Source organism: Oncorhynchus gorbuscha, linkage group LG09, assembly GCF_021184085.1.
Source record: "Oncorhynchus gorbuscha isolate QuinsamMale2020 ecotype Even-year linkage group LG09, OgorEven_v1.0, whole genome shotgun sequence".
Lineage (NCBI taxonomy): Eukaryota > Metazoa > Chordata > Actinopteri > Salmoniformes > Salmonidae > Oncorhynchus > Oncorhynchus gorbuscha.
In genome coordinates, this window is record NC_060181.1 from 46,941,001 (window position 1) to 47,013,089 (window position 72,089).

A 72,089-nucleotide genomic window follows, 5' to 3' on the forward strand; every position below is an offset into this window, starting at 1 on the left:
GGAGCTGTGAGGGGAACGGCACCTCAGTACCTCCAGGCTCTGATCAGGCCCTACACCCAAACAAGGGCACTGCATTCAGCCACCTCTGGCCTGCTCGCCTCCCTTACCACTGAGGAAGTACAGTTCCCGCTCAGCCCAGTCAAAACTGTTCGCTGCTCTGGCCCCCCCAATGGTGGAACAAACTCCCTCACGACGCCAGGACAGCGGAGTCAATCACCACCTTCCGGAGACACCTGAAACCCCACCTCTTTAAGGAATACCTAGGATAGGATAAAGTAATCATTCTCACCCCCCCCCCCCCCCCTTAAAAGATTTAGATGCACTATTGTAAAGTGGCTGTTCCACTGGATGTCATAAGGTGAATGCACCAATTTGTAAGTCGCTCTGGATAAGAGCGTCTGCTAAATGACTTAAATGTAAATGTAAATGTAAGAATAGTCTCAGTTTTCTAGAACAATGATTCCAAGGCCGGGATTCAATGAAATGTGCATTATCGACAAGCACATTGACTTGACTTTTAAAGGTAATATACGTTAACACTCTGTCCCCATAGCAGAACCCTTTTTGGTTCCAGGTAGAACCCATTTGGGTTCCATGTAGAACCCTTTCCACAGAGGGTTCTACCTGGAAAAAGAAAAGGGTTCTTCAAAGGGTTATTCTATGGGCACAGGTTCTACTATAGATAGCATTTGAGTGTACTGTGGATGCAATCTCTACGAACATCAGGGAAAACTCAAATTAAAGTGCCTTCCGAAAGTATTCATACCGTTTATATTTTATCCTTACCCAACTACACACAATACCCCATAATGACAAAGTGAAAACATGTTTTTAGACATTTATGCAAATGTATTGAAAATTAAATACAGATATCTCATTTACACCCCTGAGTCAACACTTTATAGAAGCATCTTTGGCAGTGATTACAGCTGTGAGTCTTTCTGGGTAAGTCTCTAAGCGCTTTCCACACCTGGATTGTGCAACATTTGCCTATTATTATTTTCAATTGTTCAAGCTCTGTCAAATTGGTTTGTCAGAGATTTTCAGGTAGATTTAAGTCAAAACTGTAACTCGGCCACTCAGGAAATTCACTGTCTTCTTGTGTTTTAGGTTATTGTCCTGCTGAAAGGTGAATTCATCTCGCAGTGTCTGGTGGAGAGCAGACTGAAACAGGGTTTCCTCTAGGATTTTGCCTGTGCTTAGCTCCATTCCATTTTTTTTATCCTGAAGAACTCCCCAGTCCTTAACTATAATATAATAATAATAATAATAATTAACTATTACAAGCATACCCATAACATGATGCAGCCACCACTATGCTTGAAAATATGCAGAGTGGTACTCAGTAATGTGTTGTATTGGATATGACCCAAACATAACACTTTGTATTCAGGACCAAAAGTTAATTGCTTTGCCACATTTTTTGCAGTATTACTTGTGTGCTTTGTTGCAAACAGGATGCATGTTTTGGATTTGTTTTAATTCTGTACAGGCTTCCTTCTTTTTGCTCTGTCAATTAGGTTAGTATTGTGGAGTGACTATCCATCCTCAGTTTTATCCTATCACAGCCATTTAACTCAGTAACTCTTTTAAAGTCACCATTGATTGACTGAGGGACCTTACAGATTATTGAATGTGTGGGGTACAGAGATGAGGTAGTCATTCAAAAATAATGTTAAACAATATTATTGCAGACAGAGGGAGTCCATATGACGTATTTAGTCTTACCATAACAAAGGATTGAATAGTTATTGGCTTCAGACTTTTCAGCTTTTCATTTTTAATTTATTTGTAAAAATAAATGTTAAAATATATTTCCACTTTGACATTATGGGCCAGTGACAAAAGAAATCAAATGTTAATCCATTTTAAATTCAGGCTGTAACACAACAAAATGTGGAGAAGGTCAAGGGTGTGAATTCTTTGTAAATGCACTGTATCCCTTCAAGCTGCGACTCATATGGCCCATATGAATGATCCATGGCCTCAGGCCTTGGTTCAGAACATAGAGATCTTACAGTAACCCAATAAATGATGAGGTGTTATACAACATCCCGGGTTCAGTAGCAGCCATCCTTCCAGCTGCCGTCTCTCAGGGCGCTTAGCGCAGCCAGGCTCTTTGGGGGGGTCAATAGACTGCAAGAAAGTGAGAGGGGTCGAGAGAGAGAGTGAGAGATAGGGAGGGAGGGAGATATATTTATATAGAGGGAGATTCAAAGATAAATCACTCAGGATGAAATGGGATAGTTGAGTTATACATTTAGACCCAATCGTATGAGGATATGTTGCACTGCTAATGAACGTGTTTTGTATTGATTATGAAGTTCTTATGTAGGTACCCTTCATATAAAGTGTAACAACAACAACATTTTATAGAAATACTGCTTTTCCTCTCATACTTTTCTATTTAACATGACCCTCGATAATGTACCCACATTCTTGAGGCTACAATAATCAGCTAAAGGTAATATTATATAATATCATGGATAACATTCTGTAGATAATCTATAATCATATTATTTTTTATAGCACGCTAATGTTAATTTGGAAAGTAAAATAGACAGGCATCTTTTCACCCTTAGTCCGAATGACCCTATTTACCTGTGTGTGGGCTGGGCAATCTTGCTGGGGCGGGGGGTGCCACCGGTCCCTGTGAAAGAGGCGGGTCGTGGTAAGGCACTACGGGGGATGGAGGAGGGCTGGGGGACACCACTGGGGATGGTGACTTTGAGGGCCTTGGGTGCACTGCTGGGGATGTTGTGAAGAATGGCAGAGGTAGAGAGGGTGTTGGAGGAGGAGAAGGGACCCTGTTGGACCGTGGGGCTGACATAGGCTGTGGCCTTGACAGGGTGTCTAGGGGTTGTGTGGAAGTTTCCCACACTCTGGAATCGCTGGCTGAGCTGGGCGGTGGAGGGAACTGAAGGCAGAGGAAAAGGAAAGAAGGGTTAGTCAGTCATCAAACTATTCTAACCCAAGAATGTGGGGTGCAATGAGCTTAAATTAAATAGGCTTACATAAACAGTTGATACTGGTTCCTTTTCTGTTAAGTCATTGTGTAAAGAATCAACATATTTTATACATAACACATATCAAAATAATAAAAAAAACTCTGTAAGAGGAGGAGGAAAACAATAAATCAAAATAAAGGGCAAGACAGTGTGCAGGATTCCTGTACTGACACAACTGATAGTAAACCAATATGGGAGAGATCTTACTGGAGGACTGAAGTCGTGCAAGCCCATTGGACGAGTCGAAGCTTTGGCTGTTCCGCATGGTTACTGGCAGGGAGGAGGGGCCAGATGAGTGATTGACAGGAGACACCAGGCTTGGAACAACACTGGGATCGTAATGCATGCTGGGAGCTCGGATCAGGTTGGGCATGCTTCTCCGCAACTTGTCTACGTAACCATGGAGACACAATCAAATGTCCACAGTCAAAAGAGGGAAGTTAAAAATCCATTGCAATCAAACCGGGAAGACATGCATGAAACGTATTACTCTGTGTTTTGGCCAGTGTTCTTCAGTCCTGGTCCTGGAGATCAACAGGGTATGCAGGCTTTAATTCCAGCTCAGTACCAACACAATTCAACTACTCAAGGCCTGATGATCAGCTGATAAGTTGAATTAGATGTGTTAGCATTGGGCCAGAACAAAAGCCTGCATACCCTGTGGGTCTACTAGGATGGAACACCCCAGCTCGAGACTGACCTGTGCTGGACCTGTATCCATGTGTGTCCACGATGAGTCTGGAGGGTCCAGAGAATTGCTGCTGGTACTGGGACAACCCACTGAGGGAGTACTGAGGGGTGGAGGTGCTGCGCCTGCTGCACTCCCTGATACTGGAGATACTGGAGAAGGTGTGTGAGTGAGACAGGCTGCCCCACTGCATGGACCCAGTCCTGAGCAGCCGAGGCTGGGGCGGAGGGAGCTGGTTGTAGCCCTCCTCATCCTCCTCTTCCTCGTCCAGGTCCATCTCGCTGCACCGGAGTGAGAAGCTGGAGCTGCCACGGCTGGCCGTGATCGAAGAAGACGTAGTGGCGTACTCCTGACGCAGGCCTGGTGAAGGGAGACATACGGTACCACCCAAAAGTTTGGACACACCTACTCATTCAAGGGTTTTCTTTATTTTCACTTTCATGGTCCTTGATAACAAACATGTATGCCATCTGTAAATATGAATACAATTGTTAAATGATGAGCCTAGATGATTTAGCCACGGAAAACGATAGGAACCTTTCCTCTAGCCACGATTTGCTGAGATAATGGATTAGCCGGACATGCCGAGAGATGAGTTCGGATTGGTCTGCCATGTAGCATGCTTCTGTCTATAACATGAGCTGGTCAGTATGTGTAGGTAATCCTTTCTAACGCAGCTCTTTTTGAACGATATCAAGAAGAACTGCAAAACTGTTGCTAATACTCTCTACTTTCTAGCAGAGTTTTGAAATTAGTTGAATGCCCGTTGGAAGCAGTGTATGCTAAGGCGTTTGATTGCAAATATGCGGAGGGAGTCAAAAAGAGAACGCCTGTCTCCGGATTACTCTGTGTGGTAATATTATTTGCAACGCCGATCCAGTTGCATTGCTAGTTATAGCCTAATGTTAGCTAGCTAGTTAACATTGAATCTTGTTGGTTAGCTTTCGCTACCTATAGATTCATGCAGGGTAGTAATTTTAAGATTTGGGATTATGGTTAATTGTTTATCTAGCTACATGTCTAAACAAAAGACTTCACTATGCAAGTAACCAGTGTACCGTTTGCACCTTCTGTATCCTGTGCATGTGACAAATAAACATTAATTTTAGTTGATATAATGTGTGTTTACCATAGACTGTAATGTGAAGAACAACATGACCTGCACCAAAGTCAAATTAGGATATAACGTTAGGCCAGGGCTCTCCAACCCTCTTCCTGAAGAGCTACCGTCCTGTAGGTTTTCACTCCAACCCTTACCTAGCACACCTGATTCTAATAACTACCAGGTTGATAAGCTGAACCAGGTTAGTTACAACTGGGGTTGGAGCAGAAACCTACTGGATGGTAGCTCTCCAGGAACATGGTTGGAGACCCCTACGTTAGGCCAATGAGACAGTGTCCAAGTTCTAAAATTCTCTGGTAGAATGCCTTGCTTTTATGTCATCACACTCACAACCTTAAGCTATTTTTTGTCATTAGCTCACCATTAACTTGTAAATAATAACCTTGTTGTGAGTTTATTTTCCTGTAATAATTAATACAAATTAGCTAAGTTAAGACGCTGTCAGCTACGGTGCATTTCGGAAAATATTCAGACTGCTTGACTTTTTCCACAATTGGTTTATTTTATTCCACAATTTATTTACATAAGTATTCAGACCGTTTGCTATGAGACTAGAAATTGAGCTCAGGTGCATCCTGTTTCCATTGATCATCCTTGAGATGTTTCTACAACTTGATTGGAGTCTACACTGTGGTAAATTCAATTGATTGGACATGATTTGGAAAGGCACACACCTGTCTATATAAGGTCATACGGTCAACAGTGCATGTCAGAGTAAAAACCAAGCCATGAGGTCGAAGGAATTGTCCGTAGAGCTCCAGGACATGATTGTGTCGAGGTACAAAATCTGGTGAAGGTTAAAAAAAAAAACATTCTGCAGCAACGAAGGTCCCCAAGAACCCAGTGGCCTCCATCATTCTTAAATTGAAGTTTGAAATCACCAAGACTCTTCCTAGAGCTGGCCGCCCACTTAAACTGAGCAATCGGGGGAGAAGGGCCTTGGTCAGGGAGGTGACCAAGAAACCGATGGTCACCCGGAAAGAGCTCCAGAGTTCCTCTGTGGAGATGAGAGAACCTTCCAGAAGGACAACCATCTCTACAGCACTCCGCCAATCAGGCCTTTATGGTAGAGTGGCCAGACGGAAGTCACTCCTCAGTAAAAGGCACATGACAGCCCGCTTGGAGTTTGCCAAAAGGCATATAAATGACTCTCAGACCATGTGAAACTGTCATGAGAATTTTCAATCCCAATGGTAATAACTAACAATCAATAGCTCTGACAAATCCCTGTGGTTTTGTAAGACCATGGGTATAATAATACTTAGTCAAAGACTCAGCTTATGCAAAAGGTTAGCACAGTTTATTCAGAGAACGTTCTAAAGTCAAGAATAAAAGGACATCAATTTTATAGCTGTGCACATACTTCCACAAAAACAGTAGATATCCTACGCACATACTATCCCACTACCCAGCCGACAAAGATTAGAGGTGGCCGTGGGAATCACTCCTTCCTCCCTCAAGATAGGGAGACCCTGGGAAGTACTCTCAGTGGCCCACAGCCAAGGTCGGCACCGAATCCTGCTCAGACAGTCTGGTTTTTAAGACACTACAAAGACAAACATTAGCTGTATTGTTTTACCCTAATTCTGACTAGAACTACACATTTATTGATTATAATTTTATACAATCGAATAAATTCCATACAATTATATGGTTTCAGGGTGGAATATTCTAATCATTCAATTAACAGAAACAAGATTCTCTGGTCTGATGAAACCAAGATTGAACTCTTTGGCCTGAATGCCAAGTGTCACGTCTGGAGGAAACCTGACACCATCCCTACGTTGAAGCATGGTGTTGGCAGCATCGTGCTGTGGGGATGTTTTACAGCGGCAGGAACTGGGAGACTAGTCAGGATCGAGGGAAAGATGAACAGAGCAAAGTACAGAGAGATCCTTGAAGAAGTCCTGAGCGCTCTAGAGCAGGTTCTCAAACTGGGGCAAAGGTTCACCTTCCAACAGGACAATGACCTTAAACACACAGCCAAGACAATGCAGGAGTTGCTTCGGGTCTCTGAATGTCCACTGGCCCAGCCAGAGCCCAATCAAACATCTCTAGAGAGACCTGAAAAAAGCTGTGCCTCGACGTTCCCCATCCATCCTGACAGAGCTTGAGAGGATCTGCAGAAAAAAATTGAAGAAACTCCCCAAATACAGGTGTGCCAAGCTTTTAGCGTCATACCCAAGAAGACTCAAGGCTGTAATCGCTGCCAAAGCTGCTTCAACAAAGTACTGAGTAAAGTCTGAATACTTGTGTAATTATGATATCAGTTTTTTATTTTTAATACACTAGAAAAAGTTTCTAAACAACAGCTTTTACTTTGTCATTATGGGGTATTGTGTGTAGATTGATAAGAAAAAAAGTAAAAGGGTCTGAATACTTTCCGAATGCACTATTTATTATATGGTCATTATTGGAACTGGCTAGCCAGCTAACTTAACGTTAGCTAGCTAAAAAGCTAGAGAGGAACAAAAACATTGTTTAGAAAGTTGATTTTAGTTGCATGGTATGCTAGATTGACATACACTAAATTCATTTTTAACCAGGCTGCTGATGTCATGCAGCCTGTCGTTTTTGTGTTTATACTTTTTCATAACGACAACGATAAGTTTGATGTCGGGCGACAATAGAATGCTCATGATGCAACAACTGTATACAAACATACACTACCATAATCTCTCTGTTTAGCACATGGCCTCACATGTGAATTCTTAAATAGATGGGTGGGGCTTAGGGTGTGAATGATGCTGAATGGGTGTAGCCAAAGAAGAGCTCTCCAGTAGGTGTACCAAAACATTCAAGGGGACATTTTTTCAAAAGTGGGGTTGCAAATGTATCAACTTTCAAAGCAGAATTACTTTCCCATTGTTCCTCAACTGTAGTGTATGATATACAATTTTCTAGCTCTGAGTTTCTACTTTTATCCCATGTAAAAAAAAACACATAAGACCAAATCAAGCCGGTCGGGCACATTTATGCTTCATGGTAGAACAATGAACAAAATATATTGTTAGCATATACAGCTACATATGTTCCTTCCACATAATCTAGCGTGTTTATAAGGTGTATCCAATACAAAATGTTATTGAGTTTATTGTTCATTTCTACTTGTACAATTCCCAACTGATGAAGATATTTATCATTATAAAAGCAGTAGAGTGTAATCTACTCACTCTCCTCCTGCAGTCGAGCCATGACCTGTACGTCTGTCATGTCCTGTAGTTTATAGCCCATAGATATAGTGTCATCCTCCAGCTCTGAAGTGCCTACCTCACTATCCATGGAAGACTGGGGGCTGACCGCAGCATGCTGCCGACTCACACCTGCAACTACAGAGGACACAGTAATGTATGCTAATGTACGGTAATGAATAATAATATATTTATTTTATATAGTGCTTTTCATTCAAATGAGTATCTCAAAGATGCTATAAAATAAAATAAAAGATATAGGGTTCTGGAGGTTGGATGATGGTCTTCCACAGCTTCAGATGGTAATGTATGGTAAAGTAATGTGTTGTTAAAGCTAATATATGAATTCACTGCAACTCCTTTTTCTGTAGTGTACTGAACACAATAGTTCAGTGCAAGAAGATGTGAATAAAAATATGAGGTGAATAATAATATTTTTGGAATAGTGTGATATATTTGATATTGCTGTGGAGTGAGGATGCTGCAGTACTGTTGGTGAATTAACATATTTCAGTGTGTTATTACTTTCAAGGACAACATGATCACTCATGGAATTATGGGTCTTCACCTCTTTTAACTTAGCAATGGTACATCATGCTTCATAACAGTGATGAGTCTTACTGTGGTAAACCGAGTTAAGGCTGCAGGAGCCCCTCCCTGGGAGAGTCTGCTGCTGGAGCAAGGGATGGCAGGATGCAGAGAAAGGAGCTGGAAAAAAGAGGAAATGGGTTCAAAATAGAGAGGGAGAGCCATAGAAAGCCTTGACACTATCCCAAATCAACCCCTAGCCCATAGTCCTTAGGCACATTATATAGATTTGAAAGTATTGAAAGAAAAAAAGTATACCTAGCCAGCATCAAAGGTCAAGGTGGAACTATTACTATTTTGCTGACAGCAATCTAACCCTCTCAAAAATACACTGCCTTCGGAAAGCATTCACACCCTTGACTTTTTCCACATTTTGTTGTGTTATAGCCTAAATAAAACATTTATTAAATTGGATGTTGTGTCGCTGATCTACACACAATATCCCATAATGACAAAGTGTTTACAAATTAATAAAAAATGAAAAGTTGAAATGATTTGAGTCAACCCCTTTGTTTTGGCAAGTCTAAATAAGTTCAGGAGTAAAAATATGCTTAACAAGTTACAAGTTGCATGGACTCACTCTGTGCAATAATAGTGTTTGACTTGATTATTTACTTCCCCATCTCTGTACCCAACACATACAATTATCTGTAAGGTCCCTCAGTTTTCCAATGATTCACAAAGGGCACCTACTGGTCGACGGGAAAAACAAAACAAAAGCGGACATTGAATATCCAATTGAGCATGGTGCAGTTATTAATTACACTTTGAATTGTGTATCAATACACACAGTCACTACAAAGACACAGGCAGCCTTCCTAACTCAGTTGCCAGAGAGGAAGGAAACTGCTCAGGGATTTCACCATGAGGCCAATGGTGATTTTAAAACAGTTAGAGTTTAATTACTGTGATAGGACATAAATGGTGATTTTAAAACAGTTACCGAGTTTAATTACTGTGATAGGACATAAATGAGGATGGATCAACAATATTGTAGTTACTCAACACTACTAACATAAATGAAATAGTGAAAAGAAGGACGCCAGTACAGAATAAAATAATGCTGCAAAAAAACTGCCAAGGAAATTAACTTTTTGTTATGTTATGTTTGGGGCAAATCAAACAGAACACATCACTGAGTTCCACTCTTCATATTTTGAAGCATGGTGGTGGCTACATCATGTTATGGGTATGCTAGTCATTGGCAAGGACTAGGGAGTTTTTAATTATAAAAGGAATTAGAGCTAAGCACAGGCAAAATCCTAGAAGTGTCACGACTTCCACCGAAGGTGGCTCCTCTCCCTGTTCGGGCGGTGCTCTGCGGTCGTCGTCGCCGACCTACTAGCTGCCACCGATCCATTTTTCATTTTCATTTGTGTCTGTCTGTTTTGTTTACACCTGTGTCCTATTAGTTAATTTCGGTGGGTTTATTAACCTCCGCTGCCTGATAGTCTTTGTGCGGGATTATTTGCTGTGTTTGCTCTGTTAGGGGTGCGTGTTTTGCACCACAGGTTTTTTTTTCTCACAGTCGTTGTATTGTTGGTATTGTATTAGGAGTAGAGGTTTCTCCTCCATGTGTTTCATGATTCTTCCCTATGTGTGGCGACTTCGTTGGGGTGTGTTTCTCCACCTGCTGTTGTTGTGTTGGGACTTTATAATAAACGACTGTGCCACTAGGACTTCCTTGCTCTCCTGCTCCTGACTCCTGCACCTACCTCTTCTTATGAGGCACCTAACAAGAAGAAAACGTTTCCAACAGACAACACATCAGTGAGTACCACTAATCATAAAACAAATTCACCTTTCAGCAGGACAATTACCTAAAGCACAAGGCCCAATATACACTGGAGTTGCTTACCAAGATGTTATAGAATATAAGTGCCCTAGTTACAGTTTTGACTTAAATCGGCTTCAAAATCTATGGACAGCCTTGAAAAAGGTGTCTAGCAATGATCAACAACAACTTGACTGAGCTGAATCATTTTTAAAAGATTAATGGGCAAATAATTTACAATCCAGGTGTGCAAAGCTCTTAGTGACTTACCCAGAAAGACTCACAGCTGTAATAGCTGCTGATTTTAACATATTGACTCACAGGGTTGAATATTTATCTAATCAAACTATATTAGCGTTTCATTTTCCATTAATAAAAAAATTTGACATTAGATTATTTTGTGTAAATCGTTAACAAAAAATGACAATTAAATCAACTCTGTAACATAACAAAATGTGAAAAATGTTGAGGGGTGTGAATACATTCTGAAGGGTTCAAAGCAGGGATCATAATTTGTAAATCATAAGTTTAATATACTTTAAATTATTTTATGATAAGTCCCAGACTTGTAAAATGAAATATGTATGATTAACAGTCCTAGAGTCATATGCGGTCACTGAATTTCTTACACATACAACAGATAATTTTTTCCTTCATGAGCATGGCCTTATTTCTATTACAACATATTCCATTCACCCAGTTCAATGTAACAGCGATATGTTCAGGCTACATGATACTCAAATTTTCCCTATACCCATCATGAGATTGCTACAACCTAGACCTATGACTGAAAGTTTACAACGTAGGTGCACACAGGTCAAGGGAAAATTTGAGGCGACAGACAGTGACACATTCAATACAGCCTTGCACACTCTTCCATGCATCTAGCTGATCTAGGGTGTAATCATTAGTCCGACAGTTTCAAACGAGAGATTCTATTGGACAAATGTAACCCTGTTTCATTCTGTTTCATTCCGTTTAACACAGTTCACTTTCATAGCAGCCACGTTGTATTCCTTCTCACATCTATGCGCTCTCCTCCTCTCACCTTCTCCCTTCACTTGTGGACTTCAATGCACAACACATCAGCTGTATGTGACCAGGCAAAAAAAAACTTTCCAAGCCAAACCATATCAATACCGCTACACCCAGCCCACATCGTTGTCGCCATATTGGCTAAAGTAATATTATACTCAACATAGCTAATAGAACACGTTAGTAAACCCGCTACATTCATGCAGTAACATTATAGTGTACAATGAGTAAGAACTTTAGCACTTACACCGGCAGTCCCCGGTGTCAAAAAATGTGTAAAACCAAAAGCTTACCTTGACTTCAAATCAAATTAAATTATATTGGTAACAAACACATACAGTTGAAGTTGGAAGTATACATACACTTAGGTTGGAGTCATTAAAACTTGTTTTTCAACCATTCCACAAACTATAGTTTTGGCAAGTCGGTTAAAACAACTACTTTGTTTACAGACAGGTATTACAGACAGATTATTTCACTTATAATTCACTGTATCACAATTCCAGTGGGTCAGAGTTTACATACACTAAATTGACTGTGCCTTTAAACAGCTTGGAAAATTCCAGAAAATTATGGCATGGCTTTAAAAGCTTCTGAAAGGCTAATTGACATCATTTGAGTCAATTGGAGGTGTACCTGTGGATGTATGTCAAGGCCTACCAGTGCCTCAGTGCCTCTTTGCCTGACATGGGAAAATCAAAAGAAATCAGCCAAGACCTCAGAAAAAAAATTGTAGACCTCCACAAGTCTGGTTCACCCTTGGGAGCAATTTCCAAATGCCAAAAGATACCACGTTCATCTGTACAAACAATAGTACGCAAGTATAAACACCATGGGACCACACAGTCGTCATACCGCTCAGTAAGGAGACACGTTCTGTCTCCTAGAGAGACAAAGTGCGGAAAATGGTGTGAAAAGTGCAAATCAATCCCAGAACAACAGCAAAGGACCTTGTGAAGATGCTGGAGGAAACAGGTACAAAAGTATCTATATCCACAGTAAAACGGTCCTATACCGCTCAGCAAGGAAGAAGCCACTGCTCCAATACATATGAAATGAGTAAAGCAGTATTTAGCATTATTAAAGTGACTAGTGTTCCATTTTTAAAGTGACCAGTGATTCCATGTCTGGGTATATAGGGCAGCAGCCTCTAAGGTGCAGGGTTGAGTAACCGGGTGGTATCCAGCTAGTGATGGCTATTTAACAGTCTGATGGCCTTAAGATAGAAGCTGTTTTTCAGTCTCAGTCTTTTTGGCCTTCCTGTAACATCAGGTGCTGTAGGTGTCCTGGAGGGCAGGCAGTGCACCCCCGGTGATGCGTTGGGCAAAGCACACCACCCTCTGGAGAGCCCTGTGGTTGCTGGCGGTGCAGTTGCCGTACCAGGCCGTTATACTGCCTGACAAGATGCTCCCAATTATGCATCTGTAAAAATTTGTGAGGGTCTAATGGGCCAAGACAAATTTCTTCAGCCTCCTGAGATTGAAAAGGTGCTGTTGCGCCTTCTACACCACTCTTTCTGTGTGGGGGGACCCTTTCAGATTGTCCGTGATGTGTACGCCGAGGAACTTTCACCTTCTCCACTGTGTTTCCTGAAGTCCAATAAAAGCTCCTTCATTTTGATGACGTTGAGGGAGAGGTTATTTTCCTGGCACCACTCCTCCAGGGCCTTCACCTCCTCCCTGTAGGCTGTCTGGTCATTGTTGGTAATTAGGCCTACTACTGTTGTGTCGTCTGCAAACTTTATGATTGAGTTGGAGGCGTGCGTAGCAACGCAGTCATGGGTGAACAGGGAGAAAAAAGAGGGGGCTGAGCACACAACCTTGTGGGCCCCTGTGTTGAGGATCAGTGAAGTGGAGGTGTTTTTTCCTACTTTTACCACCTGGTGGCAGCCCAGGACCCAGTTGCACAGGGCGGGGTTCAGACCCAGGGTCCCAACCTTAATGATGAGCTTGGAGGGTACTATGGTATTGAAGGCTGAGCTATAGTCAATGAATAGCGATACATAGCGATTCCTCTTGTCCAGATGGGATAGAGCAGTGCGATGGCGATTGCATCGTTTGTGGATCTATTGGGCGTTATGCATATTGAAGTGAGTCTAGGGTGTCAGGAAAGGTGATATGATCCTTACCTAGCCTCTCAAAGCACTCCATGATACAGAAGTGAGTGCTACAGGGCAATAGTAATTTAGTTCAGTTACCTTTGCTTTCTTGGGAACAGGAACAATGGTTGAAAGCAATCTTGAAGCAAGTTGGGACAGCAGACTGGGATAACGAGAGATTAAATATGTCCATAAACACTCCAGCAAGCTGGTCTGCGCATGCTCTGAGTACGCAGCTAGTGATGCCGTCTAGGCCTGCAGCCTTGCTAGGGTTAACACGCTTAAAAGTCTTACTCACGTTGGCCACGGAGAACAAGAGCCCACAGTCCTTGGGAGCGATCCGCATCCGTGGCACTGTGTTATCCTCAAAGCTGGCGAAGGTGTTTAGCTTGTCCGGGAGCAAGACGTTGGAGTCCGCAACGTGGCTGGTTCTCCCTTTGTAATCCCTGATTGTCTGTAGACCATGCCAGATAGTCTTTTGTCTGAGCTGTTGAATTGCGACTCCATTTTATCTCTGTACTGAGATTTTCCCTGTTTGATCTCCTTACAGAGGGAATAACTACACTGTTTGTATTCAACCATATTCCCAGTTACCTTGCCATGGTTAAATGCGGTGGTTCGCGCTTTCAGTTTTGTGCAAATGCTACCATCTACCCACGGTTTCTGGTTTGGATAGATTTTAACAGTCCCAGTGGGAACTACATCCCCTATACACTTCTTGATGAACTCAGTCACCGTGTCTGTGTATACATCAATGTTATTTTCAGAGGCTACCCAGAACATGTTGAATAGACCTTAACATGGGTACTTCCTGTGTAATGGTGTATGCTGCAAGTCGGGAAGCAAGTTCAGGGAGTGAAAACATTTAATTAATTAAACAAACAGCGCACCGACATGATACACATACAATGATGACTGGAGTGACAAATATAGGGCAGGATAATCAAGGAGTTCAGGTGAGTGTCATAATGCACAATCACACTTAAGATGGTGACAGGTGTGGGCCATGACGAGCAGACTGGTGGCCTAGAGGACGGAGAGGGAGCACACATGACACCCTGTTTGAGTTTCTTCCTATAGGAAGGGAGGAGCAAAATGTAGTTATGAGCTGATTTGCCAAAGGGCATCCTGGAAGGGGGAGTAGCAGTGGTCGAGCATTTTAGCAGTGTGAGTTCACACCATGAGTGAGTGAGTGAGTGAGTGAGTGAGTGAGTGAGTGAGTGAGTGAGTGAGTGAGTGAGTGAGTGAGTGAGTGAGTGAGTGAGTGAGTGAGTGAGTGAGCCATGCATGAGCAAGTGACTTACTGTAAGGTGTGAATAAGGTAATTAGAACTCTAAAACTTAGGGGGTGGGGTGAGAGGGATTACTTAACCTATCCTAGGTAGAGAAGCCAGTGGAGAGAGGAGGGAGCGGGGTGACGTGAGAGAACTTGGGACAGTTGAACACCGGGCTGCGGCGTTCTGGATGAGTATGAGATAAATAAAATACACATTTATGGACAAACTATCAATCAAATGTTCACCACTCTGTCTATTCTGGTTGGATAGTGGTGAGAAAATTAAGTGTGTCAGTTCATGTTGTAGGCTTTGATAGTGCTGGCCACGCAGTGCAGGATATGTTACCTGTGGACTCTGTGGTTAGCACAGCAGGTTTAGTGTAAGGCAGGATGGGGCAGCTAAGGGGAGAGATCCACTCTGTGATGGAGCTGTAAGGACGGACAGAGGACACCAGACCCGAGTTGCTGATGCTTCTCCTCCACTTGCCTGGGGAGAAGAGCACATGGAGGTTAGATTGAAATACTTAGACTGACAAATAAGAACACACACACATACACTCTGAGCACATTTTCAATTGACTGAGCACAACAAACCAATTAAGTCACTTGTTCACTGCACCAAATCACCCTTTTCAAGTATTCTGCAAAATGCATATTCATAATACTTTTGACATGTTTTAATCTTAGTGTCTAGTTTTTTTTATTATATATTTTTACATCATAAATGTATCAATTGACATCAATTTATGTTGGGAGGTCAAATCATACATGGATGTGGCTGTAAATACTACATTATCATCCTTTATGTTCCATAGGACAAAGTGAATATAGTCACTCTATGTGCAACTATTTGGAATTACAGTGTACTGCACAATGCACATCTGAAAAACCTGGATTGTATAATATTTTACTCATCAAAACATAAAACTGATACATTTTGTCAAGTAGAGAGAAGTGATACAGTATCAGTTGACAATCATATAGAAAAGGTGATTTTGTACAATGTTGCATAGGGCACCACTGTGCTTCTAAAATATGTTTTTTTCTGTAGTCTACTGCTTTACAATACCCACACAATTCACCATTTATGATGGTTTATTCTATGAATGTACTGTGTGAGGATAGTGGAACTCTTAAGACTGACATATTTAATAAAACATTTTAAAATAATCTAGTTATAGCCAAATGCTTTATGGAAAATGATATTTTCCATCTACTATTCCTCTTTACTTAAAAAATTACCGTTTAAAAAAATTATATTAAATGTTTTACTATTGATTTAAATGTTAAAGTAAACAGTGAGTCTATCATTATCTGATGTATTGGTGGTTAAACAAAATGTTGTCAAGGTACTGTATTTCACATAGTGTTGTTCAACTCCAATGAAAGCTCAATCAAAGATTATGAATATACATGCAAGACAGGGGTCATTACAGGTGTTATCGGTTTTGAGTTTTGTACAAAGAGATTTGAAAATATCTGAAAATTGTGCTAAAGTGATTGAAAAACACTATTTCAGATTGTAAAAACTATTGTGTAAAATCTCTGCATGGAGAGGGAGGGCTTTAACAACCAGATGAGCTTTGCAGCTGCAGCTTGTTGGTTCATGGATATTTAGGGGGAATAATTAGGGATTGAACCATGTAAAATCCACAGCAGAAAAACTAAATGTACTCCCTTCAACATCCCTAGTGTACTGGCTGGAACACATAGTGATTAATAGATATGAAAATGTGTGGAGGCTCTGTGTGCACATACAGCAAACTGAGTTTATTCCCAGCCGCGTTTGAAATGATACCCTTTTCCCTATATAGTACACTGTTTTTGAGCATAATGAAGTAGACTGTATAGGGAATAAGGTGCCATTTCCTACGCAACCCCAGTTATTGGTAAGCAGCAAGGCACCTGACAGGGAGAGAGAGAGCAGTGCATTAGCATTTAGTGTACTTCACACACAATTAGCCTTACCACTACTGGGTAAAATTAGCAATTCGCTTTTGTCTTCTTGGGGTCCAAACCAGATTAAGGCAAATATTTTTTCACACAACACATTATTACACCACTACTCTACAACTACATATCTACAATACAAAATGTATAATACCACAATACAACAATGTTACAAAATTACAATGTATGTGTGTGTGTAGCGTGCGTGCGTGTGGGAGTGTGTGTTGCGTATGCATGTGCGTGTCTTTTCACAGCCCACGTTATCCGTTTTTAAAATCAGATTTTACTACTCACTTGTGTTACTTGATGTGGAATAGAGTTCCATGTAGTCATGGCACTATGTTGTAGGGTAGGCATGGGTGTCTGAGCTGTGTGCTAGTTGATTGAACAGACAGCTCCTTGCTTTCAACATTAGTAGTGATGCAATCAATCTCTGCTCTACTTTGATCCTGGAGAGATTGACATGCATGTTATTTATGTTAGCTCTTCGTGTACACTGAAGGCCCACCCGTGCTGCTCTGGTCTGGGCCAACTGTAATTTGCCTATGTCACTCTTTGTGGAACTTGACCATATGACTGGGCAGTTGTCCAGGTGCGATAAAATTAGGGCCTGTAGGACTTGTTTTGTTGATAGCAATGTCAATAAAGCAGAGTAAGGCTTTATTATAGACCTCTCTGCCATTTTAACTACTGTTGCATCAATATGTTCTGACCATGACAGTTCAACTAGCTCATACAATGTTTTTTAAATAATATATGCCATTTAGCAGACGCTTTTATCCAAAGCGACTTACAGTCATGTGTGCATACATTCTACGTATGGGTGGTCCCGGGGATCGAACCCACTACCCTGGCGTTACAAGCGCCATGCTCTACCAACTGAGCTACAGAAGGGTAGCTCAGTTGGTAGAGCTTACCCAGTATGTAGCTTACCCATTCTAAAACTGACTGTAGCTCTTTGTTAAGTGGTGCAGTGATTACACTTGCTGTGGTATTTGATGTGTATAATGTTGAGTCATCAGCATACATGGACAAAAATACTTTACTCAGTGCCAGTGGCAGGTCTTTAGTGAAAAAAGGGGCATAAGCAGCTGCTCTGGGGTATGCCCTACCTGGTCTATGTTGGAGTGGCTTCCAATAAAGAACACCCTCTGTGTTTCGTTAGACAGGTAATTCTCAATCCACGATATAGCAGAGGATATAAAGCCATAACACAGATTCTTTCAGCAGCAGACTATGATCGATAATGTCAAAAGCTGAACTGAAGTCTAATAACTCACAGCTACCGATATGAACAACAGTTAACTGAGACCAGAGGAACAAAGCTGTATTCATGACGTACGGACAGAGAGCCAACCTTTCCTGAATCCATCCTTTGAAAGCATAGAGAAGGACTTTGAACATACACCCCTTTGGAGACACACTGCAGAGGTGACTGGACAGAGCCACACCAACTAACTGATAGAGAATGTATTGATCCCAAACAATCTTCAAAATAACAAGATTAAACTACACACACTGTAGTAAAGCACACGTGCTGTCTGATGCAGTATTAGCGAACCACACTGTTTCAGTAGCAGGTAGATTGAAGAATTTTTCAATCGCTTTGGTGCTATTTTCACAAGTATGTGTTGAATTTTCAAAATTCTTAGTAATAAACCTCAAACTGTTAACACTTGTAATGCAGCAAGTCTAATATTCAAAATGTTTTTATTGTGCATTCATTTGGTTTGGAGACATCTTTCACCATACAACCATTGATCCAAAATAAAGCAGAACCCCTCGACAACATTCCGCTGCGTGCGAAATTCAGCGTGTGAAATTCAAATTTCATTTTAGAAATATGTAACTTTCCAACATAAACAAGTCCAATGCAGCAAATGAAAGATAAACATTGTGTTAATCTACCCATCATGTCTGATTTACAAAATGCTTTACAGCGAAAGCACAAAATATGATTATGTTAGGTCATAGCCAAGTCAAAAAAACACAGCCATATTTCCAGCCAAAGATAGGAGTCACAAAAAGCAGAAATATAGATAAAATTAATCACTAGCCTTTGATGATCTTCATCAGATGACACTCATAGGACATCATTTTACGCAATACATGTATGTTTTGTACGATAATGTGCATATTTATATCCAAAAATCTCAGTTTACATTGGCGCCTTACGTGCAGTAATGTTTTGATTCCAAAACATCTGGTGATTTTGCAGAGATACTCATAATAAACATTGATAAAATGTACAACTGTTATTCACTGAATTAAAGTGACTTCTCCTTAATGCAACCGCTGTGTCAGATTTTTTTAAAACTTTACGGAAAAAACATAATCTGAGAACGGCGCTCAGAGCCCAATCCAGCCAGAGAAATATCCTCCATTTTGGAGTCAATAGAAGTTAGAAATAACACTATAAATATTCACTTACCTTTGATGATCTTCATCAGAAGGCACTCCCAGGAATCTCAGTTCGACAATAAATGACTGATTTGTTCCATAAAGTCCATCATTTATGTCCAAATAGCCACTTGTTGTTAGCGTGTTCAGCCCAGTAATCCATCTTCATGAGGCGCGAGCACTTTGTCCAGACAAAAACTCGAAAAGTTCCATTACAGGTCGTAGTAACAAGTCAAACGATGTATAGAATCAATCTTTAGGATGTTTTTAACATAAAACATCAATAAGCTTCCAACCGGAGAATTCCTATGTCTGAAGAAAAGCACTGGAACAAGAGGTAACTCTGTCGGGAGCGTGAGTCACGAGCCTGAGACACTCTGCCAGGCCACTGACTCAAACAGGTCTCATGAGCCCCCCTTTATAGTAGAATCCTCAAACCAGTTTCTAAAGATGGTTGACATCTAGTGGAAGCCGTAGGAAGTGCAACTTGACACCATAGACACTGTTTTCGGTAGGCCAAGCTTTGAAAAACTACAAACCTCAGATATCCCACTTTCTGGTTGGATTTTTCTCAGGTTTTCATCTGCCATATGAGTTCTGTTATACTCAGACATCATTCAAACAGTTTTAGAAACTTCAGAGTGTTTCCTATCCAATACTAATAATAATATGCATATATTAGCATCAGGGACAGAGTCGGAGGCAGTTCACTCGGCGGCACGCTATTCATCCAAAAGTGAAAATGCTGCCCCCTATCCCAAAAAGGTTTTAACCACCTAACTGAGGAACTCAATTTAACCTTGTGCAATGCCCTAGATGCAGTTGCACCCCTAAAACCTAAAAACATTTGTCATAAGAAACTAGCTCCCTGGTATACAGAAATACCCGAGCTCTGAAGCAAGCTTCCAGAAAATTGGAACGGAAATTACGCCACACAAAACTATAAGTCTTCCGACTAGCTTGGAAGACAGTACCGTGCAGTATCGAAGAGCCCTCACTGCTGCTGGATCATCCTATTTTTCCAACTTAATTGAGGAAAATAAGAACAATCCAAAATGTATTTTTGATACTGTCGCAAAGATAACTAAAAAGCAGCATTCCCCAGGTGAGGATGGCTTTCACTTCAGCAGTAATAAATTCATGAACTTCTTTGAGGAAAAGATCATGATCATTAGAAAGCAAATTACGGATTCCTCTTTAAATCTGCGTATTCCTCCAAAGCTCAGTTGTCCTGAGTCTGCACAACTCTGCCAGGACCTGGGATCAAGAGAGACACTCAAGTGTTTTAGTACTGAGACACTCAAGTGTTTTAGTCCTATATCTCTTGACACAATGATGAAAATAATCATGGCCTCTAAACCTTCAAGCTGCATACTGGGCCCTATTCCAACTAAAGAACTGAAAGAGCTGCTTCCTGTGCTTGGCCCTCCTATGTTGAACATAATAAACGTCTCTATATCCACCGGATGTGTACCAAACTCACTAAACGTGGCAGTAATAAAGCCTCTCTTGAAAAAGCCAAACCTTGACCCAGAAAATATTTAAAAACTATTGCCTATATCGAATCTTCCATTCCTCTCAAAAACTGTTGAAAAAGCTGTTGCGCAACAACTCACTGCCTTCCTGAAGACAAACAATGTCTATGAAATGCTTCAGCCTGGTTTTAGACCCCATCATAGCACTGAGACTGCACTTGTGAAGGTGGTAACTTACCTTTTAATGGCGTCAGACCAAGGCTCTGCATCTGTCCTCGTGCTCCTAGACCTTAGTGCTGCTTTTGATACCATCGATCACAACATTCTTTTGGAGAGATTGGAAACCCAAACTGGTCTAGACGGACAAGTTCTGGCCTGGTTTAGATCTTATCTGTCGGAATGATATCAGTTTGTCCTCTGACAAATCAACTGTAAATTTCGGTGTTCCTCAAGGTTCCGTTTTAGGACCACTATTGTTTTCGCTATATATTTTACCTCTTGGGGATGTCATTCGAAAACATAATGTTAACTTTCACTGCTATGCAGATGACACACAGCTGTACATTTCAATAAAACATGGTGAAGCCCCAAAATTGCCCTCGCTAGAAGCCTGTGTTTCAGACATAAGGAAGTGGATGGCTGAAAACCTTCTACTTTTAAACTCGGACAAAACAGAGATGCTTGTTCTAGGTCCCAAGAAACAAAGAGATCTTCTGTTGAATCTGACAATTAATCTTGATGGTTGTACAGTCGTCTCAAATAAAACTGTGAAGGACCTCAGCGTTACTCTGGACCCTGATCTCTCTTTTGACAAACATATCAAGACTGTTTCAAGGACAGCTTTTGTCCATCAATGTAACATTACAGAAATCAGAAACTTTCTGTCCAAAGATGATGCAAAAAAATTAATCCATGCTTTTTTTTACTTAAAGGTTAGACTACTGCAATGCTCTACTTTCCGGCTACCCGGATAAAGCACTAAATAAACTTCAGTTAGTGTGAAATACGGCTGCTAGAATCCTGACTAGAACCAACCAATTTGATCATATTACTCCATTGCTAGCCTCCCTCTACACTGGCTTCCTGTTAAGGCAAGGGCTGATTTCAACCTACAAAGCATTACATGCTCTTGCTCCTACCTATATTTCTGATTTGGTCCTGCCGTACATACCTACACGTACGCTACGGTCACAAGTCGCAGGCCTCTTAATTGTCCCTACAATTTATAAGCAAACAGCTGGAGCCAGGGCTTTCTCTAGGAGGGACAGCATGAAACTTGAGTGGGTTGAGTCCCTGACGTGATCTTCCTGTCTGCGTTGGCGTCCCCCCTTGGGTTGTGCCGTGGCGGAGGTCTTTGTGGGCTATACTCGGCCTTGTCTCAGGATGGTAAGTTGGTGGTTGAAGATATCAAATCAAATCAAATCAAATCCAATTTTATTTGTCACATACACATGGTTAGCAGATGTTAATGCGAGTGTAGCGAAATGCTTGTGCTTCTAGTTCCGACAATGCAGTGATAACCAACAAGTAATCTAACTAACAATTCCAAAACTACTGTCTTATACACAGTGTAAGGGGATAAGGAACATGTACATAAGGATATATGAATGAGTGATGGTACAGAGCAGCATACAGTAGATGGTATCGAGTACAGTATATACATATGAGATGAGTGTGTAGACAAAGTAAACAAAGTGGCATAGTTAAAGTGGCTAGTGATACATGTGTTACATAAGGATGCAGTCGATGTTGTAGAGTACAGTATATACATGTCATGTTTGTCATTTATTATCATGTCTTGTCCCTGTGCTCCCCATTCTATTCGTTTCCCTCTGCTGGTCTTATTTGGTTCTTTCCCTCCTTCTATCCCTCTCTCTCCCCCTCCCTCTCTCACTCTCTCGCTCTCTCTCTTCTCTCTATCGTTCCGTTCCTGCTCCCAGCTGTTCCTATTCCCCTAATCATCATTTAGTCTTCCCACACCTGTTCCCGATCCTTTCCCCTGATTAGAGTCCCTATTTATTCCTTTGTGTTCCGTTCCTGTCCCGTCGGTTCCTTGTTTAGTATTCACCATGCTGTGATTGCGTATCGCCCTGTCCTGTCGTGTTTTTGCTGTGATTGTGTATCGCCCTGTCCTGTCGTGTTTTTTGCCTTCATCAGATGCTGCGTGTGAGCAGGTGTCTCTGTCAACTACGGCCTGCGCCTACCCGAAGCGACCTGCAGTCTGTGGCCGCTTCTCTTGTTATTCCCCTCTACAGACTAGAGGATTTCTGTTATTCCCTGTTTGGACTTGAATAAACTCTGTTTCTGTTAAGTCGCTTTTGGGTCCTCTTTCACCTGCATGACAGAAGGAACCGACCAAGGAATGGACCCAGCGACTTCAGACGCTCGTTACACTGCCGTCAAGATCCAAGGAGCCATGCTCGGCAGACACGAGCAGGAGTTGTCTGCTGCTCGCCATGCCGTGGAGAACCTGGCCGCTCAGGTTTCCGACCTCTCTGGACAGTTCCAGAGTCTACGTCTCGTGCCACCTGTTACTTCCTGGCCTGCCGAGCCTCCAGAACCTAGGGTTAATAACCCACCTTGCTACTCCGGGCAGCCCACTGAGTGCCGCTCCTTTCTCACGCAGTGTGAGATTGTGTTCTCTCTCCAACCCAACACATACTCTAGAGAGAGCTCGGGTTGCTTACGTCATTTCACTCCTTACTGGCCGGGCTCGAGAATGGGGCACAGCTATCTGGGAGGCAAGGGCTGATTGCTCTAACAAGTTCCAGAACTTTAAAGAGGAGATGATTCGGGTTTTTGACCGTTCAGTTTTTGGTAGGGAGGCTTCTAGGGCCCTGGCTTCCTTATGCCAAGGTGAACGGTCCATAACGGATTATTCTATTGAGTTTCGCACTCTTGCTGCCTCTAGTGAGTGGAACGAGCCGGCGCTGCTCGCTCGTTTTCTGGAGGGACTCCACGCAGTGGTTAAGGATGAGATTCTCTCCCGGGAGGTTCCTTCAGATGTGGACTCTTTGATTGCTCTCGCCATCCGCATAGAACGACGGGTAGATCTTCGTCACCGGGCTCGTGGAAGAGAGCTCGCATCAACGGTGTTTCCCTGCTCCGCATCACAACCATCTCCCTCCTCTGGCTTTGAGACTGAGCCCATGCAGCTGGGAGGGATTCGCATCTCGACTAAGGAGAGGGAACGGAGGATCACCAACCGCCTGTGCCTCTATTGCGGAGTTGCTGGACATTTTGTTAATTCATGTCCAGTAAGAGGCCAGAGCCCATCAGTAAGCGGAGGGCTACTGGTGAGCGCTACTACTCAGGTCTCTTCATCTAGATCTTGTACTACTATGTCGGTCCATCTACGCTGGACCGGTTCGGGTGCTACATGCAGTGCCTTGATTGACTCTGGGGCTGAGGGTTGTTTCATGGACGAAGCATGGGTTTGGAAACATAACATTCCTTTCAGACCGTTAGACAAGCCTACGCCCATGTTTGCCTTAGATGGTAGTCATCTTCCCAGTATCAAATTTGAGACACTACCTTTAACTCTCACAGTATCTGGTAACCACAGTGAGACTATTTATTTTTTGATTTTCCGTTCACCGTTTACACCTGTTGTTTTGGGTCATCCCTGGCTAGTATGTCATAATCCTTCTATTAATTGGTCTAGTAATTCTATCCTATCCTGGAACGTTTCTTGTCATGTGAAGTGTTTAATGTCTGCCATCCCTCCCGTTTCTTCTGTCCCTACTTCTCAGGAGGAACCTGGCGATTTGACAGGAGTGCCGGAGGAATATCATGATCTGCGCACGGTCTTCAGTCGGTCCCGAGCCAACTCCCTTCCTCCTCACCGGTCGTATGATTGTAGTATTGATCTCCTTCCGGGGACCACTCCTCCTCGAGGTAGACTATACTCTCTGTCGGCTCCCGAACGTAAGGCTCTCGAGGATTATTTGTCTGTGTCTCTTGACGCCGGTACCATAGTGCCTTCTTCTTCTCCGGCCGGGGCGGGGTTCTTTTTTGTTAAGAAGAAGGACGGTACTCTGCGCCCCTGCGTGGATTATCGAGGGCTGAATGACATAACGGTTAAGAATCGTTATCCGCTTCCCCTTATGTCATCAGTCTTCGAGATTCTGCAGGGAGCCAGGTGCTTTACTAAGTTGGACCTTCGTAACGCTTACCATCTCGTGCGCATCAGAGAGGGGGACGAGTGGAAAACGGCGTTTAACACTCCGTTAGGGCATTTTGAGTACCGGGTTCTGCCGTTCGGTCTCGCCAATGCGCCAGCTGTTTTTCAGGCATTAGTTAATGATGTTCTGAGAGACATGCTGAACATCTTTGTTTTTGTCTATCTTGACGATATCCTGATTTTTTCTCCGTCACTCGAGATTCATGTTCAGCACGTTCGACGTGTTCTACAGCGCCTTTTAGAGAATTGTCTCTACGTAAAGGCTGAGAAGTGCTCTTTTCATGTCTCCTCCGTTACTTTTCTCGGTTCCGTTATTTCCGCTGAAGGCATTCAGATGGATTCCGCTAAGGTCCAAGCTGTCAGTGATTGGCCCGTTCCAAGGTCACGTGTCGAGTTGCAGCGCTTTTTAGGTTTCGCTAATTTCTATCGGCGTTTCATTCGTAATTTCGGTCAAGTTGCTGCTCCTCTCACAGCTCTTACTTCTGTCAAGACGTGTTTTAAGTGGTCCGGTTCCGCCCAGGGAGCTTTTGATCTTCTAAAAGAACGTTTTACGTCCGCTCCTATCCTCGTTACTCCTGACGTCACTAGACAATTCATTGTCGAGGTTGACGCTTCAGAGGTAGGCGTGGGAGCCATTCTATCCCAGCGCTTCCAGTCTGACGATAAGGTTCATCCTTGCGCTTATTTTTCTCATCGCCTGTCGCCATCTGAGCGCAACTATGATGTGGGTAACCGTGAACTGCTCGCCATCCGCTTAGCCCTAGGCGAATGGCGACAGTGGTTGGAGGGGGCGACCGTTCCTTTTGTCGTTTGGACAGACCATAAGAACCTTGAGTACATCCGTTCTGCCAAACGACTTAATGCCCGTCAAGCTCGTTGGGCGTTGTTTTTCGCTCGTTTCGAGTTTGTGATTTCTTACCGTCCGGGTAGCAAGAACACCAAGCCTGATGCCTTATCCCGTCTGTTTAGTTCTTCTGTGGCTTCTACTGATCCCGAGGGGATTCTTCCTTATGGGCGTGTTGTCGGGTTAACAGTCTGGGGAATTGAAAGACAGGTTAAGCAAGCACTCACGCACACTGCGTCGCCGCGCTTGTCCTAGTAACCTCCTTTTCGTTCCTGTTTCCACTCGTCTGGCTGTTCTTCAGTGGGCTCACTCTGCCAAGTTAGCTGGTCATCCCGGTGTTCGAGGCACTCTTGCGTCTATTCGCCAGCGCTTTTGGTGGCCGACTCAGGAGCGTGACACGCGCCGTTTCGTGGCTGCTTGTTCGGACTGCGCGCAGACTAAGTCGGGTAACTCTCCTCCTGCCGGTCGTCTCAGACCGCTCCCCATTCCTTCTCGACCATGGTCTCACAGCGCCTTAGACTTCATTACCGGTCTGCCTTTGTCTGCGGGGAAGACTGTGAGAGCCGCCAATAAACGCAGGATTAAGAGTCCAAGGTATTGTTGCGGCCAGAGAGTGTGGCTTTCCACTCGCAACCTTCCTCTTACGACAGCTTCTCGTAAGTTGACTCCGCGGTTCATTGGTCCGTTCCGTGTCTCCCAGGTCGTCAATCCTGTCGCTGTGCGACTGCTTCTTCCGCGACATCTTCGTCGCGTCCATCCTGTCTTCCATGTCTCCTGTGTTAAGCCCTTTCTTCGCACCCCGTTCGTCTTCCCTCCCCCTCCCGTCCTTGTCGAGAGCGCACCTATTTACAAGGTACATAAGATCATGGACATGCGTTCTCGGGGACGGGGTCTCCAATACTTAGTGGATTGGGAGGGTTACGGTCCTGAGGAGAGGAGTTGGGTTCCGTCTCGGGACGTGCTGGACCGTTCACTCATCGATGATTTCCTCCGTTGCCGCCAGGATTCCTCCTCGAGTGCGCCAGGAGGCGCTCGGTGAGTGGGGGGTACTGTCATGTTTGTCATTTATTATCATGTCTTGTCCCTGTGCTCCCCATTCTATTCGTTTCCCTCTGCTGGTCTTATTTGGTTCTTTCCCTCCTTCTATCCCTCTCTCTCCCCTCCCTCTCTCACTCTCTCGCTCTCTCTTCTCTCTATCGTTCCGTTCCTGCTCCCAGCTGTTCCTATTCCCCTAATCATCATTTAGTCTTCCCACACCTGTTCCCGATCCTTTCCCCTGATTAGAGTCCCTATTTATTCCTTTGTGTTCCGTTCCTGTCCCGTCGGTTCCTTGTTTAGTATTCACCATGCTGTGATTGCGTATCGCCCTGTCCTGTCGTGTTTTTGCTGTGATTGTGTATCGCCCTGTCCTGTCGGGTTTTTTGCCTTCATCAGATGCTGCGTGTGAGCAGGTGTCTCTGTCAACTACGGCCTGCGCCTACCCGAAGCGACCTGCAGTCTGTGGCCGCTTCTCTTGTTATTCCCCTCTACAGACTAGAGGATTTCTGTTATTCCCTGTTTGGACTTGAATAAACTCTGTTTCTGTTAAGTCGCTTTTGGGTCCTCTTTCACCTGCATGACATATACATATGCATATGAGATGAATAATGTAGGGTAAGTAACATTATATAAGGTAGCATTGTTTAAAGTGGCTAGTGATATATTTACATCATTTCCCATCAATTTCCATTATTAAAATGGCTGGAGTTGGGTCAGTGTCAATGACAGTGTGTTGGCAGCAGCCACTCAATGTTAGTGGTGGCTATTTAACAGTCTGATGGCCTTGAGATAGAAGCTGTTTTTCAGTCTCTCGGTCCCAGCTTTGATGCACCTGTACTGACCTCGCCTTCTGGATGATAGCGGGGTGAACAGGCAGTGGTTCGGGTGGTTGATGTCCTTGATGATCTTTATGGCCTTCCTGTAACAACGGGTGGTGTAGGTGTCCTGGAGGGCAGGTAGTTTGCCCCCGGTGATGCGTTGTGCAGTCCTCACTACCCTCTGGAGAGCCTTACGGTTGAGGGCGGAGCAGTTGCCGTACCAGGCGGTGATACAGCCCGCCAGGATGCTCTCGATTGTGCATCTGTAGAAGTTTGTGAGTGCTTTTGGTGACAAGCCGAATTTCTTCAGCCTCCTGAGGTTGAATAGGCGCTGCTGCGCCTTCTTCACGACGCTGTCAGTGTGAGTGGACCAATTCAGTTTGTCTGTGATGTGTATGCCGAGGAACTTAAAACTAGCTACCCTCTCCACTACTGTTCCATCGATGTGGATAGGGGGGGTGTTCCCTCTGCTGTTTCCTGAAGTCCACAATCATCTCCTTAGTTTTGTTGACGTTGAGTGTGAGGTTATTTTCCTGACACCACACTCCAAGGGCCCTCACCTCACCTATCCCTCTAGTGGTGTGGGGGCTGTGCTTTGGCAAAGTGGGTGGGGTTATATCCTTCCTGTTTGGTCCTGTCCGGGGGTATCATCTGATGGAGCCACAGTGTCTGCTAACCCCTCCTGTCTCAGCCTCCAGTATTTATGCTGCAGTATTTGTCGGGGGGGCTATGGTCAGTTTGTTATTTCTGGAGTACTTCTCCTGTCTTATCCGGTGTCCTGTGTGAATTTAAGTATGCTCTCTCTAATTCTCTCTTTCTTTCTTTCTCTCTGAGGACCTGAGCCCTAGGACCATGCCTCAGATCTACTTGGCATGATGACTCCTTGCTGTCCCCATTCCACCTGGCCGTGCTGCTGCTCCAGTTTCAACTGTTCTGCCTGCGGCTATGGAACCCTGACCTGTTTACCGGACGTGCTACCTGCCCCAGACCTGCTGTTTTCAACTCTCTAGAGACAGCAGGAGCAGTAGAGATACTCTTAATGATGAAAAGCCAACTGACATTTACTCCTGAGGTGCTGACTTGCTGCACCCTCGACAACTACTGTGATTATTATTTTAACATCTTGGCCATGTTCTGTTATAATCTCCACCCGGCACAGCCAGAAGGGGACTGGCCACCCCTCATAGCCTGGATCCTCTCTAGGTTTCTTCCTAGGTTTTGGCCTTTCTAGGGAGTTTTTCCTAGCCACCGTGCTTCTACACCTGCATTGCTTGTTGTTTGGGGTTGTAGGCTGGGTTTCTGTACAGCACTTTGAGATATCAGCTGATGTAAGAAGGGCTATATAAATACATTTGATTTTATTTAAATAAAGGTGTGTCACGTTCTGACCTTTATTTCCTTTGTTTTGTCGTTATTTAGTATGGTCAGGGCGTGAGTTGGGGTGGGCAGTCTGTGTTTCTTATTCTATGATTTGGGGATTTCTATGTTACGGCCTAATTTGGTTCTCAATCAGAGGCAGGTGTCGTCAGTTGTCTACGATTGAGAATCATACTTAGGTATTCTGGGTTTCACTGTTTGTTTGTGGGTGATTGTCTATGTTAGTTGCTTGTGTCAGCACAGTTCTTATGATAGCTTCACGGTCGTTATTTGTTTGTTGTTTTTGTACAGTTTACTTCGTGTTTTTTGTCATCTATTAAATGATGCATTCCCACCACGCTGCGCTTTGGTCCGCTTCTTACGACGATCGTGACAAGGTGAAATAAATAAATAAAAACCAGTCACTACAAAGATACAGAAGTCCTTCCTAACTCAGTTGCCGGAGAGGAAGGAAGCCACTCATGAGGCCAATGGTAAAACAGTTACAGTCTAATGGTTGTGATAGGAGAAAACTGAGGATGGGTCGACAACTCCACAACACTAACCTAATTGACAGAGTGAAAAGAAAGTTGCACAGAATAAAAAATTCAAAGACATGCAACAAGGCACTAAAGTAATACTACAAAAAATGTAGCAAAGCAATTAACTTGTTTTTATACAAAGTGTTATGTTTGTGGCAAATCCAATAACACTACATTACTGAGTACCACTCTCCTTAAGCATAGTGGTGGCTGCATCATGTTATAGGTATGCTTGTAATAGTTAAGGACTGGGGAGGATAAAAAAATAAATGGAACCGAGCTAAGCACAGGCAAAATTCGTAGAGGAAAACATGGTTCAGTCTACTTTCTACCGGACACTGGAAGATGAATTCACCTTTTGTCACGACTTCCCGCCGAAGTCGGCTCCTCTCCTTGTTCGGGCAGCGTTCGGTGATCGACGTCACCGGCTTTCTTGCCATCCCCGCTCCATTTTTCATATATCCAATTGTCTTGTCTTCATACACACCTGGTTTTCAATCTCCCATTCAATCTACTTGTATTTAACACTCACTCTTTTTCCCATCATGTCTTGTGTGTAATTGTTTTCATGTCAAGTGATGTTCGTTAAGTGCTTTACTTTATTGTTACGTTTTTGAGTGCATTTGTTTTGTTGTGCTCCCGGTTTGGAACTATAATAAAGTGTGCTTTATTTAATCATACTCTGCTCTCCTGCACCTGACTTCGCCTTCATACACAACCTGGCACCTTTCAGCAGAACAATAACCTAAAAGGCCAAATCTACACTGGAGTTGCTAACCTAGAAGATAGTGAATGTTTGGCCGAGTTACAGTTTTGACTTAAATCTACTTGACAATCTATGACAAGACCTGAAAATGGTTGTCGAGCAATGATCAACCACTAACTTGTCAGAGCTTGAATAATTTTTAAACGTTTTATTGGAAAATGTTGCACAATCCAGATGTGGAAAGCTCTTAGAGACGTACCCAGAAAGATTCACAGCCGTAATCGCTGCCAAAGATGCTTCTGCAAAGTATTGACTCAGGGGTGTAAAGACATATTTAAATCAGATATTTCAGTATTTCATTTTCAATAAATTAACAAAAATGTCTAAAATCATGTTTTCACGTTGTCATTATGGGGAATTGTGTGTAGATGGGTGAGAAATATAATAAATAAATATATATTTAATCTATTTTGAATTCAGGCTGTAACACAACAAAATGTGGATTAAATCAAGGGGTATTTATTATTTCTGAAGGCCCTGTAAGTCTCTGATATCCCTGTCCCTGCTGTATGTACATGTTTTAATAATAAATTAAATCTATCTATCCTCTCTTTCTTGAGGTAATCACAGGTCAAACAGCCATGAGACAGATGTGCATGTGTCCAGACAGGTAAAGAGGAGTGAGACAAGTGTATTGTGCAGTCAGACAGATAAAAGGCAGTCTCAGGTATGCTACCTTGCTCCAGTCTGTGGCACAGGGACCTCTTGGCCACCTCCACTTCAGGGCCTGGGTGGTCCAGCACCTGCCTGCTCCACTGGAGGGGACTAAGGAAACACTCGCCCCGTAGCCTGGCCTTAGGACACACATATAGCCTGGAACAGAGGACGATGAATGAATCGTGTGTTAAAATAAATAGAGAAGACAGCCCAGGGCATAGTGTTAGAGGAGACAAGGAAACAACCACAACACTGTTCTGTAACTGGGTATGTGTTCATGCAGAAAGTGTTTGTGTATTCATGTCCACTTCGACCTGGTAAGAGAGATTTTCTGATATCTTTTCTGCATAGAAATATAGGCATTTTAATACCTTGAAAGGTTGTGGGTGTCGATAAAACCAGTGGGATAAAGAGCACACCTAAAAGTATTAAAGGTCCCATCTGTGACACTTACAGCCTTTATTGATCATTCAGACAACTGATATTTTTTTGTAGAGGGGGGGTAGATCAGCTTTAATATTGCGGATAGATTGTGGATTCCATCAATGTAATTGTCTGCACCATTTCCAATCACCCATATATTTTTTTGTAAATATATATATATATTTTTTTGTTTGTTGTTGTTGTAAATATATATATATATTGTAAATATATATGTATATTTATATATATACACAGTACCAGTCAAAAGTTGACAAACCTACTCATTCAAGGGCTTTTCTTTATTATAACTATTTTCTACATAGAATGATAGTGTAGACATCAAAACTATGAAATAACACATGAGAAATCATTTACTAACCAAAAGTGTTAAACAAATCAAATATATTTCATATTTGAGATTCTTCAAAGTATCCACCCTTTGCCTTGATGACAGCTTTGCACACTCTTGGCATCCTCTCAACCAACTTCACCTGGAATGCTTTTCCAACAGTCTTGAAGGAATTCCCACATATGCTGCTTTTCCTTCACTCTGCGGTCCAACCCAAACCATCTTAATTGGGTTGAAGTCGGGTGATTGTGGAGGTCAGGTAATCTGATGCAGCACTCCATCACTCTCCTTCTTGTTCAAATAGCCCTTACACAGCCTGTAGGTGTGTTTTGTCATTGTCCTGTTGAAAAACAAATGTCTCACTAAGCGTAATCCAGATGGTTTGGCGTATTGCTGCAGAATGCTGTGGTAGCCATGCTCGTTAAGTGTGCCTTGAATTCTAAATAAATCACTGCCAGTGTCACCAGCAAAGTACTCCCACACTTCCTCCTCCATGCTTTATGGTGGGAACCACACATGCAGAGATCATCCGTTCACCTACACTGAGTCTCACAAAGACACGGCAGTTGGAACGAAAAATCTCAAATTTGGACTCAGACTAAAGGACAGATTTCCACAGCTCTAATGTTAAACGAGAGAGGACATTTTCCAATTTAATGCACTAATATATTTGTCCTGGCATTTGTGTGATACAAATGCTCTTAATACTAAAACCTACACTTTGAGTTGTGAATCAAATATTGAGCTGTGTAGTATATTCTAATATTTGATTGACTTTGGGCAGCCAGACACAAACTACTGGAAAGATGAACAAGCATGTTACTGTAACAGTCGGTCAGCTCAACGAAGTGGCCATTGAGTGAAATGTATAGGCTAATCATTGGATTGCTGAAAAGCTCTGCTGATGACACATACTTTACTATAGGATGCTACGAAATAAGTACTGGGATGGTAAGTAATTGTAGTAGTCGGTTAGTGGAGGGTAGCAGGTAGCCTAGCTGTTAGAGAGGTGGGCTAGCAACTAGAGGATTGTCAGTTTGAATCCTAATTTATATGGGAAAATCTGGTGTAGTGAGCTGGCAACAGAGGTTTGCTGACATCATACTAGATGCCGTTGTGCCTTTGAGCAATGCACTTAACCCTCTACAACTGCTCCAGGGGTGCTGTGCCTGACCCTAAGTGAGATTTGGTTGCAAGCAAGCAAAACATTTTAGTGGCACCCCTCTTGAATGCGAAGAGAAACATTTGCAGCTTTAAAGCAAACATTTCAGGGCAATACTGTATCCCAGAAAACCAGAAACATCCGCTTTCTACCAATTCTGCGAAGAGTGTAATAAGCTACTGTGGCACACTCATACCAATTTCACACTGCCGAGCCGAGCTATAGGGTGCTGGCCTGGTTATGAACCATAGTTGCTGGAACCATTGGACAATGTGGAATCAAAATATCCAAGACAGCACAGTATGGTTCAGGTTGGCCCTACAGCATTAATCTGGCACTAGAAGTAATCTGAGTGGTACACTTTCCGTAAAAGACCATACATCTTGGTCAAAGTCTATTTCCAATGTAGGGCAGAGTGGGAGAGAAGAAAAATACAGTTATTGCAAGTTCTTAGACATAACTAGACAGAACTGGGTCACGATTATAAATGATTAGAACTGGTGGGATCTGTTCAATGGACTGAAGAATATCAATACAGCCGATGCGAGTGTGGGATACGATAAACGCTGCATTGAGCTGCGTGAAAGTGTGCTACATTTTACACCTCAGCAGATGAAAATGGATTTACCAGTCAGCATGTCAGTGGCTGTGACCCAAATGGCACTCTATACAATGGGAATAGGGTGCCATTTGAGAGACACCACACACAGCATGTGTATGAGTGTATATGAGCAGCTTCAGTCAGCAGATAGCTCCAGACTGAACTATAGCGAGGCAGGCTAAAAGGATACACAAGCCTGGGTAGCCAATGACACAGTAAATCAAGGATAGTTGAAATCACAGTGTTACATTTTTGATCAAATTGATTATTTTTTATTAAATTGACTCTACTGGGAGTTATCTTAACCCTCAAAAGAGTGTTACGCTCCCTGGAGTGATAACTGGAGTTCATTGGAACAGAGTACTTTTAACTCCACTAAAAGTAACCAGAGACAGGCAGTAAATCACAAACCACCCCCTCGTCCCTACCAACTAGCTCAGAGGCCCCTCCGTTGTCAGGTGTTGCTGACAAAACTCTGGGGGTGATTTCTAGACAGTGGCGGGGGGGGGGTTAATAAACCCATCAACTTCGGGACACACTTGTGACTTGAATGATGCAATTCATGTTCCACTTTAAATAATTAAATTAAATTAAAATGAACAAATCCCCACTGTCGTTTTTCAAGATATAAACCTCAGTAACAGTTAAACATTTAATTTGGGAGGTATCAAGTCCCGAAATCAGACATAAAACTTACGCACATGGCACATAATTACAGTGCCTTGCAAAAGTATTCAACCCCCTTGGTGTTTTTCCAATTATTTTGCATTACAACCTGTAACTTAAATGGATTTTTATTTGGATTTCATGTAAATGGACATACTGCTTAAAGAAAAAAATAATCAAACACATTTGGTGTTGGCCAAAAGGCATGTGGGAGACTCCCCAAACATTTGGAAGGAGGTACTCTGGTCAGATGAGACTAAAATGTAGCTTTTTGGCCATCAAGGAAAACGCTATGTCTGGCGCAAACCCAACACCTCGCATCACCCTGAGAACATCATCTCCAGGCAGCATCATGCTGTGGGGATGATTGCCATTGGCAGGGACTAGGAAACTGGTCAGAATTGAAGGAATTACGGATGGTGCTAAATTCAGGGAAATTCTTGAGGGAAACCTGTTTCAGTCTTCCAGAGATTTGAGACTGGGATAGAGGTTCACCTTCCAGCAGGACAATGACCCTAAGCATACTGCTAAAGCAACACTCGAGTGGTTTAAGGGGAAACATTTAAATGTCTTGGAATGGCCAAGTCAAAGCTCAGACCTCAATCCAATTGAGAATCTGTGATATGACTTAAAGATTGCTGTACACCAACAGAACCCACCCAACTTGAAAGGGCTGGAGCAGTTTTGCCTTGAAGAATGGCAAAAATCCCAGGGGCTAGATGTGCCAAGTTTATAGAGACATACCCCAAGAGACTTGCAGCTGTAATTGCTGAAAAGGGTGGCTCTACAAAGTATTGACTTTGAGGGGGTGGCTGGTTATGCACGATCAATTGTTTTTTTGTCTTATTTCTTGTTTGTTTCACAATAACACATATTTTGCATCTTCAAATTGGAAGGCATGTTGTGTAAATCAAATGATACAAACCCATCAAAAAATCTATTTTAAATGCAGGTTGTAAGGCAAAACAATAGGAAAAATGACAAGTCGGTGAATAATTTCGCAAGCCACTGTGGTGTCATTTGAACTCCATCAACAACATGGCCAGAGTAGTTTTAACACAAAATGGGGATGGGACCATATAAACCCCAAAATAGGGTTAACTTTGACTCCCTAGGAGTTGAATTAACATGTTGTGATTTTACTGTGTACTATATGGGTTGTAGAATACAGCAGAAGGCATGGTCTTACATTCATCACACTGCTTCAACTGTGAAGAGAATAATAATAGGCCTACATTCTGATTATACAGCACTTGTCAGGATGCTCAAAGATTTTTACATGTAAAAGGTATGTACTGGAATCAAAGCAAGGGTGATTGACAACAATGGCCTAGTGTAGAAGTTTACATAGGCTAATAGTGTTGACTTAGTAAGGCAAATGTTTGAATGTAGCCTTTGAACAGATGCAAGAGCTTGATTTTTTTATTTATTTATTGTTATTTAACTAGGCAAGTCAGTTAACAAATGATTATTTACAAAGATGGCCTTCCCTGGCCAAACCCTAAGCTGCCCTATGGGACTCCCAATCACGGCCAGTTGTGATACATCCTGGAATCAAACCAGGGTCTGTAGTGATGCCTCTAGCACTGAGATGCAGTGCCTTAGACCGCTGCGCCACATTGGAGCCCTGATTTGATCACTCCTAAATTGCTGAGGATTTTTCTGCACAGCTGGAAATGCAAACGTAGTGTATTTGAGTTTAAAAAAGCTTCCAATTTGAACGAAAAATGTATCAACCCATTCAAAAATCTCCATTTATTATAATCAACATAATAATTCACGTCCTGCTGCTGTAGCAAACTGGCTCAAATTAAGATCCTACATCTGTAGCATAACGTCTTTTCCTAAACTTAGCAGGGAATCATGCTGACACCATGGTCTATTTCACAGGTAAGCCCTACTTGTAGCCAGTGCAGGAAAATTAATGATGTATTTAAATTGGATAAATCAGATTCACATTTATGCTTCCACTTCGAACAAAATTATTTAATTGGAGGTTAGCTGGCAATTTGCAGCATTGTTTGAAAATGGCAACCTTTTCAACTTTAGGAGGCAAATAGGCCTGCCTTATTTACAGTGTTGACATTGGCATCGCTTTATTTGAATATAAATATAAATGACTGTTTTCCAAGCAGAAAGAGATTATGCTGGCAGCACGATTGCCGATTTTCCTTTTCAAAATAAGAGTCCACCTACAAAGAAATGCAAAACTGGGAATATAAAATATTTAGCACTCTAGTGCAGTACAACTGTTTCCACAGCATTGCTACCACCATTGAAAAAATTAATGGGTAATTAGACGTATTTTATTTTAAATATTGTATTATTCATACTGTCATTACATTTGAAAGTTTACACAAATCAAATCAAAGTTTATTGATTACGTATCCAGCAGCACTTTGTTCTCCACCCCCTCCATAGCCCCTAATGTAATACACTGTAATATACTTAACATGGGATACAGAATTGCCCATAGAGAGAGAAGTTTTCTACCGGTCTCAGTTATGGAGGGGTGAACAAAGTGTTGCTGGATATGTACGGCACAGTCCCCCTCCAAAACTACACATAAACTCAGCAAAAAAATAAACATGCTTTTTGCAGGACACTGTCTTTCAAAGATAATTCACAAAAATCCAAATAACTTCACCGATCTTCATTGTAAAGGGTTTAAACACTGTTTCCCGTGCTTGTCCAATGAACCATAAACAATTAATGAACATGCACCTGTGGAACGGTCATTAAGATACTAACAGCTTACAGACGGTAAGCAATTAAGGTCACAGTTATGAAAACTTAGGACACTACCAAGAGGACTTTCTACTGACTCTGAAAAACAGCAAAAGAAAGATGCACAGGGTCCCTGCTCATCTGTGTGAACGTACATTAGGCATGCTGCAAGGAGGCATGAGGATTGCAGATGTGGCCAGGGCAATAAATTGCAATGTCCATACTGTGAGACGCCTAAGACAGTACTACAGGGAGAGAGGATGGACAGCTGATCGTCCTCGCAGTGGCAGACCATGTGTAACAACACCTGCACAGGATCAGTACATCCAAACATCACACCTGCGGGACAGGTACAGGATGCCAACAACAATTGCCCAAGTTACACCAGGAACACACAATCCCTCCATCAGTGCTCAGACTGTCCACAATAGGCTGAGAGAGGCTGGACGAAAGGCTTGGTGGCCTGTTGTAAGGCAGGCCACCAGACATGTCACCAGACATCACAGGCAACAACGTCGCCTATGGGCACAAACCCACCGTCGCTGGACCAGACAGGACTGGCAAAAAGTGCTCTTCACTGACGAGTCGCGGTTTTGTCTCACCAGGGGTGGTCGGATTCGGTTCATCGACGAAGGAATGACCGTTACACTGAGGCCTGAACTCTGGAGGGGATCAATTTGGAGGTGGAGGATCCATCATGGTCTGGGGGCGGTGTGTCACAGCATCATTGGACTGAGCTTGCTGTCATTGCAAACAATCTCAACGCTGTGAGTTACAGTAACTGCATTACAGTTTGCAGACGACACTACAGTGGTAGGCTTGATTACCAACAACGACGAGACTGCCTACAGGGAGGAGGTGAGGGCCCTCGGAGTGTGGTGTCAGGAAAATAACCTCACACTCAACGTCAAAAAAACAAAGGAGATGATCGTGGACTTCAGGAAACAGCAGAGAGAGCACCCCCCTATCCACATCGACGGGACAGTGGTGGAGAAGGTGGAAAGTTTTTAAGTTCTTCGGCGTACACATCACTGACAAACTGAAATGGTCCACCCACACAGATAGCGTGGTGAAGAAGGCTTCAACATCAGGAGGCTGAAGAAATTTGGCTTTGTCACCAAAAATACTCACAAACTTTTACAGATGCACAATCGAGAGCATCCTGTCAGGCTGTATACGCCTGGTACGGCAACTGCTCCGCCCACAACCACAAGGCTCTCCAGAGGGTAGTGAGGTCTGCACAACGCATCACCGGGGGCAAACAACCTGTCCTCCAGGACACCTACACTACCCGATGTCACAGGAAGGCCAAAAAGATCAAGGTCAACAACCACCTGAGCCACTGCCTGTTCACCCCGCTATCATCCAGAAGGTGAGGTCAGTACAGGTGCGTCAAAGCTGGGACCGAGAGTCTGAAAAACAGCTACTATCTCAAGCCATTAGACTGTTTAACAGCCATCACTAACATTGAGTGGCTGCTGCCAACATTCTGACTCAAATCTCTATCCACTTTAATAATAAAAAATGGGATGTAATAAATGTATCACGAGTCACTTAACACAATGCCACTTGATATAATGTTTACATACCCTACATTATTCATCTCATATATATATACTTTACTCTATACCATCTACTGCATCTTGCCTATGCCATTCGGCCATCGCTCATCCATATATTTATATGTACATATTCTTATAAATTCCTTTACACTTGTGTGTAAAAGGTAGTTGTTGTGAAATTGTTAGATTACTTGTTAGATATTACTGTATGGTCGGAACAAGCATTTCGCTACACTCGCATTAACATCTGCTAACCATGTGTATGTTAACATCTGCTAACCTCCTCCCTCATGTGGTACCCTTCCTGCAGGCTCATCTTATAATAATAATAATAATATATGCCATTTAGCAGATGACATGACCCTCCAGCATGACAATACCACCAGCAATACTGCTCGTTCTGTGCGTGATTTCCTGCAAGACAGGAATGTCAGTGTTCTACCATGGCCAGCAAAGAGCCCGGATCTCAAATCCCATTGAGCACGTCTGAGACCTGGTTGATCGGAGGGTGAGGGCTAGAGCCATTTCCCCCAGAAATGTCCGGGAATTTGCAGGTGCCTTGGTGGAAGATTGGGGTAACATCTCACAGCAAGAACTGGCAAATCTGGTGCAGTCCATGAGGAGGAGATGCACTGCAGTACTTAATGCAGCTGGTGGCCACACCAGATACTGACTGATTTTGACCTTTGTTCAGGGATACATTATTCCATTTATTTTAGTCACATGTCTGTGGAACTTGTTCAGTATATGTCTCAGTTGTTGAATCTTGTTATGTTCATACAAATATTTACACATGTTAAGTTTTCTGAAAATAAACGCAGTTGACAGTGAGAGGACGTTTCTTTTTTCGCTGAGTTCATTTGGTTAGTATAGACTGAGTTTTTTCCACCCCACTTTAGCTAAGACATGTATAAAAAGTTCTCTACAAGCCAAAATCAAATCAAATTTTATTGGACACATGCACATATTTAGCATATGTTATTGCGAGTGTAGCGAAATGCTTGTAACCCATGCAAAGTCTACTACATTCAATTGCATTGGGGGCTATGGAGGGGCAGAGTGAAAAGCCAGCAGCAGTCTGTGTGACAAAGTCCCCCTCAAAAACGAACCATGTTTGGTTTGTAGAGACCCTACCGAGTATTTCACATCACACTTTAGCTGAGACAGGTTGAAAAGTTCTCTCTACAAGCCAATATATTTCCCATGTACTGTCTCTATTGCAATGTATTTTATTGAGGGCTATGGATGGGGTGGAGAACGGAGCGCTTGCTGGATATGTATGACACAGTACCCCTCCAAAACTACACACATTTTGGTTATTAGAGACCCTACTGAGTATTTTCCACCCCACTTTAGCTGAGACAGGTAGAAAAGTTCTCTCCTACAGCCCAATATTCTCAACATACCAGTGTTACCATAGTATTGTTTATTATTGGTTTAAAAAAATATATACATATTCTACAATATTTACTGATTGCCTTTACTTGTTGGCACAATACAATTGGCCACTGATTAAAAATATATATATTCTGAATGAGTTATCCACATTGCAATGTTTTGAAATGCAGGCTTTTATTTAAACGGTTTCCTCATTACCATACTAACGTCATAATTTGTGCTGCTGGCAGAATAAAATATAAAATAAACATATTAATGGCACAGACCAGGTAGGAACGGGGTCAATAAAATAGAACAGCATCAATACCAGCTATGCTCAGACTCTCCAACCGGGAGTACGGTATCCAGGTCTAGAATATCGACCTCGTCCAGAACAGTGGCATCCTCCACATCAGTATCAAATACCGAGTTTTGTTTGAAATTGGAGAATGGCTCCTCGGACGAAGTGTATGGTCCAAGAGCACAAGGATGCGATAGTGCTGGATTTGAATAATTTGCAGAGAAAACCAGACTAGAAGCAGAACAAACTGTACTCCCGTGCAGACAGGCCGATGAGGTTGGAAATATATGTAGGCCATTGTTGCAATTGTTTACTGAATTAGCTCTTGTCCTGAGCTGTTCGTTTTGTTTCTCCAATTTTCGGACCAGCTCCTGAAGCTTTATCACTTCGAGCTCCGCGTTTTGAAATGTATTGTTGCCATTAACGTCCGCCATCATTTAGGGGTTCAACACTTCCGATTCCATTGGTTAAAACACGCATTTAGAAAGACCAAATCAACACGCACTACGGTCGGTAACCGTAATGATCGGTCGGGTCGTTCTTTGTAAGTAGACAATTGAGACGTGCTTCGTAGTGATGCTGTGTGCAGATTCAGCCCAAATTATGTATTTATGCCGCGTTCAAGATGACTGGGAACTCAGAAATCTCTGACCTCCGACTTCAGTGTGTTCAAGATATCTGGGAACTCGGGAAAAACACGAGCTCTGATTGGGAAAAATCGTTTTGAATGGTCATCCGAACTTGGGCATCATCACCCCCCGATTCAAATAACCAACTCATCAAGTTTCGATTATTTGAATCAGCTGTGCTAGGGCACTACACAGCTTTCCGAACTGAAGATCACTGACGTCACGATTTGACCTCGTTTTTTCCGAGTTCCCAGTTGCCTTGAAAGCACCAAGAATCCCTGGATTGCTGATTTCAAAGGGACAATAAGAGTCTTTGAAGGCACTAGCCGCCATATTGGTACTCCTCAGACGGAACAGTTCTCCATAGGAATGAACGTAAACCTATAGTATTTTAATAATATATTTCAAAGACAAAATGTATTTTATTTAACTATTTATTTCTTGTAGTGCGGACAATAACATTAGTACTCTCAAAAATATATACTTTAGGCCTCCCGGGTGGCGCAGTGGTTAAAAAGCAGTGCGGCTTGGTTGGGTTGTGTATCGGAGGACGCATGACTTTCAACCTTCGTCTCTCCGGAGCCCGTACGCGAGTTGTAGCGATGAGACAAGATAGTAGCTACTAAAACAATTTAATACCACGCAATTGGGGAGAAAAAGGGTCCAAAAAAAAAATATATATATATATATACTTTAAAACTGGAATAAGTAATGGTGAAACTGCCACTTCGGTTTGTGATATTACAATATCAAATTAATTAATTCTAACAATGGTAATGTTTTTTTCCCTCTGAAATCATTGCACATCATTGCACGTGCGCTAGAACAACTACCCCACCAAAAACATTCTTGAAAAAAAGTATACTTTCTCAGACTTTAAATGGGCAAATAAAACTAATAGAATTAAAGGGAACGTTCTATATCTTCTAATCTTCCAGACTTGGAATTGTATCAACTCGCCCCCCAGGGCTTTTACTTGCGACATATAGTTATTTAAATGCACTAAAGCATTCCATTACACCTGCAATAACATGCGACCAATACAATTTGATTCGATTTTTGATTTGATATAGAGGAACAATGGGTACATACTGAAGATGTACATGCTCATCCCCAGAATCTGTGTCTATTTTCAAAAGTATCAAGCTAAGAACATTAACAACTTAATAGTGAAGAACTCTATAACAATAATGGATACTTTAAAAAAACATTTTCTACAGAACCATTATCACTCCCTATAACACAACCCTATGGAACAATCCTATAACTTTTCAGAATTCAAAGATAAATTGGTCCACACAGAAAACTAAAGGCATGGTAACCGTAAATGACTTGGAAATAGCAAATACATTTATTTCCATGACAGAATTCAAAAGCAATTTTGGACTGACCAATGTAGATATTTTCAAATACATGCAACTCAAAAAGTTTAATATCAAGAAATGTTTATTTTAAATATTTTGGACATCAGGGCAATTTTAAGGGAATCCTATTTGAGTCAGTAAAGGATAGGTAAGATATGCAAAACCTTGCAGAGAGCCTATCCAACTGATAATCTCTTAGAAAAAAATATAAACTACTGGAAGCAAGATTTTAAAAACGGATATTGTCACAAGAAGGATGGCGTTTTGGAACATAACTAACACAATTACAGTTAATTAAAATGTACTCTTAATCCAATATAAACTAATGTGTGCAATTTATCACACAAGAGACAACATTCACAAAATGTATACCACAATGACAGTCATGATTTAAGTGTAGAATTAACAATGACTCAATAATCCATGCCTTCTGGGAATGTCCAAAAGTGATGGACAGAGTTGGCTGTCAGAAGAATTACAATGTAAATGTACTTTTAATCCGTTTGTCTGCACATTTCAAGACATGGCACATGAGGGTGGAGTGAGATACCCAATGGGTTGGATGATACTTCAAAAAATGTCTTTAAAAAACGTATGCTTAAAATCAACCAATCCTCTAATGTTAACACAATGGAAAAAAATGGTGCAGTTTGAGGCGGGTGCTGGAGATCGGGGTGTGAGCAGGTGGGTCTGGGCAGGGGTGAAGTTGTCGTTTGTATGTGTAGGTTTTATATTGTAAAAAAAAAGTGACATGGCATGCGACGACTAATGAGGCATTTTGTCCCAGTGCTGTGATACTGATGATTTGTCGGCACAGATGGTTTGTTTACATAGCAGGTTAGATTAATTAACGTGGCAAGTTTCTTTTAACTAAAGCAGCAGGTTAGGTGAATTAACTTATCAGGTTGGGAGAATGAGATTAAGGTTAGGAAAAGAGCTAGGTTTATCTACAATGCTATAGTTGTCAAACAACTGTTGTCCCCGACACGAACACTAGATGTCGCTGTATGCCTACTCCATTTACAGAAGAAACTTAAACAACAACAGAGAAACGTAAACAAACCATCTGTGGCGACAAATCATCCATATCATAACACTGGTGGGCAGATTGTTTTTGGCACTGATCATTTGGACGAATCAAGATTTTTCAGGTGTTCTCCTTTTTTTGGAATGGGGGGGTATCTGGCCCATGCTTTGTCGTGCATTTCGTTTGCTTCAAATTTAATTACGTTACAGTGCCTTGCGAAAGTATTCGGCCCCCTTGAACTTTGCGACCTTTTGCCACATTTCAGGCTTCAAACATAAAGATATAAAACTGTATTTTTTTGTGAAGAATCAACAACAAGTGGGACACAATCATGAAGTGGAACGACATTTATTGGATATTTCAAACTTTTTTAACAATTCAAAAACTGAAAAATTGGGCGTGCAAAATTATTCAGCCCCTTTACTTTCAGTGCAGCAAACTCTCTCCAGAAGTTCAGTGAGGATCTCTGAATGATCCAATGTTGACCTAAATGACTAATGATGATAAATACAATCCACCTGTGTGTAATCAAGTCTCTGTATAAATGCACCTGCACTGTGATAGTCTCAGAGGCCCGTTAAAAGCTCATGAAGAACAAGGAACACACCAGGCAGGACCGAGATACTGTTGTGAAGAAGTTTAAAGCCGGATTTGTATACAAAAAGATTTCCCAAGCTTTAAACATCCCAAGGAGCACTGTGCAAGCGAGCATATTGAAATGGAAGGAGTATCAGACCACTGCAAATCTACCAAGACCTGGCCGTCCCTCTAAACTTTCAGCTCATACAAGGAGAAGACTGATCAGAGATGCAGCCAAGAGGCCCATGATCACTCTGGTTGAACTGCAGAGATCTACAGCTGAGGTGGGAGACTCTGTCCATAGGACAACAATCAGTCGTATATTGCACAAATCTGGCCTTTATGGAAGAGTGGCAAGAAGAAAGCCATTTCTTAAAGATATCCATAAAAAATGTTGTTTAAAGTTTGCCACAAGCCACCTGGGAGACACACCAAACATGTGGAAGACGGTGCTCTAGTCAGATGAAACCAAAATTGAACTTTTTGGCAACAATGCAAAACGTTATGTTTGGCGTAAAAGCAACACAGCTCATCACCCTGAACACAACATCCCCACTGTCAAACATGGTGGTGTCAGCATCATGGTTTGGGCCTGCTTTTCTTCAGCAGGGACAGGGAAGATGGTTAAAATTGATGGGAAGATGGATGGAGCCAAATACAGGACCATTCTGGAAGAAAACCTGAAGGATTCTGCTAAAGACCTGAGACTGGGACGGAGATTTGTTTTCCAACAAGACAATGATCCAAAACATAAAGCAAAATCTACAATGGAATGGTTCAAAAATAAACATATCCAGGTGTTAGAATGGCCAAGTCAAAGTCCAGACCTGAATCCAATCGAGAATCTGTGGAAAGAACTGAAAACTGCTGTTCACAAATGCTCTCCATCCAACCTCACTGAGCTCGAGCTGTTTTGCAAGGAGGAATGGGAAAAAATTTCAGTCTCTCGATGTGCAAAACTGATAGAGGCATACCCCAAGTGACTTACAGCTGTAATCGCAGCAAAAGGTGGCGCTACAAAGTATTAACTTAAGGGGGCTGAATAATTTTGCACGCCCAATTTTTCAGTTTTTGATTTGTTAAAAAAGTTTGAAATATCCAATAAATGTCGTTCCACTTCATGATTGTGTCCCACTTGTTGTTGATTCTTCACAAATACAGTTTTATATCTTTGTTTGAAGCCTGAAATGTGGTAAAAGGTCGCAAAGTTCAAGGGGGCCGAAAACTTTCGCAAGGCACTGTACGTGTCACTTTATTTTTGAATTACAGTTTCCCTAAAACGGTGCGCACCATTCTTCAACAGGCTTTGAGGTACGTTTTCTCGTTTTGTGGGTGAGGCGAGGTATTGTCACGAGTGGCGCTCGGCGGTCGTCGTCACCGGCCTATTAGCTGCCACTGATTGTCTTTCCTCCCCCCTTGTATGTTTATTGGTAGCACCTGTTTATGGATGATTAGTTTGTCTTTATTAGACAGCCGGCCCGCCTGGTTGTTGTGCGGGATTATTTCAGTGTAACCTTCGGCTCTGTTGTAGAGGTACGTGTTAGTGCCTGGTCGTGACTTTGCCGTTGTACATGTTTCATTCCCTCTGTTACTATTGCGATCACCCTGTGATCACCCTGTGGTGCGTTGGTGCTATTAAAGACGCACAGCATTGCACTCTCTGTCTCCTGCGTTTGACTCCACACCCACGACACCCGGAGCATTACAGAATCCCACACCTATCAAATTGAATGGAGTCAGCAGGAGCAGCAGCCAACCCTCTCCCATCGATGGAGGAACGGTTTCTCCACCACACCACCGTTCTCCATCGGATCGGATCCGCGATGGATCAAGTGATGGAGAGAATGGACCGATGGGAGAGGAGTGGTCTCCTCTCTCCACCTTCGGCACCCCCGGCTCCGGACTCCCCATCTCCCAACTCCAGCACCCTCCGTCTGACGCTACCGAGGGCTTATGATGGAGCGGCGGCGGGTTGCCAGGGGTTTCTGCTTCAGCTGGAGCTATACCTGGCCACCGTCAGACCCACTCCCTCAGGAGCGGAGAGGGTGAGTGTCCTCATCTCCTGCCTCACGGGTCGTGCTCTCGAGTGGACGAACGCAGTCTGGAATGGCCCAGACTCAGCGCGGGAGCACTACCCAGAGTTTTCCCACCGCTTCCGTGCCGTGTTTGATCACCCTCTAGACGGCCGAGCGGTGGGAGAACGACTTTGTCATCTCAGGCAGGAGAGGAGGAGCGCCCAGGATTACGCGCTGGAGTTCCGGACCTTGGCAGCCGGATCTGGGTGGAACGACAGGGCCCTTATGGACCACTACAGGTGTAGTCTCCGAGAGGACGTCCGCCGGGAGTTAGCGTGTCGGGACACCACTCTGTCACTGGATCAACTGATTGACATGTCCATTCGACTGGACAATCTGCTGGCTGCCCGCGGGCATTCAGAGAGGGTCCTGTGCGTTCCACCACCCAGCCCCTCCGCTCCCATTCCGATGGAGTTGGGAGGGGCTGCGCCGAGGGGTACCGGAGGAGGAGGCCTTCCCTGCACCAACTGTGGTCGGAGAGGACACACGTCTGATCGGTGCTGGGGGGGTCCGTCTGGGAGTAGAGATGGCAGGCGGAACGCTTCTCGATCACCCCAGGTGAGTCTGCATCAAACTCACCCAGAACCTCCTGTTGGCCACATGTTTGTCTTAACCTTTTTTCTTAACTTTTTTCCCTCTTCCCAGCATAGGGCGCTAGTCGATTCAGGCGCAGCTGGGAACCTTATGGATCGCGGACTCGCCCTTAAGTTAGGGGTTCCGCTGGTGCCGGTAGATTCTCGTCCCTACCACTGAGGAAGTACAGTTCCCGCTCAGCCCAGTCAAAACTGTTCGCTGCTCTGGCTCCCCAATGGTGGAACAAACTCCCTCACGACGCCAGGACAGCGGAGTCAATCACCACCTTCCGGAGACACCTGAAACCCCACCTCTTTAAGGAATACTTAGGATAGGATAAAGTAATCCTTCTCACCCCCCCCCCCCCTTAAAATATTTAGATGCACTATTGTAAAGTGGCTGTTCCACTGGATGTCATAAGGTGAATGCACCAATTTGTAAGTCGCTCTGGATAAGAGCGTCTGCTAAATGACTTAAATGTAAATGTAAATGTAAATGTTTCCCCGTGCACTCCCTAGATAGCCGGCCATTAGGGTCAGGGATGGTCAGGGAGACCACGGTCCCACTGGACATGGTGACGCAGGGGAATCATAGGGAGCGTATCAGTTTTTTTATTATTGATTCGCCTGCATTTCCAGTGGTGCTGGGGACTCCCTGGCTGGCCCGGCACAATCCTAAAATTTCGTAGAAACAGGGGGTTCTCCACGGGTGGTCAGAGGAGTGTTCTGGAAGGTGTTTGGGAGTTTCCATCGGTGCCACGTCGGTGGAGAGTCCAGACCAGGGTTCCACGGTGTGCATTCCTCCCGAGTATGCCGATTTGGCAATCGCTTTCAGTAAAGTGAAATCGACTAAATTACCACCTTATCGACCGGGAAGGGTGGAATGATAGATCTCCAGGTAGATGCTGCGCTTCCCAAGAGTCACGTGTACCCGCTGTCCCAGGAGGAGACGTTGGCAATGGAGACATATGTCACGGAGTCGCTGGGACAGGGGTACATTCGGCCCTCCATTTCACCCGTCTCCTCGAGTTTCTTTTTTGTGAGGAAAAAGGAGGGAGGTTTGCGTCCGTGTATTGATTATAGAGGTCTAAACGCCATCACAGTGGGGTATAGTTACCCTCTACCTCTCATCGCTACGGCGGTGGAATCATTCCACGGAGCGCAGTTCTTCACAAAACTGGATCTTAGGAGCGCGTATAGTCTGGTGCGTATTCGGAAGGGAGACGAGTGGAAAACCGCATTTAGTACCACATCAGGCCACTATGAGTACCTCGTCATGCCGTATGGGTTAAAAAATGCTCCAGCCGTTTTTCAATCCTTTTGTAGACGAGATTCTCAGGGACCTGTGCGGGCAGGGAGTGGTTGTTTATATCGATGACATTCTGATCTACTCGGCCACTCACACCGCATGTGTCTCTGGTGCGCAAGGTGCTTGGTAGACTGCTGGAGCATGACCTATACGTCAAGGCTGAGAAATGCGTGTTCTCTAAACGAGCCGTCTCTTTTCTGGGATATCGCATTTCCACCTCAGGGGTAGTGATGGAGGGCGACCGCATTAGCGCCGTGCGTAATTGGCCGACTCCGACCACGGTAAAGGAGGTGCAGCGGTTTTTGGGTTTTGCCAACTACTACCGGAGGTTTATCCGGGGTTTTGGCCAGATAGCTGCTCCCATTACCTCACTGCTGAAGGGGGGCCCGGTGCGGTTGCAGTGGTCAGCAGAGGCGGACGGAGCATTCAAGAAGTTGAAGGCGCTGTTCACTGATGCACCCGTGTTGGCGCATCCGGACCCCTCTCGAGCATTCATAGTGGAGGTGGACGCGTCCGAGGCTGGGGTGGGTGCCGTGCTATCGCAGAGCTCGGGTACGCCACCAAAACTCCGCCCCTGCTCTTTCTTCTCAAGGAAGCTCAGCCCAGCAGAGCGTAACTATGATGTGGGGGACCGGGAGTTGCTAGCGGTGGTTAGAGCTCTGAAGGTGTGGAGACACTGGCTTGAGGGGGCTAAGCACCCCTTTCTCATCTGGACCGACCACCAGAACCTGGAGTATATTCGGGCAGCTAGGAGACTTAACCCACGTCAGGCAAGGTGGGCCATATTCTTCACCCGGTTCCGGTTTACGTTGTCTTATAGACCGGGCTCCCAGAACGTAAAGGCTGACGCACTGTCCCGCCTTTACGACACGGAGGATGGGTCCACCGAACCTACTCCCATCCTTCCCGCCTCAAAGCTGGTAGCACCAGAGGTATGGGAGGTGGACTCGGACATCGAGCGGGCATTACGGGCTGAACCCGCGCCTCCTCAGTGTCCAGCGGGGCGAAGGTACGTGCCGCTTGGTGGGGCTCTCGACCCGAAAACTACCTCTCCGCTTGCCCTGCCGGAAGCTGGGTCCGCAGTGTGTAGGGCCCTTTAAAGTCCTGAGGAGAATAAACGAGGTGTGTTATCGATTACAACTCCCTTCCTATTATCGTATTAACCCCTCGTTTCATGTGTCTCTCCTCAGGCCGGTGGTAGCTGGTCCCCTACAGGACAGTGAGGTGCCGGAGTTCCCTCCCCCCCCTCTGGACATCGAGGGGTCCCCGGTGTACACGATCCGGGCCATTCTGGACTCAAGACGCCGGGTGAGGGGCCTGCAGTACCTCGTGGACTGGGAGGGGTACGGCCCGGAGGAGAGGTGCTGGGTACCAGTGGGGGACATCTTGGATCCATCCATGTTGAGTGATTTCCATCGCCTCCATCCGGATCGCCCTGCACCTCGTCCTCCGGGGGGCGACCTCGAGGCCGGTGTCGGCGCGCTGCGGGAGCCGCGCGTCATGGGGGGGGGGGGGTACTGTCACGAGTGGCGCTCGGCGTTCGTCGTCACCGGCCTATTAGCTGCCACTGATTGTCTTTCCTCCCCCTCCTTGTATGTTTATTGGTAGCACCTGTTTATGGATAATTAGTTTGTCTTTATTAGACAGCCGGCCCGCCTGGTTGTTGTGCGGGATTATTTCAGTGTAACCTTCGGCTCTGTTGTAGAGGTACGTGTTAGTGCCTGGTCGTGACTTTTCCGTTGTACATTTTCATTCCCTGTGTTTGGGGCCGTTACTATTGTGATCACCCTGTGGTGCGTTGGTGCTATTAAAGACGCACAGCATTGCACTCTCTGTCTCCTGCGTTTGACTCCACACCCACGACTCCCGGAGCATTACAGGTATGATCTGATCAATATGGATGTGTGACACAGACGGCTGGTGGCATCTTAATTTGGGAGGACGGGCTCAAAGTAATGGCTGGAATGGGGAATAAATGGAACGGTATCAAACACATTGTTTCCATGTGGTTAATGTCAATACTTTTGATTCACATTTAATTGATTTGGCACACACACAATGCATAGCCTACAAATACTTGAAAGAAAACACCAAACTGTTTTGTGTAACTAAATTTTAATAAAGATTTATTTATATTTTTGTATTGCACACACAAATCAGCCCCCCGGCCCTAATTCTTACACCATATGGGTATCTTACAGTAGGTCTACTTTGGTAGCCTGAATGCCTGTGAGAAATACGTTAATTATGTAAACAGGTTTTCAACCTCAATACATTTCCGTATCTATATAAGGAGGATCCATGTCACCAAAACGTCATTCATAATCGTCAATCTGTTAAACACCTACATAAAGACCCCATCTTCATCTTCTCCATCTTCATCTTCAACTGTGTCATTTTTCTGTAAAAACAATGAAGAATATATGTTACCTCACAGTGACCCAAATTAGGTTTGGAGATTTTTATGTCTCCGTATTTAAAGAAATCAATTGAAAACCAGTAAATCCAGACGCACCATTTGTAAAACATTGATACAGTGTACCGTAAAACATTAGTATGAGATGTAGTTCTGAGTGTGTTTCTAAATGTGCTTACCTCTGGTGACTTCGAAGCAGCGCTCACAGTTGACGGTGCGTCTGTGGACCAAAATACTGCCTTGTGATGGCCCAGGGGACTGCTACACACCTCACGCTGAGGACGCAGAAACACACATTGTCAGATACTCTCATTAGGCGAAGAAGAAGATCATGATGCATGTGTATTGATTGTTACATCTCAAGGCAGACACAGAGTCTGGTAATCTTAATGAGGAGATGGTTGGATGTAATCCAATCAAACCAATTATTGGATCTAGTAGTGCAAATGTAACCTATTCATATCACAATATGGTAGATCTGATAAGAAGAAAGAAGCCTCTGTACGCACACTCAGACACAGACATTCAAATATTAGCATATGGTGTTAATATTTAAATATTTAAATAGTGTTTACCTTGAAGCAGGTAGTGTGGCAGTTGATCTTCATATCCTCCAGCACCATCTTTGGTCGTAGCTCATGGGCTTACAGCAGTAGGAGCACAGGTCTCTCTCCAACACAATCCAACAGGGACTGAGAGGGACTTATCATCATCACATGGATGTGTGAGAAAGCATGCATGGACCTCATGTCGGGCCAGACATAATCTGCTAGGGGAGATATTTTATCAAAACCATCAGAGGCCTTGTTATTTGTGGCTAAATAACTATGTTATATGTTCTAACTACATTATAGGACTTTTACAATTATGTTATTTAAGAATAATAACATTCAACTAAATGTTTTTGTTTGTACATGTGAAATCTTAATCATGTGCACAGTTTAAGATGAAAACATAGATATAAATAGCACAGTTTGAGAGCATAATGATGATGATGGGATTTGTGAAAGCAACTGAGGAAAACTAAAATGGCTATTACCACTTGAATGAAGAAGAACATTAAAAAAATCTACTCCATCAGAGTGCTGAAAGATCTGAATAATCAGTTACTGGGGATTTTGACAAATGAACGTACATTTTTTAAAGAAAAAAATATGTCTGTTTTCAGTGGCTTGTCAACTCCGCCCCTTAAGAGAAATGTTTTTGTCAATATTCTGAAAAGGTATTTTAATCACTGTTTTTGCTTAAAGTATTTGCTGTGCTAGAACTAAGCGTTAATGTTTGCTTTATAAATGTTTTATGTTCTGAAACTAAATCAGCACTGGGGCATTATTTAGCCCTATTAAAAAAGATGTTCGGAGATTGTATTAACTATTTGAAAAATCTAATGTTAGAATTAAGCAATCAAGGTCTTTAAACATTTGTTGAACAATAAATATTTTAAAAAGTATGCCTTTTGTGGTGTCTGACGGAGTTATCATCAATCCAATTAGTTACATTTTAAGAAAAAAAATGTAAGAATTAGGAGGCTGTTCCTTTCCATGGTGTGATAGCTGATACTTTGGTCTATCAAAATATATATTTCAAATGTTGTTAATATTAAGACAAATATTTGTGAAATAAAGAAGAGCTTGTCCCGTCTTTCAAGAATCTAATTTTTTACTAAGGGTCTATCTAGAACATAAAAGGGTTATTTGGCTGTCCCCATAAGGGAACTCTTTTGGGGTCCAGGTAGAACACTTTTGGTTCCAGGTAGTACCTTTTTGGGTGCCATGTAGAACCCTTTCCACAGAGGGTTCTACCTGGAACCCGAAAGGACCCTACGGGGACAGCCGAAGAACCCTTTTGGAACCCTTTTTTATCTTTCTTGTATGCGTTCCTGCAATCTCACCTTTCAATAGTAGAATACACAGTCTTGGTGGGTTTTGACACAAGAGAATCAAACAGATCGTTCTCAGCCCGGCTAAAGATGAGAATAAAATTGTTCAAGGACCATGCCCTAGGACCATGCCTCAGGACTACTTGGCCTGATGACTCCTTGCTGTCCCTGTCATGTTTTGTCATTTGATTATCATGTCTTGTCCCTGTGCTTCCCCTTCTATTCGTTTCCCTCTGCTGGTCTTATTAGGTTCTTTCCCTCTTTCTATCCCTCTCTCTCCCCCTCCCTCTCTCACTCTCCCGCTCTCTCTTCTCTCTATCGTTCCGTTCCTGCTCCCAGCTGTTCCTATTCCCCTAATCAATCATTTAGTCTTCCCACACCTGTTCCCGATCCTTTTCCCTGATTAGAGTCCCTATTTCTCTCCTTGTTTTCCGTTCCTGCCCTGTCGGATCCTTGTCTAGAATTCACCGTGCTGTGTTTGTGTATCGCCCTGTCGTGTCGTGTTTCCCTCAGATGCTGCGTGGTGAGCAGGTGTCTGAGTCTGTTTGGTTCAAGTGCCTTCCCGAGGCAACCTGCTGTTCAAGATCGAGTCTCCAGTCGTTCTCGTCATTTCAAATGAAAGTTGTGTTTTTTGATTGTATTTTACTTTACTGGATTAAAGACTCTGTTTTCGCCAAGTCGCTTTTGGGTCCTCATTCACCTGCATGACAGAAGGATCCGACCAAGGAATGGACCCAGCGACTACAGACGCTCGTAACACTGCCGTCGAGATCCAAGGAGCCATGCTCGGCAGACACGAGCAGGAATTGTCTGCTGCTCGCCATGCCGTGGAGAACCTGGCCGCTCAGGTTTCCGACCTCTCTGGACAGTTCCAGAGTCTTCGTCTCGTGCCACCTGTTACTTCCTGGCCTGCCGAGCCTCCAGAACCTAGGGTTAATAACCCACCTTGCTACTCCGGGCAGCCCACTGAGTGCCGCTCCTTTCTCACCCAGTGTGAGATTGTGTTCTCTCTCCAACCCAACACATACTCTAGAGAGAGAGCTCGGGTTGCTTACGTCATTTCACTCCTTACTGGCCGGGCTCGAGAGTGGGGCACAGCTATCTGGGAGGCAAGGGCGGATTGCTCTAACAAATACCAGAACTTTAAAGAGGAGATGATTCGGGTTTTTGACCGTTCAGTTTTTGGTAGGGAGGCTTCTAGGGCCCTGGCTTCCCTATGCCAAGGTGATCGATCCATAACGGATTACTCTATTGAGTTTCGCACTCTTGCTGCCTCTAGTGAGTGGAACGAGCCGGCGCTGCTCGCTCGTTTTCTGGAGGGACTCCACGCAGTGGTTAAGGATGAGATTCTCTCCCGGGAGGTTCCTTCAGATGTGGACTCTTTGATTGCTCTCGCCATCCGCATAGAACGACGGGTAGATCTTAGTCACCGGGCTCGTGGAAGAGAGCTCGCATCAACGGTGTTTCCCTGCTCCGCATCGCAACCATCTCCCTCCTCTGGCTCAGAGACTGAGCCCATGCAGCTGGGAGGGATTCGCATCTCGACTAAGGAGAGGGAACGGAGGATCACCAACCGCCTGTGCCTCTATTGCGGAGTTGCTGGACATTTTGTTAATTCATGTCCAGTAAAAGCCAGAGCTCATCTGTAAGCGGAGGGCTACAGGTGAGCGCAACTACTCAAGTCTCTCCATCAAAATCCTGTACTACTTTGTCGGTCCATCTACGCTGGACCGGTTCGGGTGCTACAGGCAGTGCCTTGATAGACTCTGGGGCTGAGGGTTGTTTCATGGACGAAGCATGGGTTCGGAAACATGACATTCCTTTCAGAGAGTTAGAGAAGCCTACGCCCATGTTCGCCTTAGATGGTAGTCATCTTCCCAGTATCAGATTTGAGACACTACCTTTAACCCTCACAGTATCTGGTAACCACAGTGAGACTATTTCTTTTTTGATTTTTCGTTCACCTTTTACACCTGTTGTTTTGGGTCATCCCTGGCTAGTATGTCATAATCCTTCTATTAATTGGTCTAGTAATTCTATCCTATCCTGGAACGTTTCTTGTCATGTGAAGTGTTTAATGTCTGCCATCCCTCCCGTTTCTTCTGTCCCTACTTCTCAGGAGGAACCTGGCGATTTGACAGGAGTGCCGGAGGAATATCATGATCTGCGCACGGTCTTCAGTCGGTCCCGAGCCAACTCCCTTCCTCCTCACCGGTCGTATGATTGTAGTATTGATCTCCTTCCGGGGACCACTCCTCCTCGGGGTAGACTATACTCTCTGTCGGCTCCCGAACGTAAGGCTCTCGAGGATTATTTATCTGTGTCTCTTGACGCCGGTACCATAGTGCCTTCTTCCTCTCCGGCCGGGGCGGGGTTCTTTTTGTTAAGAAGAAGGACGGTACTCTGCGCCCCTGCGTGGATTATCGAGGGCTGAATGACATAACGGTTAAGAATCGTTATCCGCTTCCCCTTATGTCATCAGCCTTCGAGATTCTGCAGGGAGCCAGGTGCTTTACTAAGTTGGACCTTCGTAACGCTTACCATCTCGTGCGCATCAGAGAGGGGGACGAGTGGAAAACGGCGTTTAACACTCCGTTAGGGCATTTTGAGTACCGGGTTCTGCCGTTTGGTCTCGCCAATGCGCCAGCTGTTTTTCAGGCATTAGTCAATGATGTTCTGAGAGACATGCTGAACATCTTTGTTTTTGTCTATCTTGACGATATCCTGATTTTTTCACCGTCACTCGAGATTCATGTTCAGCACGTTCGACGTGTTCTACAGCGCCTTTTAGAGAATTGTCTCTACGTAAAGGCTGAGAAGTGCTCTTTTCATGTCTCCTCCGTTACTTTTCTCGGTTCCGTTATTTCCGCTGAAGGCATTCAGATGGATTCCGCTAAGGTCCAAGCTGTCAGTGATTGGCCCGTTCCAAGGTCACGTGTCGAGTTGCAGCGCTTTTTAGGTTTCGCTAATTTCTATCGGCGTTTCATTCGTAATTTCGGTCAAGTTGCTGCCCCTCTCACAGCTCTTACCTCTGTCAAGACGTGTTTTAAGTGGTCCGGTTCCGCCCAGGGAGCTTTTGATCTTCTAAAAGAACGTTTTACGTCCGCTCCTATCCTCGTTACTCCTGACGTCACTAGACAATTCATTGTCGAGGTTGACGCTTCAGAGGTAGGCGTGGGAGCCATTCTATCCCAGCGCTTCCAGTCTGACGATAAGGTTCATCCTTGCGCTTATTTTTCTCATCGCCTGTCGCCATCTGAGCGCAACTATGATGTGGGTAACCGTGAACTGCTCGCCATCCGCTTAGCCCTAGGCGAATGGCGACAGTGGTTGGAGGGGGCGACCGTTCCTTTTGTCGTTTGGACAGACCATAAGAACCTTGAGTACATCCGTTCTGCCAAACGACTTAATGCCCGTCAAGCTCGTTGGGCGTTGTTTTTCGCTCGTTTCGAGTTTGTGATTTCTTACCGTCCGGGTAGCAAGAACACCAAGCCTGATGCCTTATCCCGTCTGTTTAGTTCTTCTGTGGCTTCTACTGATCCCGAGGGGATTCTTCCTTATGGGCGTGTTGTCGGGTTGACAGTCTGGGGAATTGAAAGACAGGTTAAGCAAGCACTCACGCACACTGCGTCGCCGCGCGCTTGTCCTAGTAACCTCCTTTTCGTTCCTGTTTCCACTCGTCTGGCTGTTCTTCAGTGGGCTCACTCTGCCAAGTTAGCTGGTCATCCCGGTGTTCGAGGCACTCTTGCGTCTATTCGCCAGCGCTTTTGGTGGCCGACTCAGGAGCGTGACACGCGCCGTTTCGTGGCTGCTTGTTCGGACTGCGCGCAGACTAAGTCGGGTAACTCTCCTCCTGCCGGTCGTCTCAGACCGCTCCCCATTCCTTCTCGACCATGGTCTCACATCGCCCTAGACTTCATTACCGGTCTGCCTTTGTCTGCGGGGAAGACTGTGATTCTTACGGTTGTCGATAGGTTCTCTAAGGCGGCACATTTCATTCCCCTCGCTAAACTTCCTTCCGCTAAGGAGACGGCACAAATCATTATCGAGAATGTGTTCAGAATTCATGGCCTCCCGTTAGACGCCGTTTCAGACAGAGGCCCGCAATTCACGTCACAGTTTTGGAGGGAGTTCTGTCGTTTGATTGGTGCGTCCGTCAGTCTCTCTTCCGGGTTTCATCCCCAGTCTAACGGTCAAGCAGAGAGGGCCAATCAGACGATTGGTCGCATACTACGCAGCCTTTCTTTCAGAAACCCTGCGTCTTGGGCAGAACAGCTCCCTGGGCAGAATACGCTCACAATTCGCTTCCTTCGTCTGCTACCGGGTTATCTCCGTTTCAGAGTAGTCTGGGTTACCAGCCTCCTCTGTTCTCATCCCAGCTTGCCGAGTCCAGCGTTCCCTCCGCTCAAGCGGTTGTCCAACGTTGTGAGCGCACCTGGAGGAGGGTGAGGTCTGCACTTTGCCGTTACAGGGCACAGACTGTGAGAGCCGCCAATAAACGCAGGATTAAGAGTCCAAGGTATTGTTGCGGCCAGAGAGTGTGGCTTTCCACTCGCAACCTTCCTCTTACGACAGCTTCTCGTAAGTTGACTCCGCGGTTCATTGGTCCGTTCCGTGTCTCCCAGGTCGTCAATCCTGTCGCTGTGCGACTGCTTCTTCCGCGACATCTTCGTCGCGTCCATCCTGTCTTCCATGTCTCCTGTGTCAAGCCCTTTCTTCGCACCCCGTTCGTCTTCCCTCCCCCCTCCCGTCCTTGTCGAGCGCACCTATTTACAAGGTACATAAGATCATGGACATGCGTTCTCGGGGACGGGGTCACCAATACTTAGTGGATTGGGAGGGTTACGGTCCTGAGGAGAGGAGTTGGGTTCCGTCTCGGGACGTGCTGGACCGTTCACTCATTGATGATTTCCTCCGTTGCCGCCAGGATTCCTCCTCGAGTGCGCCAGGAGGCGCTCGGTGAGTGGGGGTACTGTCATGTTTTGTCATTGATTGTCATGTCTTGTCCCTGTGCTTCCCCTTCTGTTCGTTTCCCTCTGCTGGTCTTGTTGGGTTCTTTCCCTCTTTCTATCCCTCTCTCTCCCCCTCCCTCTCTCACTCTCCCGCTCTCTCTTCTCTCTATCGTTCCGTTCCTGCTCCCAGCTGTTCCTATTCCCCTAATCAATCATTTAGTCTTCCCACACCTGTTCCCGATCCTTTTCCCTGATTAGAGTCCCTATTTCTCTCCTTGTTTTCCGTTCCTGCCCTGTCGGATCCTTGTCTATATTCACCGTGCTGTGTCTATGTTTTGCCCTGTCGTGTCGTGTTTCCCTCAGATGCTGCGTGGTGAGCAGGTGTCTGAGTCTGCTAGGTTCAAGTGCCTTCCCGAGGCAACCTGCAGTTCTTGATCAAGTCTCCTGTCTGTTCTCGTCTTTACGAGTAGTATTATGCCTTTTGTTTTGTTAAGTATCTTACTGGATTAAAAACTCTGTTTTCGCCAAGTCGCTTTTGGGTCCTCATTCACCTGCATGACAGTAACAGCACGATTTGCCAAGGCAGAATACTCTGAGCGCATCCTAAGCCATAAATCTGACATTGGCTTCTGATTAAATTACATTTTCACAGAACTGCTTGTTGCAATTTTGATGCGGCTCTCTTGTTCAGATATCGGTAAGTGGACTGGAGGCAGGGCATGAAAGGGATAACGAATCTAGTTGTTTTTGTCATCCGTTTCAGAAAAGTACTTGCGTAATTGTGCACCCAACTTACTCAGGTGCTTCACTATATCACATTTGACATTGTCTGTAAGCTTGAGTTCATCGGCACACAAAAAAATCATACAATGATGGAAAGACCTGTGTGTTGTCCTTGTTAATGCAGACAGAGAAGAGCTCCAACTTCTTAATCATAGCATCAATTTTGTCCCACACATTGAATATGGTTGCGGAGAGTCCCTGTAATCCTAGATTCAGATCATTCAGGCGAGAAAAAACATCACCCAGATAGGCCAGTCGTGTGAGAAACTCATCATCATGCAAGCGGTCAGACAAGTGAAAATGATGGTCAGTAAAGAAAACTTTGAGCATGTCTCTCAATAAAAAAAACGTGTCAATAATTCGCCCCTTGATAAGCAGTGCACTTCAGTATGTTGTAAAAGCGTTACTTGGTGGCTGTCCATATCATTGCATAGTGCAGAAAATACACGAGAGTTTAGGGGGTGTGCTTTAACAAAGTTAACCATTTTCACTGTAGTGTCCAAAATGCCAGGCATTCACTTGGCAGCAAGACCCTCTCGGTGGATGCTGCAGTGTACCCAAGTGGCGTCGGGAGCAACTGCTTACACGTGCATTACCACTCCACTATGTCTCCCTGTCATGGCTTTTGCGCCATCAGTACAGATACCAATATGAGGAGTAGTGGAATTCCCGTGAGAGTAACAGTTAATGTGATTGGATGTTAATTACCTGTATTTGACAATGTGTTGTTATTTCGCTGAACACTATGGTTTCATTTTATTTTTGGCAGTGAAACGAGGCTACGCAGGCAATAAAAAAAACTCACCCAAATGTATAGCCCCGTTGGAAAATATATTCTTCCCGCTCTAAATCTAGCCCCGTTGCAAAATATATTCTTCCTGCTATAAATCTAAAGGGGTGCTTATTCTATATAAACACAATCTACCCCTTACAATTGAAAAAAGTGGAAATGATAAACAGGGTAGATTTTCTAACACACTGTATGTTGCACTCTCTGTGGAAGGAAAATAGCATTTGTATCTATTTATGCTCTTAACTCACATTACAAAGATGTTCTCCCTTCTGTAGACAGAAACCTGCTCAATTGATTGGATTATAATCTTATTATTGATTCTAAACTAGATTGATTTGGACCTTCTCATAGTTCATTACAAGTGAATGCTTCCAATGCACTGAAACAATTTCTTTAAAATATTAATCTTAATGACTGCTGGAAATTTCATAATCCCACAACTAAGGACTATACATGCTTTTCTGCTAGATGTAAGACTTTCTCAAGAATTGACTATGTTTTAACATCTACTGATATTACAAGCAACATATAAAAACATTACGGATCATTCTATCTGATCATAATTCCATTCTTTGTAAATTTCAAATCTTCCCAATGAAAAAGTGTGCGCTGAGATGGAGGTTTAATAATACTTTACTATACAACTCTGACTTCATCTTTCAGTTTAGATCCAATTTAATATAATACAAATAAAAAAATACCACTCAGTGGAGGACTCAACTATGGTATGGTTAGCTGTAAAAGGTTTATGAGAGGACACACTACACATTTTTCCTATAATTTACAGATATTAAGACTTCAGAAGATCAGTGAATTGGAAAATCATTGGAAAATGGTGGAAGACTCTCTTAAAAACAAATATTTAACAGAGAGAGAAATTGATCTAAAAACAACTAGACTGGAGCTTGATGACCTGTTGCGAAGTAGAGCAGAAATAATTATGCAGAAGGTGCGACAAAAATACAATTTTCAAGGGAGTAGGCCCAGCCACTAACTGGTGTTGCAGTTTAAACATGCTGAAACAAGATCATCAATACAGCTGATCAGATCTCCTTCAATACAGCTGATCAGATCTCCTTCTAAGGGACTGATATCTGATCCTACAGAAATACAACTTTGAGAGCATATTATTCAGATTCATACAGTTCCTCAAATAGCTTTGATATTTCTGCTTGTTGGCAGTTATTGGAGAACCTTACGTTGCCCAAACCTCCTCAAGAAGAAACAGTTTTATTAGAGGAACCTGTAACTTTATCTGAACTAAAAGCTGCTCTTTTAAATATGAAGAAAGATAAAGCAGCTGGTATTGATGGAATACCTCCTGAATTCAATCTCAAATTTTGGGATGAGCTAAGACCAGTTATTCTTGAATCGCTTAACATTGCTATTGAAAAATTACAATTCCATAGAGACATCAATACAGCTATTATATCCCTAAGAAAGGAAAACACCTCACAAATTGTGTACACTGAGTGGTCCTAGAGACATTAACGACACTCAGGTGTGTCCTATTTACTCATTATGAGGTGTGTTTTCTATATCCTTTGCAGAAGCTTCAATTATGTGCCATATGCGTTTGTCTCCTGAGTGAGTTTTCAAGACTTAGTGTTTTTTGTTTTCCCAGTGTTACTGTGATCCTTCCATTACTCTTTCTCAGTAAAGTATTATTTTTATCCTTAACTTTTTATGGCTGGGGGGCAGTATTGAGTAGCTTGGATGAATAAGGTTCCCAATGTAAATGGCCTACTCCTCAGCCTGTTGCTAATATAGGTATATTATTATTAGTGTTGGATATAAAACACTCTAAAGTTTCTAAAACTGTTTGAATGATGTCTGAGAGTATAACAGAACTCATATGACAAGCAAAATCCTGAGGAGAAATCAAAACAGGAAGTGAGATATCTGGGCTTTGTATGTATTCACCAGAGTCCATAATGAAATTCCCTTGAGATATGAATGATGTTGCACTGCCTAGGGGTTCCAATATAACGCTGACCAGAATTAGCGTTTGGATATGTATACCAAACACGCTAACAAAAGAAGGTATTTGGACATAAATAACGGACATTTTCGAACAAAACAAACATTTATTGTGGACCTAGGATTCCTGGAGTGCTTTCTGATGTAGATCATCAAATGTAAGGGAACTTTATCAAACAAAACAAAACATGTATTGTGTAACATGAAGTCCTATGAGTGTCATCTGATGAAGATAATTCAAGGTTAGTGATTAATTTGATCTTTATTTCTGTTTTTTCTGAATGCTATATTTTGCTAGAAAATGGCTGTGCTTATTGTGGTTTGGTGGAGACCTAACATAATCATTTGTAGTGCTTTCGCTGAAAAGCCTATTTGAAATTGGACACTTTGGTGGGATTAACAACGAAAATAGATTTAAAATTAGATCAGACACATGTATGTTTTAGGAATTGTAATTATGAGATTTCTGTGGTTTGAATTTTGGCGCCCTCTATTTTCACTGGTAGTTCAATCCCGGTATCGGGATAACAGGTTAACCGCTGATTCCTCGTCTGGTCTCTTCTCTGCACCTGGGTCCAACCTCGCCGTGTCACAGCAACCTTCAGCCCACAACATGGACCCAGCAGTGATCACCCAGATCAGGAATGATGTAACCTGCCAAGGAGCACTGCTGGGGCGGCAGCAGAAACAACTATTCCAGATATCAAAACCCCTCCGGGCACTTACCGACTCCCTCCAACCCCAACCCAGGAGGAGCCAATGCCCAATCACCCAGTGCTACAGGCATCCCCCTACATCCATTGAAGACCAAGCCTTCTCTGCTCTCCCTCCTGAATACTTTGACCTCCGGGAGGCCTTCAGTAAGAGGCAAGCCGCCACCCTCCCTCTTCATTGTCCATATGACTGCGCCATAGAGTACCTGGCTCCACTCCTCCCCGGGGCCGTCTTTACTCCCTCTCAATCCCTGAAGCTGCAGTCATGGACATTTTTTTAAACCTTTATTTAACTAGGCAAGTCAGTTCAGGACAAATTCTTATTTTCACTGACGGCCTAGGAATAGTGGGTTACCTGCCTTGTTCAGGGGCAGAACGACAGATTTTTACCTGGTAATTTCGGGGATTCAATCTTGCAACCTTTCGGTTACTAGTCCAACGCTCTGACTACTAGGCTACCTGTCGCCCCAGTTAGAGTAAATTACATCCGAGAGTTGCTGGAGGTAGATTTCATTCGCTCCTCAACATCCCCTGATGGGGCAGGTTTCTTCTTCATGGGAAAGAAGGATGGATGTCTGCGTCCCTTCATCAACTACAGAGGGCTGAACAGGATCACGATTAAGAAACGTTACTCCCTACCCGTGATGTCTGCTGACTTGGCGCTGGCCCAGGGGGCCAAATTTTTCACCAAACTGGACCTCCGCAATGCATACAATCTGGTGAGAATCAGAGAGGTAGATTAATTGAAAACTGCCTTTAACACCCCTAGTGCCCTTCGGATTATTGAACTCACCGGCAATCTTCCAAGCATTCGTCATTGACACCCTGAGGGACATCCTGATCTTCTTCAAGACCCGGAACACATCCTGCACGTCTGCCAAGTCCTGAGATGCCTCCTGCAGAGTCAACTATACGTCAAGATTGAGAAGTGTGAGTTCCATGTAACGCAAGTCTCTTTCCTGGGCCACATCTTTTCTGCCGCCGGCTTCCAAATGGACCCTGTTAAGGTTAGGGCGGTCACTGACTGGCCCATCCCACCTCACTCAAACAAGTCCAGCAGTTCCTCGGGTTTGACAATTTTGACAGGCGTTTTATACGGAACTTTGGTGCAGTGGCAGCACCTTACGTTCCTAACCCACAAGTCCCAGACCCATTTTGGCTGGATAACCGAGGCTGACAGGGCATTCATGGAACTCAAGGGATGTTTCACCTCTGAACCCATCCTCATTCATCCTGATCCTACTCATCCCTTCATGGTAGAGGTGGACGCCTCGGACACCGGAGCTGGGGCGGTCCTTTCACAGCGGAACGAGAGGGACAAGAGAATGCACCCATGTGCCTTTCTCTCCAAGCAGTTCTCGCTAGCAGAACGCAACTAAGATGTAGGCAACCGGGAGCTCTTGGCAGTCAAGTGGGCCCTTGAGGGGTGCAGACACTGGCCCAAGGGGGTACTTCATCCTTTTGTGATCTGGACGGACTATAAGAACTTGGGCTTTTGTAGTGGGTAGAGAAGTGCGTGTTTCATAGTTCTCAACCAATGTCTGGTCGCTTGGGTGTGGCCACTGAGTGAGCATAGTTTACTTTTTGAAAACAATTCTCTCATTTAGAACCTAAAATTACATTTCCTCTTTTCACAAATAGTTTAATGTTTAAACATTTAAATTGCACAACAATTCCAAGTGAATCTGATAACTATAATGTGTAGACTTTCCATTATTCAATTTATGTCATCCTATCATCAGATATAATGTCCCAGACACAAACTGATCTGACATCATATTCTTTAAGTTCCAATGGATATTTTCAACTTGTTGGATTACAGAAATATTGTTATTTTCCCCAACCTTTTTATTTTATCATACTCTCTCTATGTTAACAAAGGGCTGTCCAAGAGTCCATTCTGTAGAGTGTAACAACGTAACGATACAGTAACAGTAACAATTACAGTAAAAAGTAACAGTAACTGTCACGTAACAGTAACATCCCATTTTCATAGGACAACACCTTCAAAGACAAAAGTGAGCGAGACAACAGAAGTCAAAGTGACCAGCCCCAAAGCGTAAGATCAGGCTTGACAAGGCTCATACTGACATAATAACATAGGATGTGTAAAATACTGTAACATACAGTCAGGTCCATGATAATTGGCACCCTTGATAAAGAGTAAGCAAAAAAGACTGTATAAAATAAATCATAAATAATTACTGAGTTACATTGCATGCAAAAATGTTTTAAAAAATTATATTTCATACTAGTACAGTTGCTCAGAGAAAAACATTTGGTTCAACATGTAATATAAATAAAATGGCACTGCTGTTTTCAATATTCTAGCCTAGTTAAATAAAGGTTAAATAAAAATAAATAATATGTTTTTCAATGCGTTTGGAGAACACCTTGGGAGGGATCTTAGACCATTCCTCACCGTTGCAAATGAGCTCTATTGCGTTGCCAAAGAGCTCTATATTCATGGCATTTGAACATTGTTCCGGTTCCAATCCAAGTGCCAATGCCATTTTGTCACGTCCTGACCTTAGTTCCTTTATTATGTTTCTTGTTTAGGTTGGTCAGGGCGTGAGTTGGGGTGGGCATTCTATGTGTTGTTCTAGTTTTGGTTTTCTATGTGTTTGGCCTGGTATGGTTCTCAATCAACGGCAACTGTCAATCGTTGTCTCTGATTGAGAATCATACTTCGGTAGCCTGTTTTTCCCACTTGATTTGTGGGTAGTTGTTTTGTGTGTTTGCACCTTACAGGACTGTTTCGTTCACTCTCTTTGTTGTTTTGTTATTCAGTGTTCAGTTGATTTATTAAATATTAACATGGACACATACCACGCTGCGCATTGGTCCGATTTTGACTACTCTTCCTCAGATGACGAGGAGAACCGTTACACGTTTAGCAAACTCCAGGCAGTGCTATGGTCAGATGACATGAAAATAGAGCTCTTTGGCCACGCAATAGAAGCATATTTATTTAACCTTTATTTAACTAGGCAAGTCAGTTATAATAAATAATAATAATATGCCATTTAGCAGACGCCTTTATCCAAAGCGACTTACAGTCATGTGTGCATACATTCTACGTATAGGTGGTCCCGGGAATCAAACCCACTACCCTGGCGTTACAAGCGCCATGCTCTACCAACTGAGCTACAGAAGTTAAGAACAAATCTTATTACAATAACGGCCTACCCCGGCCAAGCCCTAACCGGGATGACTTTGGGCCAATTGTGCACCACCTGTGGGACTCCCAATCACAGCCGGTTGTGATACAGCTTGGAATTGAACCACGGCCTGTAGTTACGTCTCTAGCACTGAGTGTCTTAGACTGCTGTGCCACTCTGGAGCCCAAAGTACCTAAAACCTACAGTAAAATATTGTGGGGGATCTTTGATGGTGTGGGGCTATTTTCAGAGGTTGCACCAGAGGTTTAAAAGTGTTGTGGCAAGATGTGTACGTGTCCTTTCTGGGGCCTGGCGTTTTTCCTGATCTCATGACCTGGTCAAGTAAAACTCTGGGTCCTATTTGTAGGCTATGATAACATATTATTATAATTTCCCATTTTATCTGTGCTATGACTTTAGGGCTCTTGTTTTTTTCTTGTCGGGTCATGTGAATTGGAAACCCTCCTAGTCTAAGGTGGAAACTGTATGAGACAGTTTTAAATGTAGAAAAGTATTTACATCATAAAACCTATTATTTGTTCATCTGATTACAGTGCTATTCTGCAATTATTAATTCTATAAGCTTTATGTAATGCAGGGTTACATTTAACACTATACACAGTAGACTGTGTAATAAGGCAGGGTTACATTTCACACTATAGACAGTAGACTTTGTAACTTTTTTTGTGTCATAAAACCTATTATCTCATCATCTGATGAGTTATTCTGTAATAATGACTTATTTTAAGTCCTGCACCAGTTTCCCTTTCGCCTCATTTTACTTTAAAAAATGCACATCCCCAGGGCTCCAAATTGAAACATTTGACCCACCATGAAATTGTGTTTTTTACATTGGGTAAAAGTGCAGACTCAGACCTTCAAAGTGGCATATTAAACACTGTAGTTGGAAGAAACATGGGAAAGTAAAGCTGCTTAAAAGTTGATACATTTATAATCCCATTTAGGAGAAAAAGGCATTCAAACATTTTGATGTGATTTTAACACTTGCTCTACGTTAATAGTTTGGAAACATATTTATAAAAGGACTACTTTCACCAAATTGCCAAAATGGACTGTCTGAACATTATATCACCAAGTTATTAGGTAAACCATTTACAGTATTAAATTGCCTATTGTTGTATAATAAAGATTGAATAGCTACAGCGCTGTTCTTTGTTTACGCCCATTTAGCATCGTTCACATCCTCTATAGCCTTATACACACCCATCTCTTAAAGAATTCACTTTGGAACACATGTGCCTGTGGCCATGTGCTAAAGCAGGGAGGTCGTGTTTCAAAAACAAAGAAAATATTTCAAGAATAAAATACTTCATTAACTTCAAGTGCTAAAGGTTGTAGCCTAACATTAGGAAAAAGTTAAAACACACAAACACATAAAGGCTTAGGTAAAAACAGTATCTAGACCTAGGCCTATAGGTCATTTGAGTAACTTTGGTTATGATATGAACAAAGGAAACTAGCCTGAGAGCATATTTTTGTCCTGCCCTTTGGAGCAGGACATGTCATATCCATGGCCTTTTTATTGCAAAAGTCCTGATCTTCTCAAAAATAAAGTACCAATCAATTGTTTGGACACACCTACTATTTTCTACATTGGTGATTATGTACTGGAGCAATGCAATCATCTCAAACATGACCTAAGTTTTTTTTCTCAATAGAGAGAGAACCTATCAGAGACGGGTTACACAGTACATAAATCCTCACATGACTTTGAAAATAACCTATCATCCCATCCTGTTTCCACACACAGTGAGGAGTACACCTCAATTAACACCCGTAGACAACAGGTATGGCCACACTTTAACAGTAATACCATTTGAATTCATCTTTTGAAATGTATATATTGGTGGGGAAATTATTAACATCATGCCTGGGTTTGTATCTATCTGTAGTATCACTGAACATTCATTGAGTAAAAATATAAATGCAACATGTAACAATTTCAATGATTTTAATGAGTTACAGATCATATAAGTAAATCAGTCAATGTAAATACATTCATTAGGTCCTAATCTATGGATTTCACATGACTGGGAATACAGATATGTTAAAATAAAGGTAGGGGTGTGGATAACAAAACAAGTCAGTATCTCGTGTGACCACCATTTGCCTTGACATATCTTCAGGCTGTTGATTGTGGCCTGTGGAATGTTGTCCCACTCCTCTTCGATGGCTGTGCGAAGTGGAACGCGCTGTCGTACATGTTGACCCAGAGCATCCCAAACATGCTCAATGGGTGACATGTTGTGAGTATGCAGGCCATGGAATAACTGGGATGTTTTCAGCTTACAGGAATTTTGTACAGATTCTTGCGATAAGGGGCTGTGCATAATCATGCACATGAAACATGAGGTGATGGCGGTAGATGAAAGACACGACAATCGGCATCAGGATCTCGTCAGGTATCTCGTTCAAACTGCCATTGATAAAATGCAATTGTGTTCATTGTCCGTAGCTTATGCCTGCCCATAACATAACCCCACCGCCACCATGGAGCACTGTGTTCACAACATTGACATCAGCAAACTGCTCGACAACACGACAACATACAAGCTGTCTGTCATCTGCCCGGTACAGTTGAAACCGGGATCCATCTGTGAACAGCACACTTCTCTAGTGTGCCAGTGGCCATCAAAGGTGAGCATTTGCCCACTGAAGTCTGTTACGACACCGAACTGCAGTCAGGTCAAGACCCTGGTGAGGACTACGAGCACACAGATGAGTTTCCCTGAGAATGTTTCTGATAGCTTGTGCAGAAAACTCACAGTTTCATCAGCTCTCCAGGTGGCTGGTCTCAGACTATCCCGCAGGTAAAGAAGCCGGATGTTAAGGTCATGGGCTGGCGTGGTTACATGTGGTCTGAGGTTGTGAGGCCGGTTGGACGTACTGCCAAATTCACAAAAATGAAGTTGGAGGCAGCCTATTGTAGAGAAAAACATGGTTTTATTCTCTGGCAACAGCTCTGCTGGACATTCCTGCACTCAGCATGCCAATTGTGCGCTCCCTCAAAACTTGAAACATCTGTGACATTGTGTTGTGTCACAAAACTGCACATTTTAGGGTGGCCTTTTATTGTCCCCAGCACAAGGTGCATCTGTGTAATGATCATGCTGTTTAATCAGCTTCTTGATATGCCACACCTGTCAGGTGGATGGATTATCTTGGCAAAGGAGAAATGCTCACTAACAGGAATTTAATAAATAGAAAATTGCACATGGAACATTTCCAATGTCTTTTACTTCAGCTCATGAAACATTGGACCAACACATCACATGTTGCGTTTATAATTTTTGTTCAGTATATTTTTGAGGCCAAATCCAGATGGTTGTAAATTTTCTTATGTCTACTTATGACATTATATATTCTGTGATTTTGTGCAGTTATGAGTACACCAGTGTCACCAGTCCCACCGTTTACACATCCACTACCTACAAGGACAGCAGGTACGGTAGTATTAATCATCTCCTACCCAGCAGTAAATTAACTAGACCATCTATAGGCCACCAGCAATATCCATTTTGAAGTATACATGTAACAAACTGTACTTCAATCAATCAATCAAATGTATTTATAAAGCCCTTCTTACATCAGCTGATATCTCAAAGTGCTGTACAGAAACCAAGCCGAAAACCCCAAACAGCAAGTAATTCAGGTGTAGAAGCATGGTGACTAGGAAAAACTCCCTAGAAAGGCCTGAACCTCAGAAGAAACCTAGAGAGGAACCAGGCTATGAGGGGTGGCCAGTCCTCTTCTGGCTGTGCCGGGTGGAGATTATAACAGAACATGGCCAAGATGTTCAAATGCTCATAAATGACCAGCATGGTCAAATAATAATAATCACAGTGGTTGTTGAGGGTGCTACAGGTCAGCACCTCAGGAGTAAATGTTAACTGGCTTTTCATAGTCGATCATTCATAGTATCTCTACCGCTCCTGCTGTCTCTAGAGAGTTCAAAACAGCAGGTCTGGGACAGGTAGCACGTCCGGTGAACAGGTCAGAGTTCCATAGCCACAGGCAGAACAGTTGAAACTGGAGCAGCAGCACGGCCAGGTGGACTGGGGACTGTCATGCAGGTGAATGAGGACCCAAAAGCGACTTGGCGAAAACAGAGTCTTTAATCCAGTAAAGTAAAATACAATCAAAAAACACAACTTTCATTTGAAATGACGAGAACGACTGGAGACTCGATCTTGAACAGCAGGTTGCCTCGGGAAGGCACTTGAACCAAACAGACTCAGACACCTGCTCACCACGCAGCATCTGAGGGAAACACGACACGACAGGGCGATACACAAACACAGCACGGTGAATTCTAGACAAGGATCCGACAGGGCAGGAACGGAAAACAAGGAGAGAAATAGGGACTCTAATCAGGGAAAAGGATCGGGAACAGGTGTGGGAAGACTAAATGATTGATTAGGGGAATAGGAACAGCTGGGAGCAGGAACGGAACGATAGAGAGAAGAGAGAGCGGGAGAGTGAGAGAGGGAGGGGGAGAGAGAGGGATAGAAAGAGGGAAAGAACCTAATAAGACCAGCAGAGGGAAACGAATAGAAGGGGAAGCACAGGGACAAGACATGATAATCAAATGACAAAACATGACAGTACCCCCCCACTCACCGAGCGCCTCCTGGCGCACTCGAGGAGGAATCCTGGCGGCAACGGAGGAAATCATCAATGAGTGAACGGTCCAGCACGTCCCGAGACGGAACCCAACTCCTCTCCTCAGGACCGTAACCCTCCCAATCCACTAAGTATTGGTGACCCCGTCCCGAGAACGCATGTCCATGATCTTATGTACCTTGTAAATAGGTGCGCTCGACAAGGACGGGAGGGGGGAGGGAAGACGAACGGGGGTGCGAAGAAAGGGCTTGACACAGGAGACATGGAAGACAGGATGGACGCGACGAAGATGTCGCGGAAGAAGCAGTCGCACAGCGACAGGATTGACGACCTGGGAGACACGGAACGGACCAATGAACCGCGGAGTCAACTTACGAGAAGCTGTCGTAAGAGGAAGGTTGCGAGTGGAAAGCCACACTCTCTGGCCGCAACAATACCTTGGACTCTTAATCCTGCGTTTATTGGCGGCTCTCACAGTCTGTGCCCTGTAACGGCAAAGTGCAGACCTCACCCTCCTCCAGGTGCGCTCACAACGTTGGACAACCGCTTGAGCGGAGGGAACGCTGGACTCGGCAAGCTGGGATGAGAACAGAGGAGGCTGGTAACCCAGACTACTCTGAAACGGAGATAACCCGGTAGCAGACGAAGGAAGCGAATTGTGAGCGTATTCTGCCCAGGGGAGCTGTTCTGCCCAAGACGCAGGGTTTCTGAAAGAAAGGCTGCGTAGTATGCGACCAATCGTCTGATTGGCCCTCTCTGCTTGACCGTTAGACTGGGGATGAAACCCGGAAGAGAGACTGACGGACGCACCAATCAAACGACAGAACTCCCTCCAAAACTGTGACGTGAATTGCGGGCCTCTGTCTGAAACGGCGTCTAACGGGAGGCCATGAATTCTGAACACATTCTCGATAATGATTTGTGCCGTCTCCTTAGCGGAAGGAAGTTTAGCGAGGGGAATGAAATGTGCCGCCTTAGAGAACCTATCGACAACCGTAAGAATCACAGTCTTCCCCGCAGACAAAGGCAGACCGGTAATGAAGTCTAGGGCGATGTGAGACCATGGTCGAGAAGGAATGGGGAGCGGTCTGAGACGACCGGCAGGAGGAGAGTTACCCGACTTAGTCTGCGCGCAGTCCGAACAAGCAGCCACGAAACGGCGCGTGTCACGCTCCTGAGTCGGCCACCAAAAGCGCTGGCGAATAGACGCAAGAGTGCCTCGAACACCGGGATGACCAGCTAACTTGGCAGAGTGAGCCCACTGAAGAACAGCCAGACGAGTGGAAACAGGAACGAAAAGGAGGTTACTAGGACAAGCGCGCGGCGACGCAGTGTGCGTGAGTGCTTGCTTAACCTGTCTTTCAATTCCCCAGACTGTCAACCCGACAACACGCCCATAAGGAAGAATCCCCTCGGGATCAGTAGAAGCCACAGAAGAACTAAACAGACGGGATAAGGCATCAGGCTTGGTGTTCTTGCTACCCGGACGGTAAGAAATCACAAACTCGAAACGAGCGAAAAACAACGCCCAACGAGCTTGACGGGCATTAAGTCGTTTGGCAGAACGGATGTACTCAAGGTTCTTATGGTCTGTCCAAACGACAAAAGGAACGGTCGCCCCCTCCAACCACTGTCGCCATTCGCCTAGGGCTAAGCGGATGGCGAGCAGTTCACGGTTACCCACATCATAGTTGCGCTCAGATGGCGACAGGCGATGAGAAAAATAAGCGCAAGGATGAACCTTATCGTCAGACTGGAAGCGCTGGGATAGAATGGCTCCCACGCCTACCTCTGAAGCGTCAACCTCGACAATGAATTGTCTAGTGACGTCAGGAGTAACGAGGATAGGAGCGGACGTAAAACGTTCTTTTAGAAGATCAAAAGCTCCCTGGGCGGAACCGGACCACTTAAAACACGTCTTGACAGAAGTAAGAGCTGTGAGAGGGGCAGCAACTTGACCGAAATTACGAATGAAACGCCGATAGAAATTAGCGAAACCTAAAAGCGCTGCAACTCGACACGTGACCTTGGAACGGGCCAATCACTGACAGCTTGGACCTTAGCGGAATCCATCTGAATGCCTTCAGCGGAAATAACGGAACCGAGAAAAGTAACGGAGGAGACATGAAAAGAGCACTTCTCAGCCTTTACGTAGAGACAATTCTCTAAAAGGCGCTGTAGAACACGTCGAACGTGCTGAACATGAATCTCGAGTGACGGTGAAAAAATCAGGATATCGTCAAGATAGACAAAAACAAAGATGTTCAGCATGTCTCTCAGAACATCATTAACTAATGCCTGAAAAACAGCTGGCACATTGGCGAGACCAAACGGCAGAACCCGGTACTCAAAATGCCCTAACGGAGTGTTAAACGCCGTTTTCCACTCGTCCCCCTCTCTGATGCGCACGAGATGGTAAGCGTTACGAAGGTCCAACTTAGTAAAGCACCTGGCTCCCTGCAGAATCTCGAAGGCTGATGACATAAGGGGAAGCGGATAACGATTCTTAACCGTTATGTCATTCAGCCCTCGATAATCCACGCAGGGGCGCAGAGTACCGTCCTTCTTCTTAACAAAAAGAACCCCGCCCCGGCCGGAGAGGAAGAAGGCACTATGGTACCGGCGTCAAGAGACACAGATAAATAATCCTCGAGAGCCTTACGTTCGGGAGCCGACAGAGAGTATAGTCTACCCCGAGGAGGAGTGGTCCCCGGAAGGAGATCAATACTACAATCATACGACCGGTGAGGAGGAAGGGAGTTGGCTCGGGACCGACTGAAGACCGTGCGCAGATCATGATATTCCTCCGGCACTCCTGTCAAATCGCCAGGTTCCTCCTGAGAAGTGGGGACAGAAGAAATGGGAGGGATGGCAGACATTAAACACTTCACATGACAAGAAACGTTCCAGGATAGGATAGAATTACTAGACCAATTAATAGAAGGATTATGACATACTAGCCAGGGATGACCCAAAACAACAGGTGTAAAAGGTGAACGAAAAATCAAAAAAGAAATAGTCTCACTGTGGTTACCAGATACTGTGAGAGTTAAAGGTAGTGTCTCAAATCTGATACTGGGAAGATGACTACCATCTAAGGCAAACATGGGCGTAGGCTTGTCTAACTGTCTGAAAGGAATGTCATGTTTCCGAGCCCATGCTTCGTCCATGAAACAACCCTCAGCCCCAGAGTCAATCAAGGCACTGCATGTAGCACCCGAACCGGTCCAGCGTAG

General features: G+C 43.9%; 1 protein-coding gene across 1 annotated transcript; it reads right to left on the minus strand.

Annotated features, from left to right (window-relative positions):
* Nucleotides 1-1,761: 1,761 nt before the first annotated feature.
* LOC124042849 (SLAIN motif-containing protein 1-like) lies at nt 1,762-40,577 on the minus strand. Its single transcript, XM_046360977.1, has 9 exons — nt 40,005-40,577; nt 30,829-30,965; nt 15,127-15,267; nt 8,632-8,718; nt 7,993-8,148; nt 3,709-4,056; nt 3,216-3,398; nt 2,602-2,917; nt 1,762-2,136 (listed from the first exon to the last, which is right to left on the minus strand). The coding sequence occupies exons 1-9, from the start codon at nt 40,412-40,414 to the stop codon at nt 2,061-2,063; spliced, it is 1,854 nt and encodes a 617-aa protein (XP_046216933.1). The 5' UTR covers nt 40,415-40,577; the 3' UTR covers nt 1,762-2,060.
* Between the last annotated feature and the right edge of the window lie 31,512 nt (nt 40,578-72,089).

Excerpts from the sequence above, each read along its gene's own strand:
- LOC124042849 (XM_046360977.1), bottom strand. The coding sequence starts at position 40,414 with ATGATGGCGGACGTTAATGGCAACAATACATTTCAAAACGCGGAGCTC. Across the intron at positions 30,966-40,004 it reads GGAGAGTCTGAGCATAGCTG|GCTATATGTGTGTCCTAAGG; the intron begins GTATTGATGCTG and ends CCTCTGTTCCAG. Across the intron at positions 2,918-3,215 it reads TGCACGACTTCAGTCCTCCA|TTCCCTCCACCGCCCAGCTC; the intron begins GTAAGATCTCTC and ends CTCTGCCTTCAG.